Source organism: Sturnira hondurensis, unplaced genomic scaffold (genome assembly GCF_014824575.4).
Source record: "Sturnira hondurensis isolate 20B ecotype Veracruz unplaced genomic scaffold, ASM1482457v3 Scaffold0024230, whole genome shotgun sequence".
NCBI classification, from domain to species: domain Eukaryota; kingdom Metazoa; phylum Chordata; class Mammalia; order Chiroptera; family Phyllostomidae; genus Sturnira; species Sturnira hondurensis.
Genome location: NW_028096861.1, coordinates 539941 through 612029, shown reverse-complemented (window position 1 = coordinate 612029; position 72089 = coordinate 539941). Strand labels below are relative to the sequence as shown.

At 38.6% G+C, this 72089-nt stretch overlaps 1 protein-coding gene across 1 annotated transcript; it reads right to left on the bottom strand.

Moving 5' to 3' along the window:
- Positions 1-25610: 25610 nt before the first annotated feature.
- APOOL (apolipoprotein O like) lies at positions 25611-66125 on the bottom strand. The gene is made up of 9 exons (XM_037038338.1): positions 66019-66125; positions 54561-54665; positions 50520-50639; positions 47001-47055; positions 44806-44904; positions 41284-41375; positions 32719-32832; positions 32417-32531; positions 25611-26164 (listed from the first exon to the last, which is right to left on the bottom strand). The coding sequence occupies exons 1-9, from the start codon at positions 66031-66033 to the stop codon at positions 26076-26078; spliced, it is 804 nt and encodes a 267-aa protein (XP_036894233.1). The 5' UTR covers positions 66034-66125; the 3' UTR covers positions 25611-26075.
- Positions 66126-72089: the final 5964 nt, after the last annotated feature.

Below are 72089 nucleotides of genomic sequence, written 5' to 3'. Positions count from 1 at the left end.
CACGTACAGTGTTACAACCAAGCAACTGAGTTGCCCCGGCCCTGGTGAATACCTAGGGCTCTGCTCCTGATACTGTGATACATAACAGGCACGAACAGTCCAAAATATGGCTCAAGAAGAACTCAAAGCCCCAGAGCCAATAACTCTAAGCCAAAAAGAAAGAGCCAGGCTCTCAGATGCACAGTTCAAAACACTGGTGATCAGGATGCTCACAGAACTGGTGGATTATAGTCACAAAATAGAGGAACATATGAAGGCTAAACTAATTGAAATGAAGGGAAATGCACAGGAAACCAATAGTGATGGAAAGGAAACTGGGACTCAAATCAATGGAATGGACCAGAAGGAAGAAAAAAATGACCAAACAGAAAAATGTGAAGTAACAAGAATTCAAAAAAATGAGGAGAGGCTTAGGAACCTCCAGGACATCTTAAAATGTTCCAACACCCGAATTATAGGGGTACCAGAAGGGGAAAAGAAACAGCCACGAGTGGAAAACGTATTTGAACAAATAATAAAGGAGAACTTCCCCAGTCTGGCAAAGGAAATAGACTTCCAGGAAATCCAGGAAGCTCAGAGAGTCCCAAAGAAGTTGGACTCAAGAAGGAACACACCAAGGCACATCATCATTACATTAGCCGAGATGAAAATGAAGGAGAGAATCCTAGAAGCAGCAAGAGATGAGGGGACAGTCACCTACAAACGAGTTCCCATCAGACTGTCAGCGGATTTCTCGAAAGAGACCTTACAGGCAAGAAGGGGTTGGAAAGAAGTATTCCAAGTCATGAAATCCAAAGACCTACAGCCAAGATTGCTTTATCCAGCAAAACTTTCATTTAGAATGGAAGGACAGATAAAGTGCTTCTCAGGTAAGGTCAAGTTCAAGGAGTTCATCATCACCAAGCCCTTATTATATGAAATGCTAAAGGGACTTATATAAGAGAAAGTAGATGAAAAATATGAACAGTGAAAGGACAGCAAACTCACAGTTACTAACAACCACACCTAAAACAAAAGCAAACCAAGAGGACAGCTAGATCAGGAGCGGATCCATAGAAATGAAGAACACATGGAGGGTTAGCAACAGGGGAGTGGGAGGAGGAGAAGCGGGGAGAAGGTACAGAAAATAGCATAGACAGTAGGTAAAAAATAGATGGGGGGAGGGGAAGAATAGTAGGGGAAATGTGGAATCTAAAGAACTTGAGACACATGGTCATAAACTAAGGGGGAATGTGGGGAAGGGGGTGTTCAGGGTGGAGGGGAATGAAGGGGGGAATAGAACAACTGTAATAGTATAATCAATAAAATATATATATTTAAAAAAAATTTTAAAAAGAATCATAGGGGTGCCAGAAAGAGAACAAGAACAAGAATTTGAAAACTTATTTGAACAAATAATGAAGGAAAACATCCTCAGATTGGGGGGGGCGGAACTTGCTGAAATACACTTCCAGGAAGTCTAGGAACCTCAGAGAGTCCCAAGAAATTGGACCCAAAGACAAACACACCAAGGCACATCATAATTACATTAGCCAAGATTAAAATGAAGGAGAGAATCCTAGAAGCAGCAAGAGATAAGGGGACAGTCACCTACAAAGGAGTTCCCATCAGACTATCAGCTGGTTTCTCGAAATAGACCTTCCAGGCAAGAAGGGGCTGGAAAGAAGTATTCCAAGTCATGAAATCCAAAGACCTACATCCAAAATTGCTCTATCCAGCAAAGCTTTCATTTAGAATGGAAGGGCAGCTAAAGAGCTTCTCAGATAAGGTCAAGTTCAAGGAGTTCATCATCACCAAGCCCTTATTATATGAAATTTCAAAGGGACTTACCTAAGAAAAAGAAGATATTAAAAACATGTATAGTAAAATGACAACAAACTCACAATTATGAACAACCACACCTAACACAAAAACAAAAACAAACTAAGCAAACAACTAGAACAGGAACAGAGCCACAGAAATGGAGATCACATGGAGGGTTAGCAACAGGGGAGTGGGAGGGGGAGAGAGAGGGAGAAGGTACAGAGAATAAGTAGCATAGATGGTAGGTAGAAAACAAATGGGAGAGGGTAAGAATAGTATGGGAAATGTAGAAGCCAAGAACTTTATGAATGTGACACATGGACATGAACTAAAGTAGGAGGGATGTGGGTGGGAGAGGATGTGCATGGTGGAGGGGAGTGAAGGGGGAAAGTGGGACAACTGTAATAGCATAGTCAATAAAATATATTTATTTTTTAAATATTTTATTTATTTATCTTTAGAGGGGAGGGAAGGAGAGAGGAAAGAAACATCACTGTATGGTCGCTTCTCATGCATCCCCTGCAGGGAACTGGCCCCTGCAGGAAACTGGCCTGCAACCCAAGCATGTGCCCTGACTGGGAATCGAACCGCAATCGTCTGGTTCACAGGCCCTTGCTCAATCCACTGAGCTACACCAGCCAGGGCCCAATAAAATATATTTTAAAAGAATTAAAATGTGGGTAAGTTATTTAAAAAATATTTCATGAATTATTTTATTTCAGTACTTGAATTTTTCTCTTTAAATTGCTAATTTATACCTATTCTAAATATCACTGATTAGACTTATTTATTAATTTAGAAATACATTTATCCCGATTTTGCTCTTTGCTATTAAAATAAAATGAAAAAATAGAAATATTAAATATTATTAATTACAACTACTGTTATCCAAAATTGTCTTTAAGAGTAACTTTTATTCACCAGTTGTCTCCAATTTTCAAAATATTTAAGGAACTAGAGTAAAAACACTTTATATCAACATGAAAAAAATTCTAACCTGACAATCTAGGGGTAGTTGCTGAAATTTGAATACTAAGGAAGAGCTTTTTCCTAAATGCCCTATATGAGGTCTGTCAAAAAAACATCCACTCATTGCTAATATAAGGAGAACTATTTCTATTACATCTATGTAACCTGGCAGCCAAGGAGAGTGGACTGGAATGCACATGCATGAACAATAAAGACGTCATGGTACTGGTCAGTGGGGGCAGTTGACACCATTGAGTGAGCATGTGTACTGTGTGGTTGTCACATTCAAAATGACTTGAGCAGCCCTGGCTGGTGTAGCTCAGTGGATTGAGCGTGGGCCTGCGAACCACACAATTGCGGTTCGATTTCCAGCCAGGGCACATGCCTGGGTTGCAGGCCAGTTCCCAGCAGGGGACTCACGAGAGGCATCCATACATTGATATTTCTCTCCTTCCTTTCCCCTCTAAAGATAAATAAATTAAATCTTTAAAAAATGACTTGAGCAAGTAGAGCAATGAATGAATCAGCATCAAATTTAGCATTAAACTTGAACATTCCTCCACAGAAACTATTCAGATGATTCACAAGGTTTTCAGGAATGATGCAATGAGTGCAGTATGAATAAAAGTGTGGCACAAATGCTTTAAAGTTGCAGCAAGATTGAGACCATGTTAACTGTGCTTTTTGAGTGGGAAGGTGTTGTCCATCACAAGTACACCCTTCCAGACTAAACAATTAATAAGGAGAACTTCCTCAATGTTCTTTGAAGGTTGAGAAATGCAATATCAGAAAAACGGCTGAAGCTATGGGCAACTGATGATTGGCAGCTTCATGATGACAACGTGCCTGCTCATGCATCGAGTGTCTTGCAGAAGTTTTTTTGGCTAAACATCAAAAGTTTTGAAGAACCATAGTTAAAAAAAAAAGGGCCCTGGGGGAAGGGACTTGTTTCTGTAACAATGTCTGGTACCCAACACATGGCTGAGAATTGCCCGTGGCAGACTGTCCTCAGGTGTGGGAGAGTGAAACTGCTGGATTTTCCCAGTCTCTGAGAATTTTTCTGCTTCTCTCCTGAGGGCATTGGGCTACCTAATCATGCCCGGAAGGTAAAAAGGAAATGGCTCTGGGAAGGGATCACAGAGATGAGATGGCTGGGCTGAAAATGTGTTTCTGAACACTGTTTTGGAATAATGGTGTTATGGATAATTGGTTAATATGCTGCTTCCAGGTTGCCCCTGTTTGCTTGTTACAGAAGAGAACTCATTTGTGGAGAGGGCTCAGATACTGTTACCAAAACAAGTCCCCTCCCCTGGGGTCTTTCTGTAACTAGGTTAATCTTGCCCACAGCCAGGTAGAAATTGTGGCTCTCAATGCCAGAGTTTGGTAAAAAGGAAAGGAACTATTTATTCAAAAGGTATACAGCTTTAGAGTAATGACAGAATGTCACCATTAAATCCCAACGTTTTTTTAAAACACACACACACAGTACTGCCTCCTCTTGCTAAACCAGGCCAGTCAGGGGTACTGTGTCTCAGGAAAAAGAAATAGAAATCCATAGCTGGGCTAGACTCCTGGTTCCTCCCAGTCATCCTGCTCAGCTGGGCAGGTCTCCCACAGTCCCCAGCACCATCAGCTTTACCACTGTGATCTCTAGTTCTTAATCCAAGGCCACGTGGCACCTCCTCCTGGTCCACCAGTGAGAGTCCTTTCACCCCTTTTCCTTCCCACATGGTCTCGCAGTGTCCTCTCACATAGTCCTTGTAGAGTAAATGGAGGCAGTCTTGCTTCCTCACCCAGATGTCTGGGCAACTAAGGGAGGCAGTTTCCCATAGCCTTGAAAATGGTCCTGATGAGCAGTGTTCTCATAGTCATGAGACTGGGTACAAAAAACAGTTCCCGTAGCCTTGAGTGGGCTGCGTGCATCGTATGAAGCTCTGTTGCATTTGAATCTGTTGGCATCCTGCCAGCTTTGTTTGTCTCTAGTATTTAAGGGGGTAGGGACTCTCTAATGGGTGCCACACGGGCACAGGTGACATGCAGAGACATACAGAGACATGCAGGGGGACATGCAGCTTGCAGCATGCATGGATCTCGAGCCCTTGAATAAAGGCATGTCAGACATCTCCACGGCTCTGTGAATATTCTTTCATTTGCTCAAATTACATGTATCTGTCTGGCCTTGAGTGGTTACAACACAGTCTTCCATTGTCCCTGTCCCTCATGGCAGCTCACCTTTAGTTTAAATCCCAGCCTGGAACCTCCTTTGTAACCCCATTTCCAACTCCTCCCACAACTGGCTACACCTGTCAGCATGACCACATCTTCTGCCGTTCGTGGCTGTCATAATTAGCCCGGGCAGATGTGGACCCATAGCATGGGGTGAACCATCTCCAATCTCCCATGCAGGTGCAGTAAGGGGAGCTGCCTCCCAGTTACACCATGAATTTAAGTCATGCATACCTTTCTGACTCCACTCAGGCAAGAAGCTAGCCTGCTGTCATTGATATGCAAAATAACCTCAAATGGACCTGCTCTCTCTTTTGTTTCACACAGCCAGGCCTATGGGGGATATCCTATATTCCCAGAAACCCCAAGTTCTGTACCCTATTATAAATCCCCACTTTGGGGGGCCCTGGGGCCTCCCAGTCTACACCCTGTTAAATGCTCATTTACAGTTTTGGTGAGCCTAGATGGCATGAAGGGAACCTGTACTCAGGTTCCAGCCATCTGGGGCAGACTGACCCCTGGAGCATGGTTGTGGGACTTCCCAGTCTCAGGAAACTAACTGCCTTGCACCCCAGCTCAGGGCACCAGTCTCTGAGAATGTCAGAGTGGGGTAAAGGAGCAGGTTTGGGGAGGGACCGGACCCCTAGGCTCTGTAAGCCAAGTCTGCGAGCATGTTGGGCATCTGACAGCAAGCCATGTGGGGGTGATGCCATTTTGGGTAAAATGGAAGATGAGTCATGTGACTGCTCTACGGTGGAGGAGGTGCCATGCATGAGTGTTGCCATCTTGGACAACTCAGTATATGTGGTTACCACTGTCTTGGATCATGGGTGACATGAGAGTTCTGTCATCTTGGAACAGGGCAAGGTGGTGGGCTGAGCATGCTCTTCAGGTCACGTGCAGTGTGTTGCTGCTGTGTGGGCACTGTAGCTGTCAGGTTCTCTGTGCAACTGGTTTGGGTAGGGATGGCTCTGGTTCTGAAGGTCATGCCCCGGGGTCCAAGGGTAACAATGTTTCTGTTACTTTATGCATGTGTTTGTAAAGGCAGGGACTTTTAGCCACCAGGTACCAACCTTGAGTATGGTCCTTCCCATTGTGGAAAGGAACAGGGATTAAAAAGCAAATGATGGTTAAATCTGGATGAGTACAAATATGTCCAAAGGTTGTGAAAGTTTTAAACTTGGAGAAAAGTAAACCTCAGCTACTTGTTTTCTGATTTTATGGGAGTATGGTTTGAATTTGGCTCTGGTTCTGATCGGAAGTCCTCTGTATCTGGAGACCTAGGAAAGGCCACCTGTAACCAGGTAGGGAGAATGCCTTTGTTGCTCCGGACCCGGGGAGGGTCATTCAGAGCTGATGAGTGTTTCAGTCTGAGGCAAAGGAGTGTGCCTCTGCCATGAGAACGGATCTGAAAGAGCATGTCTCTGCCTGGGCACCAGTGGATGCACTGCTGCAAGGGAATGGCTCTACCTGTGTATGCCATTCTTCTGGAACTCTGTGTTTTGGATTTTGCTCTATCTGCTGAGAAGGAAATTGAGGATTCCAGGAAAGGTTAAAATGTCACACCATGTATGAAAGTGAAGAGAGAAAGTATAAGATGTGGAAATGCAAGCTTAGTGGATACCAGAAAGAAAAGGATTTTCCTCCACACTTTGTATTTTTCTCCCTACCTGATCCCTCCAGAATTTGGCATTCTGAAGCAATGAGTGATGATGTAAGGTTTCTTTGCATAAAACCAATAAGACCAGTCATTAATGGTGGTTTCATTAACCAATACTTTGACTGGAATGTCACACCTGAAGGAGGCATGACTAGGGTCTGGATGTCACCAGAAAGCCCTGGGGAACTAGGATTAACTTTCGAAGCTAGCTAAAGCCCATGAGAAAAAACCTGGTACCCTGGTCAGTTGTGTGGTTTGTGGCAATCCTTTTAGGCAAAGAACAAAGTTTGCTTTCCTGAGAGATGGTTAAAAAGGAACCTGTAGGTATAGTGGAAGCCCCAAGGACTTGAGTGAAACAACTGGTATGGGTGAAACCAGATGGCAGGTGTGTGTGTGGCTCTGCTTCTGTGCCCTGAGGACTGTGTTCATCATCACCCACTGAGACTCAATGGTTTGACTGAACTGAGTGGTTGGGTTGGTGAAGGGATGGAGCAGTCTGTAGGCTTCACTTTAGAACTGATTTTCACTTTTCTGTCCTAATGGCTTGGCCAGAAAGGGCCCAGGAATCTGAAAGAGAGGAAATCCTAAAACATTCCCCTCAGCCCAAGCTAAGTATAGTGGGCCAGAAGGGTTTTGGACAGGTGTAGCACTTCTCGTACACCTTCCTCCAGATAACCTACTCTTTTCCTAAAGTGGGCATTGAAGAATTTGCCCCTGCCTTTGTCATTTAGTGGTTATGCTTTAATCGTGCCTTCAAACACTCTTAACCCTCTTTCCAAATCTGTCACCCCCAGAATACAATGAGGATGCTAACTGTCCAGTAATGCCAGCCTTCAGACATCGAGCCTGCCACTCTCAGGTAACAGCTAACTGACCTGGACTCTACAAGGTCCTTCCCCTTATGAGAAGGCCAGGACTCTACAAGGTCCTTCCCCTTATGGGAAGGCCACTCTACGTGCCACCCCCCTCTCAGGGACACCCTGACCCAAGGGTAGGTAGGACGACAGCCATGTCCAGCTGGAAGTAGCTACAAGAACATGAGACCTTTGCCCATTGTCCTTTATAAGAAAGTAAAGGGCGGAGTTGGGGGGGGGGCTATATCTGAAAGGTTGGATTGTAACAGGGTATAGGCTTAATGGGGTATTGACTTAATGGGGCTGAGAGGCTCCAGGGCCCCCACAAACATAGCATGGGAGCTGGGAAAAGCAGCAGCACAGGGACTGAGAGTTATTTTGCACATCAATAACAACAAGCTAGCTCCGTAGCCTGCCCAGATCCAGAGAGAGGGACTTGACTTTGACCCGTGATGTAGCTGGAAGGCAGCTCCCCAGTTACAGTGCCTGAGCAAAGGCTTGGAGATGGTTTGCCCCGTGCCAATGAGCCATGCCTCCTGGAACTAACAGTGGCAGCCAAGAAACACAGAAGAAACCAAACTACTGGCAGGCATAGGCAATTGTGGGAGGAGTCAGAAACATGGTTACAAGGAAAGATCCACACTGGGATTTAAACCCGGGCATGGCAACCATGTGGGGGCTTAATCATGCAGTTTTGGGAAGTGGAAAAGGCCCTCTCTTGACCATGTACCTTAGGAAGCAGGAAAGCAAGATGTAGCAGGCCATGAGGAGCTCTCCCTTGGCGGTTTGGAAGAGAGCAGGACTCCCACTAGCCCACCATGAGGATGAGGTTTTGGATTAAGAATGGGACTCTAGCCTTCTATTTCTTTCTTTTTGAAAAACACCAATGTGTGGTTGTCTCTCACACGCCCGCTACTGGGGACCTGGCCTGCAACCCAGGTATGTGTTCTGACTGGGAATCAAACCGGCAACCCTTTGCTCCACAGGCTGGTGCTCGATCCACTAAGCCACACCAGCCAGAGCCTAACCTCTATTTCTCTTCCGGAGATGCTGTACCCATGACTGACCTGGTTTGGCAAGGGGAGGCAGGACTGTGTGTGCGTTTGCGGGTGTTTTAAAGGGACTTTGGGATTCAACGGCCACATTCTGCCATTACTCTAAGCCTGTATAACTTTTCAATAAATAGTTCCTTTCCTTTTTCACCACACCCTGGCACTGAGAGCCATAGTTCCTAATACAGTGGTGGGCAAAGAAGAGCCATACTGAAAAAGACACCCTGGGGGAGGGGGCTTGTTTCTGTAACAAGAGGGGAAGGAGAAGAGGAGGAGGGAAAGGGAGAGGGAGAACGAGAAGGAAAAGAAACAGTCCAAACTACTCATTTTTTCCAGTCCCTGGTTTCAGCTCCTGAAACTGCTGTCTTTGTTCAGCATTTCCACCAAAAATGTAGCATTTATCGCTCTACGTTTATCTCCCAAAACTACGACAAATACAAGGCTAGTGTGTGGTAAGTGACTTCCGCTAAACTACTGGGAAGGAGTTAGGCATATTTCTACACAGCATCGACTAGGAAACAATTTAAAACCAAATACTAGCATCTTAAAGAGAACAGTTACTGCTGTAAGTTTCAGTCTACCACCACTTTGACAAGTTTTGCTCCTCAAGCCAAGAAATCTGCTTTTCCATTTAACCACTCTTTTCTTGGTTCCAAGAACAGTCAGCCTCTTTCTCCGTTTGGCTCCCTGAAAATAATCCAAGTTCTCTTTTATATACACACAAAGCAATTTAATTCTCGGTCCACATCCAAGACTAAGCTCTGGACCTAGCTTACTTTTCATACAAGGCTACTATTGGGGAATTTTTTAAAAACAAAAAGCCATATAGCTCTGATCTGCATTCTCAGCTAAGCAAAGAAACAGAATAAGCAAAGTGAGAATCTTCCCTTAATTGGAAATTTGTGATACTATCTGGAAAGAAATAAAATTCAAATTAATGAGCATGCTCATTTCCAATCAGAGCAAACTCCATAAGTTATTTTGTCTGCCTATTTCAGATGTTTTGAAACATTTTACAATGAGCATGAATTCCTTAATAAAATAAAATGCATCAAATATTAGAAAATATTATGTGCTGCTAAATGATTAATTCTTCCAAAGTACTTAACATTTTTTTAAAGAAAATATCCCATATGTTAGCTCTGTTTAAGTCTGGCCCCTTGTCTTTTTTAAAAAATATTTTATTTATTTGTTTTTAGAGAGAGGATAAAGGAGGGAGAAAGAGAGGGAGAGAAACATCAATGTGTGGTTGCCTCTGGTGCAACTACTGGGGACCTGGCCGGAAACCCAGGCATGTGCCCTGATGAGAATCAAACCAGTGATCCTTTGGTCCACAATCCAGCTGGCACTCAATCCACTGAGCCACACCAGCCAGGGCTGGCTCCTTGTCTTAAGACCTCCCCCAATCTCCTGCCTTTCTCTTCTTTTGTTTTGTTTGCATTTTACAGGGTTAAATAAAAGGCTACAAACTTAAAAAGGACAAGAAAAAGATACTGGCTCTGAAGTGTAAGGAGATTCCAACACATTTAAACTCTGCTTGCTATAGATCAAAATTACACAATTACCTTTTACAACTGTGAATGTTTAGATGAAACCAGTCTAGAGTCAGACTTCAGAACACTCAATTTTACTCAGCATCTTCAGAAAAGGGGATCTATAATCATTAGAGTTTAAATGCATAAACATTCACAGCTTTAGATCTATGTAGCTGGCTTTATATATTATACTAATTTTGAAACATTTTGGTAGAGCCGACAATGCATGCACGTTTTGAACTGTTAGAATTTAGCAGTTCTTGGTTTACAAACGTCACTACCTAGACTAGATCTGTACTTAGATAGTATGTTAAGACTAAAATCATATTTTTAGAAAATTTATGACAGTGTCTGGAAGTCATGAAAACCTCTCACTCAAATAATACATACAATTTTCTTAAATATAAAAAAGCTTACAATATTTATCATTTAAATTTTTCTTTTTAAACTGGATAACACTGCCGCCTTGTGGCAAGGACTGATTATTGAAGCATTTTCTTAAATACTGAGTTACAAACAAATTAACAAAAAAACACATTTTTTCCCTAATAAGACATGCCGCATTAATAACGAACTGTGAACAGAAATATGCATTTTGGCACATTCTCTTAAAATCACAATGTATAATGTCGTAACCCAACATTCTTTAAAAAGAAAAGAAACTAACACCTCAATGGCCTTCAAGAAATATAAAGGTTCATGAGCCAAAATACAAAATAAACTCATCAATAGTTCTAGATCATCAAAACTGTAATTTCTATTTTTATCCCTTTAAGTCACCAATTGGAAACCTAACATGTGCCTCCTCTTTAAAAGCATAAGGGAAAAACCCAAGCACAAACCAGGTCACCCATCCTCACAAAAATCATGCAAATAGTTTGATTTTGCAAGCAAACAGCAAAATGCCTTCATCCTGCTCCTAGAGTTTCAGGGAAAAATCATAACTGAGTTATACTTATTTTGTCTGGAATTTTAGTTTGTGACCTTAGTTACCTAATGTCTCAGAATCTCAGTTTCTTCACCTGAGAATAGGCATAATAACATCACCTACCTAAATGGATTGTTGTGAAGATTAAATGAATCAATACAGTAAAGTGGTCCTTAGAACCATGCCTGACGCCACAGGAAGCATTCATAAAACTTTAGCTCTCATTATCATTACCAGTGGATCAAGGTCAGAAATGTACATACATCTTTTATGTGTCAGGTTTGGCATAATTCTGTGACAGGACTTGATTCGCCTGTTATGATAGGAGGGTGGGCTCTGTAGGTTCCATTCATTGTTAGCATAGGGTAAGTGTCCTCTATCATTCTATTTGAACCCTTCTGTTTGTGGGATGCACTTTGAGTCTGTCCCCCTTCTGGCACTGATTACCCTTGAGAAAATGAATCTTTCTAAGTTTAGCTGCTTTTTGATAAAATGGGGAACAACAGTGCGTATTTCATAAGGCTGCTCTGATGATTAAATGAAGGAATGCACAGAGAAATCCCTTAGCACGCTTTGTCTTAGAACAGCCTCAACCAAGGTTATCCAGTGTATTTACAAAATAACATACACTTCATTTACAACAATATTAGCACCAGTTACATAATAGACGTTATTGAGGAAATGAGGACACAGATAAAATGAGATATGTCTGAGAGGGGTGATGGGGTGAAAGAACAATATACCTGCTAGCACAGATATGGACATAGAAAATAAGTATAGTGTAAGAGGCAGGATAATGTGATGATAACATTCTTGGAAATAAAATTGAGTAGATATACCTGGGTATGAATTCTGGTTCTTTGCCAACTGGTGAGGCCTTGATTGGTTTACCAAATCTTTTGAACAGGTTTCCTCAGAATTGGGGATAGTAGTATTACTGAGGGATTGAATGAGAAAATGTTAAGTGCTTCCCAGTGAGCCTAGGACAAAAAAGAACTAAATACATAGTAATCATAGTTATTCTTAATTATTTTTAAAGGGATATTTTCTGCTTTAAGGACTTGAGTAGCACACAAGCACAACCCTTTTAAGCATTCCAATTTCTATGTGATAGAGGTGGTAAGTGGAAATTGGGACAGACATTGGAAGTGAATGATTTCAGGACTGTGGCATGAAAAACCAGGAAGGGTTAGGGCAAGTATCTTTGAATTGGTTGCTTAAAACAGCAGGCACTCGGGGTGACTGCCAAGCATAAGCTCCTGACTCTTTCCAACTTCTTGCTTCACCCTCTAAAGCTCTTGGAGAGGGGGAAATAAAGTGGTCAAACGGGCCCTGCCTTGCCCCTGTCTCACCACACGGGGGAGCTCTTAGGCACTTAGATACCGGCATGGTGACGTCACAACGGCTGAGGCGGGCCCTCGCAACGAGGTGAGGCTGTGATACCGGCCCGGAGTCATTTTCTTCTTCCACTCACTTCAGACCTGTTGGCGAGGGAAAGGTCAGATGACAACCTAAAACTCAGCCAGCCAAGCCCACAGCTGTGATCACTGGTGAGGACAACTCCAGCAAGCTGGAGGCATTAGTAATCTTCTTTAAGTAGCCCTCGTTTACTTTTCTCATTCTCATCTTGATAGAGGGGTATGTCCAGTTACGGGTCAGGCTGAGAAAAACCAGAAACATCCTACAGCCTCCTACCACAGCACTATAGTTAATGGTGCCAATTCCATCAAAACACTTAGTCATCAGCCAACCAGTTGGCTGCCAGCTCATCATCCATCAACCAGTCCTCAGCCAACCAGGCACTAATCAACAGAGTATGATCCAGTCAGGCACCAGCAAGCTAGACACTAATCTGAACCCACTGGACATGAACCAACCAAGCACAAGCCTACCTGACATGAATCCACTGGGCATGAAACAACCAGTCGTGAGTCAACCACGCATGGGCCAACCAGGAACTATTGAGCCAGAAATGAGCCAACCAGGCTCCAGCCAGCCTAGTGTGAGGCAACTATTCATAAGCAAATTATACAAAGGCCAGTACAGTACCAGTGAACTAGACATGAAGCAACCAGACCTGAGTGAATTCGGCATGAGTCAACTGCACATAAGCCAGAGCCAACCCATTATGATTGAACCAGGTATGAAGAAACCAGACCTGAGTGAATTTGGCAAGAGTCAACTGCACCTAAGCCAGAGCCAGTCCATCAAGATTGAACCAGGTATGAAGCAACCAGACCTGAGTGAATTCGACAAGAGTCAACTGCACCTAGGCCAGAGCCGGTCCATCAAGATCGAACCAGGTATGAAGAAACCAGACCTGAGTGAATTCAGCATGAGTCAACTGCACCTAGGCCAGAGCCAACCCATCATGATTGAACCAGGTCTGAAGAAACCAGACCTGAGTGAATTCGGCAAGAGTCAACGGCACCTAGGCCAGAGCCGATCCATCAAGATCGAACCAGGTATGAAACAACCAGACCTGAGTGAATTCAGCATGAGTCAACTGCACCTAGGCCAGAGCCAACCCATCACGATTGAACCAGGTATGAAGAAACCAGACCTGAGTGAATTCGGCAAGAGTCAACTGCACCTAGGCCAGAGCCAATCTATCGTGATTGAACCAGGTATGAAGCAACCAGTCCTGAGTGAATCCAGCATGGGTCAACTGCAGCTACGCGGGAGGCAATCCATCTGGAGTAAGCCAAGTATGAAGCAACCACACCAGAGCAAATCAGGCATGAGTCAACCACAGGTAGGCCAGAGCCAGTCCCCCCTGAGTGAACCAGGCATGAGGCAAGCAGGCATAAGCCAATCAGGTATACGTGAACCACACATGAAGCAACCAAATCCAGCAAGCCCAAGCCCATCAGGCAAGAAGCAACCAAGGATGAACTTTTTCCAAATAAGATCTGCAGAGGCTCGAGACTGCATGAAAATTCTGCATTTAATTCAAGTAAGTTTTTTCTCTCTTGTTCCCTGGAGCTTTGTGGCATTAGTTTAGGGCTAAAGAGTGAATAGGATAGGTTCAAATCCCAGTTCTACTAATTATGACCTGTGTACACAACCTTTGGAAGTTACTTTAACCTCTCTAAGCTTCAGTTTCCACATTGAAAATCAATAACATAGTACTATCTATATCAAGAGATTGTTGTAATGACGCAGTAACATAAAACGATTACACATGAATTGCTTGGCTTATAATAGGAGGTTCAAAAAGTCAGGCAGCCTGGCTGGTATAGCTCAGTGGATTGAGCGCAGGCCTGCAAACCAAGGCACTGAGGTTCGATTCCCAGTCAGGGCACATGCCTGGGTTGTGGCCAGGTCCACAGTAGGGGGCGTGTGAAAGGCAACTGCACATTGATGTTTCTCTCCCCCTCTCTCACCCTCCCTACCCCTCTCTCAGAAAATAAATAAATAATTTTTTTATAAAAAACTTTAAAAAAAAAGTCAAACAGAAACCAATTCATGTAAATTTCAGGGACCTAATGTATTGTCCCTCCTGGGGAAGTTTTAACTTTAAAAAAGGATATTAGAGAAAATGAGTGCTTAACTCAAATGACCTGTTAGTAACAGAATTTCAGGTATTTATGTCTCAGGTTTTAGGGTAGAGAGTCTTGTTGCTTTTAAGACCACACCTACTTGTACAAGCTAATGTTTGTCCAGAAAACAATATTCATCCACAACAAATGTTCCATACAATTTCAGATAGTTCTTTGACTCCTGAAGCCATCCATTGATAGTCTCCAAGTGTCCAAGGAGCTAGGTTAAAATTTCCTAATTTAATTTCAGCCCTGGCTGGTGTGGCTCAGTGGATTGAGCACAGGCCAGTGAACCAAAGGGTTGCCGGTTCAATTCCCAGTCAGGGCACGTGCCTGGGTTGCAGGCCAGGTCTCCAGTAGGGGGCATGTGAGAGGCAACCACACATGGAAGTTTCTTCTCTCCCTCTCTTTGTCCCTCCCTTCCCCTCTGTCTAAAATTAAATAAATAAAATCTTTAAAAAATAAAAAGTCATTAGAATGGTTTTCCTGAAAATCATTCTAAGACAGTAATGGGGACAAACGAAAAGCCAGTCACTGTGCTGAAAGTTCTGCAGCACTCAAGGCAATCCTTTATGTGACGCACAATGTAAAGAATTCCACATATAAACAGTAGCCTAGATTTTTAATAGAGTAAGTATGTGGCTGGAAAATCTTTCAAGCTACTCATTTCTATACTTTAAGTCAGACCAAGTTTCTATGTCCTTAGAGAATGTGTTTGAATGGACAAAACACACTTCCATTTGTGGAAATGATGCTAGGCGCCTTCACAGATCTATCAGTAATGAGTTATTTAGCCCTCTTTGCCTTCCATTCTTTTCCATCCCCATGAGTTCTTACATCATTGGTCTAAGTGGTACTAATATGCATGATTAGATCATCCATCAAAATGCTATGCCCAACAGCGCAATTATTCCACAAGAACACTTTTTCCAGGTAGCATGTAATTTTAAGCTGTTTTTGTACCTTAGTATGTGACATCTGGTTGGCAAGTAATACATTTACCGTTGAATGATGGTGAATCTCTCCATCTGGAAAACTCAGCTTTCCAAACAGTGCCCGTTGCTATGACCAGGAGAAAAATACGTTACGAGACCCTCTCACTTCAATGAACCTTTATCTGTGGAGTTCCTGCCTATATTTTCTTTTGACCTTGCCTCAAGTTCTTGAATGCACATTTTGCTTCTCTTGGTAATAACTTTAATGAGTATTTGCTGTAGAAAGATAATATTTTAGAAAAGATAAAGTCACTACTCCACATCATAGGCATGCATGTAATGATTGATTAGCTTTGGGCTTCATGTACCTCTCCAATACACAGATGCCCATTTACCTAACGCTTGTTCATTGCTAAGTCTGCAAAACATTACCTCTCTGCAAGGGAATTTAGGAGAGTTTACCACCTTACTCATTCATTCCTTTGCTGAGTGTTTTGCAGGTTTTCTTTAATGTCCTGCCACTAAAATTCTTCCAAGTATCCTCTGTGTGCACCCATTTTATCCTATTCTTAATCCCCAACCCACGGCATGACTTAGGGATCTAGTCATTTCGTGGCTCGACAGCCAGAACTTCTTGCTTACCAGGCTTTCCACTTAGGTATACTCTATTTCTTTCCATAATGTATTGTATGGTGACTGTACTTACTGTATGGTAACAATACTGTATTGCATTTTTAAAAGTTGCTAAGAGACCTTAAAAGTTCTCATGACAAGAAAAAAATGTAACTGTATGTGGTGATTAATGTTAACTAAACATTTTTTAACATTTTTTATTGTTGTTCAAGTACAGTTTTCCACTTTTTCCCTCCACCCCTCCCCACCATTCCCTACCACCCCAGCCCTCCCCACATTTTTAAAAAGATTTTGTTGATTGATTTTTAGAGAGAGGGGAAGAGAGGGAGAAAGAGAGGGAAAGAAACATCAATATGCAGTTCCCTCTTACACACCCCCAACTGGGGGCCAGACCTGGCCTGCAACCCAGGCATGTGCCGACTGGGAATCAATTCGGCGACCCTTTGCTTTGCAGGCCAGCACTCAATCCGCTGAGCCACACCATCCTGGGGTGTGTTAACTAAACTTATTGTGGTAATAATTTCTTAATGTGTACATATATCTAATTATTATTTTGTACACCTTTGACTAACACAGTTTTATATGTCAATTATATCTCAGTAAAACTGTAAAAAATTTTAAAAAAATTAAGTCAGCAAGAATAACTATTTTCATAATCTGCAAGTGGGGATGGCTTTCCAAGGATGAAATCCAAACCACAAAGAATTAATTTGATTGTGTAAAACAATGCCATTGTAAAAAGCCCAATAAACAAAGTCTAAAGTTAAATGGAGAAAAACACCTCTCAGGCAATAGGGCAGACTTGTCTGTCAAGTGTATGAGCTTTATAATACATTGACTCTGTGACATCTACCTGGAGTGCTCAGAAAACTTTTGAGCTTCTCTTCCTAATTTCTGGTTGCATTTAAGTCTAGTTACCTGGACAATTGACTTTCATATGAGTGACGCATCAACACAGTTAATCTTCTTTCTGTATATATTCCTTCGTTGTATGTGCCGTTTTAGATTTCGAGTTAACCCCGGGAGACTGGGGTTAAGTCTTACTTTTCATACTACCTAGAACATCATATGTTAATAAACACTGGATAAAAACTTCATGATTAACATCTTAAGAATTCATTACTAAACCATAAACTAAAAGTTTTCTTTATTTTGACAGGAATCGGCTGCCTCTGAGAACATGTTGCATGTAGTGAAGCTAACAGCAGAGGGTAAGGTGTTCTATGGTATTTTCAGCACTAGACTAAGAAATGGGCCATAGGCATGCACACAGTTCTACTTCCACTTATATTTACTTATATTCCATAAATCGTGTGTCATTTCATTTTCATTCATGTCAAAATGCTAATTTCCCTTGTGATTTCTTCTTTGAGCCATTGGTTAAGTGTGCGCTATATTTGTGAATTTCCTAGTTTCCTTCTTGTGTTTCTAGTTTCATTCCACTGACTGGAAAAGATACTTTGTATGATTTTAGCCTTAAAATTTATTAAGACTTTTTTGTGCCCTAACATATGGCCTATCTTAGATAAACTTCCGTGCACACTATTCTGTTTTGGGGAAGAATGTAATGTGTATTTCTGGTAGGTCCACTTGATCTATAATGTTGTTAGATAATCTATTGATTTATTTTTCTTCTGTCCAATTCAATACAATATTGAAATTGGGGTATTAAAGTTTCCTTTTACCATTACATAATATCCTATTATTATTGTAGAGCTGCCCTTGTCTTCAATTTTGACAATATTTGGTTCATACATTTTGAAGCAACAATGATACTTAGTGTATAAATGTTTATAAATGTTACATCTTATTTATTATTGTTTTTCAAGTACAGTTGTCTCCATTTTCCCTCTTCCACTCCCTGATCCCCACCCATCTGCGTCTCCCACCCCTGATCTTATCTCCTTTGGTTTTGTCCATGTGTCCTGCACACATGTTCCTTGATGGCCCTTCCCCTATTATCCCTCTTCCCCTTCCCTCTGGTTACTGCCAGTTTGTGCTTCCAACACTTGGCTATTGTAAATTGTGCTGCTCTGAACATTGGGATGCTATAGGTTCTTTTGGACTGGTGTTTCAGGGTTCTCAGGGTATATTCCCAGCAGTGGAATTGCCAGGTCAAAAGGCCATTCCATTTTTAGTTTTCTGAAGAAACTCCAGACTGTTTTCCACAGGGGCTGCGCCAGTCTGCATTCCCACCTACAGTGCACTAGGGTTCCCCTTTCTCCACATCCTCTCCAACACTTGTTGTTTGTTGATTTATTGATGGTCGCCATTTTGACAGGTGTGAGATGGTATCTCATTGTGGTTCTACTTATTTTTTCAAAGATTTTATTTATTTATTTATTTTTAGAGGGGAAGGAGAGAGGGAAACATCAATGTATGGTTGCCTTTTGTGCATCCCCTGCTGGTAGTTAGCCTGCAAGGAACCGGTTTGCAACCCAGGCATGTGCCCTGACTGGGAATCGAACCGCGATCATCTGGTTCACAGGCCCGCGCTCAATCCACTGAGCTACGCCAGCCAGGGCTTGGTTTTACTTATTTTTAAAGATTTTATTTATTTATTTTTAGAGGGAAAGGGAGGGAGAAAGGGAGGGAGAGAAACATCAATGTGCGGTTGACTCTCACGTGCCCCCCACTGGGGACCTGGCCCACAATCGAGGCGCATGCCTGGACTAGGAATCGAACTGGTGATCCTTGGTTCACAGGCTGGTGCTCAATGCACTGAGCCACAGCAGCCAGGGTGATAATCTCTGTCTTTTGATTAGAGCATTTGATCCATTTACACTTCTAATTACTGATAAGGAGGGACTTCTGCCATTTGCTATTTGTGTTCTATATGTGATATAGATTTTTGTCCCCTCTCTTCTTTGTGTTTAGTTGATTTTTGTAGTGGAATATTTTTATTCCCTTCTCATTTTCTTATGTGTATAGTCTATAGATATTTTCTTTGTGGTTATATTGGGGATTACATTCACCATTCTAAAGTTATAACAATCCAATTTGAATTTATACCAGCATAACATCAATTGTATACAAAAACTTCTACACATCTCCATTCTCCCATTTTAGGTCATGGATGTCAGATTACATGCTTATAGATTCTGTGCCCAATAACATACATTAATAATTAATGTTATGCACATGTCTGTCATATTATGTAAATAAAAAGTGGAGTTACAAACAATATTAAAATAACACTAGTTCTTACAATTCCCCATTTATTTACCTAGGTACCTTTACCTTTATTTCTTCAAATGGCTTTGAGTAGTAACTCTGGCTTCATTTCATTTGAACCTAAATAACTGCTTTTAGCATTTTATTTAGGGCAGTTCTAATGGTAATAAACTGCTTCAGATTTTTTTGGAGGGGAGTGTGGGGAGCAGGGATGTCTTCATTTCACCTCCTTTGAAGACATACACCACGGTTTTGGTGTATATAGATTTCTTGGTTCACAAGTTCCCCTTGCCCTCGGCACTTTGATTATATCAACACACTGCCTCTGGCCTCCAAAGTTTCTGATTAGAAATTGGATGATAATCCTATTGGGGGTCCATTATATGGGGCCAATTACTTCTTCCATGTTGTTTTCAAGATTTTATCTTTGGCTTTGGCTTTCAACAGTGTTATTATAATGTGTCTTGTTATTGATATTTTTTGGTTTATACTACTTGAGTTTATTAAATTTGTAGGTTCATGTATTGCATCAAAATTGGGAAGCTTTCCGACATGATTTCTTCAAATATTCTAATTTCCTCCTTTTCTCTTTCCTTCTGGGTAGAATAATGTGCATGTTTGTCCACTTGATGATATTCAACAGATCCCCGAAGTTTCCTTTTTACCCCTTTTTTTTGTTTGTTTCTCAGACTCGGTAACTTCAATTATCCTGTGTAAACGTTTGCTGATTCTTTTTCCTGCTTGCTCAATTATGGTTTTGAACTACAGTGCATTTTTCATGTCAGTTACTATACCTTTTCCCTTTAGAAATACTTAATGGGGTTCATTTTTATAATTTCTATTCCTGCACTCATATTCTTACTTTGTTCATACAATTTTCCTGTTTTGTGCACATCTTCCTTTAGCTTTTCGAGCTGCTTTAGTTGGTAGAGGTTAGAAAAATGGTGGCCAACTTCCAAGCCATATATCCTCAGTGTTCAGAGCAGCAATCCGCGATCAGAGCTCAGAAATGCAGTATTTGAAGGGTAAGTTCCTTATGGAACTATGGCTCCAGAAAACTGCTCCAGACATTCAGGTTGGTGTCCATGGCTGCCTACGTCGAGCTGGCCAGTGGGAGCTGGGAAGCCACCAGTCGGCTGATGGTTGTATTTCACTGAACTAAATTGCAACGTACCAGCCAAGCTCTCCTCTGGAAGTTGCAAGTGTTCAAATAAACTCTAGAGCCCCAAAACAGTCACTTCAGTTTCTCCCAGAACAACTGTTGTATAGATGAAGAGCTGAATTTCTGGGGCTGCCTCCTCTACCGCCTTCCCTTTACTGTAAAATTTCTAACATATTGTCTGTGAATTAATATTTCAGATTTATTAAGAGATGGCTTTGGAGACAGTCCCCTTTTCTACTGCCTGATTGCGGAAGTATTCAGCAAACAAACACCGTCAGGTAAAATAAACCTTCCTCCTCCAATTTAATCTGGCGTACATTTTGTCTGCCCTGGAAACAACATACAGTTTGATAGAATATAATTACCATTAAGCAGAAGAGGGGCATGTAAATACATAAACTCAAGGACTTTTTTTTTAAAGAAAATGTGTGGTGTGTACTTATATGTTTGTGTATTCCTAGAAAAATGTTGGAAGAATATATTCTACGCTGTTAAAAGATGGCTTATCTCTCCAAGTTTGTAGTCTAAGGGACTTGAACCTTCTACATGATACATTTCTGTATTGTTTGAAATTTTGTCCAGTGAACCTTGATTACTTTAATAGTTTAAAAAACACACACAAAGATAGTACCTTTTGGAGAACATTCTAAGTTCAAAGCATTAACCTCTTTGCACCCGCTCTTCCCTCTTCCTAGGCCAAGGCACTGCTGGATTTGCCATGTACTACATTACATACGATGCCTGGACTGGCAAGTTACTTTACATAGAGGACTTCTTTGTCACACTACCTTTCCGAGGTCAAGCTACACTTAATATTTTATGAATTAAAATGGTGTGTTTTAATTTAAGGAGTAAAGATGGGGCTTTAGCCCTGGCTGGTGTAGCTCAGTGTATTGAGCGCAGGCCTTCGAACCAAAGGATCCTGGTTCGATTCCCAGTCAGGGCACATGCCTGGGTTGCAGGCCAGTTCCCAGCAGGGGATGCGTGAGAGGCAGCCATACATTGATGTTGCTCTCCCTCTCTCCTTCCCTTCCCCTCTAAAGATAAATAAATAAAATCTTAAAAAAAAAAGATGGGGCTTTACTATAAGTAGGATATTTAAGTTAGTGTATGGAACTTGCTTCTATTTCATGAGCCTGATTGCTCTCCTGGTTACTCTCGCAAAAAGTGAAGATGCAATCAGATTAGAAGAGTATTTCATTAGTTCCCATGCAGATTTTAATAAGCCAAGTTTTAATAGCTTTACTTTTACCTTTACAAAATGCTTTTACATTTGGAGTTGGTTTCTCTAGAAAAGAATAAAAAATATACTCTGTGATTAGATGTTAGTGACAGGACTCATTTCCTCTTCATTGATCATTATGATAAATTGAAAATCCTTTTTTATTGCCATTGGAACTAAATTTCAGTTAGGAAAAAGAGGTATGAAAAACATTCAAGAGTAGTTACAACATAAGTTATTAAGAATATATAGTGGGATACTGGGGTTTCACATTTTGTTTTAAACTGAAGCAATAACATGTTAAATGGAATTTTCTCATTTTACATTATATCTTTAAAAGGTCTTGGTATTGGAACTGCAATGCTGAAGAGCCTTAGTCAGGTATGTATTAAAATTAATATTCATATTTTATATGTTACCTTTACTTTATTGAGTATTATTATTTAACAGGGCCTAAATTAGATAATCTATCTCATCATTTGAATGTAACCTGAAAATACACTTAAATCTTGTATTGTATTAAACTGAATTTTCAGCCCTGGCTGGTGTGGCTCAGTGGATTGAGTGCCAGCCTATGAACCACACGGTTGCCAGTTCAATTCCCAGTCAGGGCACACGCCTGGGCTGCAGCAGAGGCTGTGTGATTGGCAACCACACACTGATGTTTCTCTCCCTCTCTTTCTCCCTCCCTTCCCCTCTCTCTAAAAATAAATAAATAAATCTTTTAAAAAACTGAATTTTCAACTCAGATACTCATACAAATTATATTTGAGTTATATTTAATTAAACATTGATTTCTGTATAAACCACAACCATATTATACAGTTTTTTTTTGCCATAAAGAGGAAATAAGCAAAAGGCAGATTAGAAGGTGATTTTATCCATAAAATAGGTCCACCATATGAATATATGAATAGTATAAAAGCAACATCCTTTTGTACTTTGAAAATATAATTTTAGGTAAACTTTTCCTATAAAGGAAAAACAGTGCAACTGTATTTATAAAAAAACCAATGAGAGGACTTTGCAAATCCACTTTGGACTTTAAAAGGGTGTTTTAAAGCTAAACAGTAGGACTTTGTACAGAACTTTAGTAAGATAAATGTGTTAATGAAGACTATGCTTTCAAGTAAAAGTAGTGTCTCTTTTTAAACAGATAGCCCTCAGAAACAAATGTAACTGCATGCACTTTCATGCCGTCATTGGGAACGAGGCTTCTACTGACCGCCACACTCCTCACGGAGCTGCAGGCCTTTTCTCCAGGGAGGGCCGGTACCTGTTCAGGATTAACAAAGAAAAACTCTTGTACCTGGCAGGGGAACAGTGAAAGAGCCTTCATCACAGCTTGTCCCAACATCTCAATGTCTCCTGACTCTAACAACAGGTTGACTTTGAGTGTTGTACAATAAAGCAAGTGACTCAACTCTGGTTTGTATGAATCTTTTACTTTGAAACAGATTTTGCAGATAGAATCACCTCTCCATCATCCAAACTGATGTGCTAATGGCACAGCTGATGATCCAAAAGAGCACATAATGCAAACCTCACTTCCACTTGGCTTTAGGATATTGATTTTTTACCTACCATAATCTCGCTAAATGTAAGATGCTTGTATTTTGACATTTTAACATATCCGAAATGGGGATATTTCTAACAACTGGCACCATGTTTTTCTTAGGGTAAATAATGTGCTGTAGATTTGATGAATACGAATGTGCTTGATTATAAATGAATGTGAGGGACAAAAAATCATTTAAAATAATGTTGCTAAATTTTAAAGAACTCGCTTAGGAAAGACTACTAAGTGAAGTGCTTTCCCACTTTGAGATGCTTAAGTAGCACTGCCTCTGTGACATCAGATTCACTGCAAAACTACATTTCATCTTTGAGCTCTATAGCTCTTTGCTTATACTTAGGGTAGATAATACATAAATTGCTGTATTTGTATATGTTCCCATCTTTCCAGAATACAAGCCCTTTGATAGAATTCTAATTATTTTTGCATACTGTCTTATAACCAGCATGGTAGAATATGTGAGTCTGTATTATGTACCAGGGTATGTTATGGGCATAAAAGCTACACAAAGATGATTCAGTCATACCCACTAGTAGGTACCAAGTGGTGCCCTGTCTGTAAAAAAAAAATACAAATTTTAGTTTTATAATAAATTGTATGGACTATCACAGCTGTAAGTCCCAAGTGTCTGAGAATGTAGAGGAGACAGCATCTGAATCCAGAACAGTGAGATTGGAACTGGGATTGAAGGAAAAGGAAGTTGGACTATGGAATAGGATGAGACAGAAAAAAAGATTCTAAGAGAAGATCCCAGCATAGGCAGAGAGGGGAATAAAAGATCAAAGCACATTCAAGAAGCAAGCGGTGTGTATTAAAGATAAAATATGCCCTGGCTGGTGTAGCTCACCGGATTGAGCGTGGGCCTGCGAAACAAAGGGTTGCTGGTTCGATTCCCAGTCAGGGCACATGCCTGGGTTGCGTGCCAGGTTCCCAGTAGGGGGCGCACAAGAGGCAACCACACACTGATGTTTCTAGCCCTCTCTTTCTTGCTCCCTTCTTGTCTCTCTAAAAATAAATAAATAAAATCTTTAAAGCAGACAAACACGCCAGAGTGGAGAGAAGAAATATCTAGGGGCTTCATGGCACCAATGAGATGCCATCCGAACACCACACGGCCCAACTGCAGACTTGAAACAGGCTTTTATTTATTTAACCTGCTACTAACTGGCTTACTGTTACTTGCAAGAAGGCATTCTGAAGTGACGGAGAGCGAGGTTTAGAGCAAGCAGATTAACGGGAAGGTTGCTGTAGTAATAGTTCAGGAAAGTGATGAAGACTTGAATGAGGGCAAGAAGAGAAGGTAGAAGAGATATGAGGAACTTAAGGAGAGAGAGGTAGAGACAACTTAGTTTGAGGCATATTGACAGTGGGGCTATCTATGGGATGTACGATGGATACGCTAATAACTAACCAGAAAGAAAGCTCTACAGCTCTGGAGAAATATGGGAGCTGGACATATACGTAATAAGGACATAGAAATGGTGCCTGCAGCCAGTGAACTATGTTGAAGGAAAACAAAAGGGCATATTGAGTGAGGAGAAAAGACTAGGGATGGAACCTGAGTAGCCTAGGCGTGTAACGGTTTAAAGCAAGAGAAGCAGGAATAACAGAGAGCGAAGGAGGAGTGAATTTCAAGGAGGGAGCAGCCAATAGTGAATCACTATTTGTCTGCCAATAGTGTTTGTTTGTTTGTTTGTTTGTGTGCCAATATGTTTGTCTGCCAATAGTGAATCACTGCAGGGAATTCAAGTATATACAAAAGCCAGGGTGTCACAAGTCAGGAATTGAAAGTGAGGAAGACAGTGGCATTCACTACTTTTTTATGCAACATGGCAATTATAGCATAAAGAAAAGGTAGCTCGAGAGGAAGAGGCAGGCTTAGGGAAAGGTTTTTGTTATTGCTGTTTTTAGATAAGGATCAGAAGTTCATTAGATGTTGAAAAAAGGGAATGAGTGAAAAGAAAAACCAAGGATTGGAGGTACGCTACAGTGCTGGACAACATGGAAGGAGAGGGAGCTGCAAACCAAACAAGCACTGGCCTCAGAAAACGGGGCGGTGTGGCTGAAAAGACACAAGTCTTGAAGGTAGATGCGCAGAAGCTGTGAATGGTTACAACTGATAGCTGATGTTTTTTCTCCAAGTAACAGGAGACACAGTCATCTTCGGCAGGTATAGGAGGCCTGGGACTGAAAGGAAACCACCAGGAACCAGTCTAAGGCCCAGTCTCAACAGCACTGGAGGTCCCGTGGAGCATATTGTCCCCTGAAAGTTACAGGTGTTTCTGGACATTTAAGAGGAGTCAATATTAATAAAACAAAGAGACAAAGTCAACCCCAAGTGTCATAAAATATGTATAGTTTATTCCAGCTCTGGGAAATGAAAAAATAGAAGGACAGGGAACATGTCCTGTCACATACCATTCTAATTTAGCTGGCATTCATTAGAAAAAGCCAAAGCAAATATATATGTATATATGGATTTGTATATACACATACATATTTTTTTCAGGTTTCAGTATCGTAAGTATTCACATATTTACTCTATTTTTTATCAACACCCTTAAAATTCATCAAATGCATCCTAACAGTACTACTTCTGCCTCTTCACCAATCATTTCATATTGTTCGGACTGCATTTCCTGTTTGTGTTTAATCATTTCTGTGATTGGTCAACCTATACATGAGAAAGTGGGAGGAATAAATTTGCTTTAAAGTAATGCTTTATGCATCAATTACCCACGACATGATTTTTTTTCATCATTATTTGCAACTTCACACATCTGTAGTTCTCTGTGCAGACTGCTTCAGCTTCTAGTGCTGTACATATCTGCATCTTCTGGATGGGACTGCCCGTGATCCATGAGCTTGGGGTCAGGCACAGGGCGCGCAGCACCTGATGAAGTATTGAAACGAAACAAAAAATTAGCCACTCATTTAACAAATTGATCTCAGGTACTAGGAATACGGCAGTAAAAAACCATCAAAAATCTCTGCTAACGTGGACATAACATTCAAGGTGGGTGAGACAGAAAAGAAGTAAAAGAAATAATGTATCACATAGTGGTAAGCGCTGTGCAGAAAAATAAAACTGGGAACAGCATATGGAGTGCTGGGGTGATCTGCAATGTTAAATAGGAGGGGGCAGGGAAAGCCTTCTAGAAAAATGACAACTGAAGCCCGTGAGGGTGTCAGCCCTGTAGATAGCTCAGGGGAATGCCTTCGAGGAGAAGAGAGCAAATGTAATAGACCTGAGGCATGTTTGAGGAGCCACGAAATGGTCAACACGGCTGGAAACAGACTCAGCCAGATGCGGTGGGGGTGGGTGCAGTGAGGGCGGTAGGACATGTGGTCAGAAAATAATGGAATGCTGGGCCACAGAGGCCATAATAATGTTTCTTTTTTTTTTAAGTGAGAAGAGAGGGCTACTAGGTAGTTTTGAGGAGCGGAGTGACACAACGTGTGTTTTAAAAGACAACTCCTGGCAATGGGGAGAAGACTGTAAGGGGACAAGAGTGAAAGTGGCAAGGCTTAAATTAGGGCGGTAGCTGTGGATGTGGCGAGAAGGGACTGGATTATGGATAAATTCCAAAGGTAGAAAGGACAGAATTTCCTAAATGGATTGGATATGTTTTGCAAGATTCTTTAACTTGAGAAACTGCCAGAATGGAGTTGACGTTTACTGAGATAGGGAAAAATGTGAGAGAAGCAAATTTGGGGGAAGGCAAATGAAGTGTTAAGTTTTAATGTTAAGTGTTAAGAAATAGGCATCTGAGCACAAATACTGAATAAGCAGCTAGCAATGGGAATCTGTACACTTCAGGAGAGACCTGGGCAGGTTTATAAATTTTACAGTTTTAACCTACATATGGCATTTCAAACTATGGGGACTTCATGAGATCATTTAGGTCCTCAGAGAAGAGGTCTAAGGACTGAACCCATTGGATACTCCAATTGTTTGATTTTATTTTTTTAAGATTTTATTTATTTATCTTTAGAGAGGAAGGGAAGGAGAGAAGGAGAGAAACATCAATGTATGGTTGCCTCTCGTGAGTTCCCCGCTGGGAACCGGTCCGCAACCCAGGCATGTACCTGACTGGGAATTGAACCCTGATCATGGGGTTCGCAGGTCCGCGCTCCATCCACTGAGCTATACCAGCCAGGGCCAATTGTTTGAAGTTAAGAAGGTTAGGAGACTGTAGCAGAGAAGACTGAAAATGAAGAGCCAGTCCATGAAGTAAGTGAACCAAGAGCAAGTGATATCCCAAAGGCCAAGTGATAAGACTGCAGCAAGGAAGAGGGAATAATCACCTGTGTTAAAAGCTATGGACAGACTGCATGTAGTGGACACTGACAAAGGATTCCTGGATTTAGCAACATGTGTGTCACGGGTAATCTTCATAAACTGACTGTGTGCCAGGCAAGATGCTATGTTACTTTCATGCATTACCTCAGATCACCACCCTGAGATAGATGATGCTCTTTATCCTTGTTTTATCAATAGAAACATTTTAATTTAGAGAGGATTAGAAACTGCCAATGTCACTCAGCTGATAAGCAGTGGAGCCAGGAATGAATCCAGTTTTACCTGGTCCCCAACACAATAACCCAAGCTTTTCAGTAAAACGGGGGTTAGGGTGGTAACAATGCCATATAATTATGTTTAGTATTCAGTATAATAATATGCACAAAGTTCTGCATATAATAGCCTGTACATGGTAAGTAGGCAAAAACAACTATTTTATATTTACTTTGTGACATCAGAAAAAATATTTTTTCAGAAATTTATTTTTATTTTAATTATGTTTTTCAAAATCAGAGTCTTTTAAAAATGATTTTGTTACTTTTAGGAAACACACCTTTTTCTATAGAAAAAATTAATTTCCAGTTTTACAATGAAAACAAAGAGAAACAGATTTATAATGATTTATTCAACACCTATCATTTCCCAAACATTTTGTATTTTATAAAGTGTGATGAACCTATATGTAACTAAATCAGCAAATATATTACAAACAACCAGATCATTAGTAATCACTACCCATGGAACTAATATACCTTTCCACAGGATACAGATGTTTAGTTTTAGGGGGTCTGCAGATAGAATTTGTGTGATTTATGAAATTGCATGGGAGAAACTGTCTTTGTTTTCATTAATCTCTGACTAAAAAGACATTTCCTTCAATAATGACTGCAGGAAACAAATCACAATAGTATTAACAGCACCTTAGTTTTTTTCATGAATAGAGATCACAGGTATTTTCGTATTACACTGCAGCTAGTTATCTTAAAATATGTACGCTTACCACTACTTTAAAACTATGGCCTAAATTAGATCTTTTGTTAGATATTGTTGTTTAAAACATTCAAGGAAGCTCATATTTACTATGTATTTTATTTTATGCATTTAAAAACATTGTTCTCCCCCTGGCTGGTGTGGCTTAGTGGATTAAGCACTGGCCTGTGAACCAAAGGGTCACTGGTTTGATTCCCAGTCAGGGCACATGCCTGGGTTGCAGACCAGGTCCCCAGTAGGGAGCATGTGAGAGGCAACCAACCACACCTGGATGTTTCTCTCCTTTCCTTCCCCTCTCTAAAAATAAATACGTAAATTCTTTAAAAAATAAATAAAAACAGCCTTGGCTGGTGTAGCTTGGTGGATTGAGCACGGGCCTGTGAACCAGAGGATCACAGTTCAATTCCCAGTCAGGGCACATGCCTGGGTTGCAGGCCAGTTCCCAGCAGGGGACACAAGAGAGGCAACCATACATTGATATTTCTCTCCCTCTCTCCTTCCTTTTCCCTCTAAAGACAAATAAATAAAATCTTTTTTAAAAAAAATAAATAAAAACACTGTTCTGAGGAGTCCATAGACAAAGAAGTGCAGTGATTCTGCTTGCTCCTTTCTCAAATGTATCTTTACTGCCACCTTGTGGTAGTCTTTGTTCAGTGCAAGTGAAAAGTGTACTGAGGAAATTCATGTTTTCTTCTTTATCATACTATAGAAACTTTAACGTATAGATAACCTGTGGGTCTGCTGTTATTATGTTTTAATACTTTGATTGTCAGACACATCTTCCTGCCTCTGTACCTGACTGATACTTTGTTTGTTTGCATGGCAGATGCTGTATAAAAAGAATTGTAGAAGCTGCACATGATAATCTTCTACCTGTCAGGGAACCCTCTCCCTATTTGAGGAAGGGTGAAGGGCTTATCATCTCAATCTGATCAGGCACTGAACTGAGTTGCAGTTTCACTAACTCAGCCAACTGATTCCTCTCTGTTCCTCAGGGATGGCACTCCCAAGGGGTATCGCAGCCTGCAAAGTTTCCATCTTGCTCGCACAAAAAATAGGTAGGAAATTTGGTTTTTGCACTTCAGAGGTTTCGACATTGCCATTTAGTCTCTTGATCTATAAAAAAGTGGCAAATATCATAAGGACGGAGATGAGTCATGTATTGTTGGCACAGTTCACCCTCTAAATGAGGAATCAGCAAACATTTTCTACAAAGGAACAACCAGAGTCACCATTTCCGACTTTGTAAACCAGAGGGTGTCCACTGCACCACTCAAGTCTACCTTTGCGGTGTGAAAGCAGCCAGATAACACATAAATAGACAAGTGTGGCTGTGTTCCAATACAATTTTATTCGTGTACACTGAGGTCTGAATGTCACAGAATTTTCATTTGGCAAGAAATATTTTTCTTTTCACTTTTTCAACCATTTAAATCATGTTGAAATGATTTTTGGTTTGTGGAGTATACAAAAATGGGCAGTGAGCCGTATTTGGCACAAGGGCCATTCTCCCAACCTGTGCTTCTGAGGGAAACTAATCCTGGGAGACTATGACAGATCTCACCCTGCTTTCATCAGGTTTGGAAGAGGTCCATGTCACCAATTTTCCAAATTTTTTATTTCCAAAATAACATAATTTTTACATGTATGTGGGTGATAGAAAAAAACAAAAAACAAACTCATATCCAGAGCCATGAAATGTATAGAGAGCATTCACCTGATCTATCCTGTCAGGTGATAAGTAGTGGCCATGGTTAGGCTCCCCAACTACGTAACATGCTCCCAAAGTGTGCTCAGTGAAAATACATGCGTTTATTGGCAAATGACCATTACTCCAGTCAAATGACAATGATCCCTTCTACCACTCATGGAGAGATTAAAATGTGCTTAATAATGCAGTGTGTGCTTTACCTATAATACTGCATTTAATGCTCAAAACAACTATGTGATCAAAACACTATATTATGAACCCTATGGATGAAGAAACTGAGGCCTGAGGATTTCTGATCTGTGTATTATTCTAAAATCTGTGCTCATAAGCACTACTGTTCCTCAGGTTGTGGACCTTTGGGACTACATGTGAAAGGCAGAAAGGTGGAGATGGTCGATATAAACATCTACTGCATAATCTGAGTGATATGTGATGAGGGTGAATGGTAGCAGCATGTCTTTTTCCTCTACATGTCTCCTTACAACACCTTTCGGATACCACATTACCCATGACAGGCAGGCCCAGGGTTCCAGAATGTCGATATATTTTTAAAAACAGCAGTCATTGGCTACAGACGCGTTGGTCCCACTGCTAAACTGTCACACATTTTATCTCCACAAAGATACTCTGGAATTGACAAGCATTTAGAAAACTGACTGGATATATTACATACTTTTCAGAATATGGTCAACTGCGCATTACTCAGAGACAGTGTAAAAACTATATAATTTACGTTGATTAAAAAGGAGAGGTGGCAAGGTATAGAGTAAAAGAGTAAAACTCAAATCGGGTTTGTAACTCACTGATGACAGTTTTTTGAAGATTACAACATACAGATGATGTATTCTACAACTGTACACCTGAAACCTGTATAGTTTTTTTAACACCAATGTCACCCTTAATGAATTCAATAAAAATAAATTTTAAAAAATCAACAAGAGAGGAAGAGGCTGAAATTAGAGACTAAAGCTCTGGTTTTAAGTTAGCTACTCTGTGCACAAAGGAAAGAGCTTGGACTTTGGTATCTAGAAGATCTAGGCTGGAAACACACCTCTCATAAGCTGTATGGTTTCAGGCAATGTACTTAAGTTCCCCAAGTCTCAGTCTCTTCATCATAAAGTTATAATTATATATACACATCAGAGTTTTTTTTTCTTTTTGGGTGAGGAGGGGCTCAATAAAGGGCATCTGAATAATAAGATATTATTATTTCCTAATTCTTTTTTGTAAAGATTTTATGTATTTATTTTTAGAGAGAGAGGAAGGGAGCGAAAAAGAGAGGGAGAGAAATATCCATGTGTGGTTGCCTCTTGTGCGCCCCCTACTGGGCACTTGGCCCAAAACCCAGGCATGTGCCCTGACTGGGAATTGAACTGGTGACCCTTTGCTTCACAGGCCAGCACTCAATCCACTGAGCCACGGCTATTTCTTAATTCTTTACCTCTGAGTTGATCCTATTTCCTTTGTAGTAATACAACTTAATGGCAGTACCATTAACACTGTACAGATAAACAAACCTATGTAAGGCAGTGATGGGGGATTTTATGTGACTACATATTGAAATGGTATTAAACACTCTGTCACCTTCTTATTGATCACAGTAAAGCCATTGAGGTATTTGTCTACAAGGCATGATTATCATTCATTGCTCCCCAAAAGTACTGATTGCCATTATCGTACAAGAGCAAAGTATTATAATTGTTGCTATTTTCACTATTTGACGTTGAAAATTCTCCGAGTATCTAAACTAAACAAAACTGATGGTGGAAGCCAAAACTGATTGGGGTAAAAAGCATGAGGAATGGAAGCTGCTATCTCTTCCATGTAGATGTGACTCATATTTATAGCCTATAAATTGATAGAATGCAGAAAAGCACATTTTCCTCACATTTATAAAGTCATATTGAGTCCTTCACTCACTCAACTAGCCAGTGCTACTCTATACTCTCACATGCAAAGATCTCTATTACGAACGATGTCGCAGTTAGGAAAGTCCCAGGTGCCTCACAACCTAAACATATATACAAACCACAGATGTGGGAAAGAAAAATGTATGAAAACAACACAAATGAGTTCAAACCAGTAATATTATGAATTTTTTAAAGGAAGAATGAAAATGAAATTGAAGTATCCAAGCAAACCTGAGATGGATTCTGATTTGGTCTTCATTTTAGATTGTTCTGTTGGCGAAGCCAATGAGTGTTTCAGGTCGTCAGCTGTCTTTGCAGGCATTCCTATTTCAGCAGGGCTTCCTAGCTGTTTACCAAGAAAGATTTTTCCTTCATAAATAATTTTACCACAAGAATAAAATATCTTATAAAATTATAGCATGCAAAGGTATTATGTCCCTTTATCTTTTCCTCCTTCTGTTCTTGTAAGCCCCACTATAAGCCAACACCCACCCAAACAAAATGTTTACTCTTTCAGTCCATTTAAACACAACCTTAGTTTTTTCTGTAGGCTCGGGGAGTAACTCTTTTTTGTTGTTTTTCGTCCACAATGATTTAACTGCCTCATAAATTTGCTGGCTTGTCGCATATGCCTTTTTTCCGGTTACCTAATTTAAAGAAAAAAGTGAGACAAAGAACCTATTTTTAAGAGTTAAAAGACTAAATGTTCAAAACTTACGTTAGGTATTTTATGTTAACACCCAAGTCAGAATCAACAGTAAAGAAATGAATTTCTAGATGATGTAACACAAAGCCCCATTTTCTAAATCTTATTTGAAATATTAATAGCCTCGCATAAAAGGCTAAACAAAGTATACTTGGTACAATGCCAAGAATACACCCTAATGGAAACCGTGAACTCTGGGTGATAATGACATGTCAGTGTAGGTTCATCTATTGTAACGACTGTTGTGAACCAAAAACTGCTCTAAAGAAAAAAAAAGTCTTAAAATTGTATAATTAGCAGTCACACTGTGAATTCAAAACTACATCATTTAAGAGGAGTTTGAGAAAGATAGTTGACAGAGAAAACAAGACTAAGATGCCACAAAATGAATGCTTCTGCTTAAAGTTTTATGTTGTTTTCCCCAATCATAAGGGAAAAAAATCAATGTATTTCTACAGGAAGTAATACTCTCTTTTTTGTAGAAAAAATAAAAATGAACTACAACCACTGAAGCAGAAGCTAGGTTGCTGAATTCCTGCAGCCACTGTTAAACTTGCATTCATATCTCTTCCTGTTTCAAAATCTTCTGATTTCTTCTTTCTATTCTTTTCTCTCCTTCTGTGCAGCTCTAGAACAGGGGCCATTCTCCCCTGCACAGCCCTCCCTTGACATGACCAAATCTTGGTCTTTGTGGGCCTGACAAACTCTGCTGGCCTCACTGACAACCCTCCGAGATCCTACCCCACCAGAGAGGTCTGTGGGCATCAGGTGGGTGGCAGCCAGGGTTGGGGTACCCTGGGACTTCTGCTGAGTGGTGTCAGACCAAGCACTAAAACAGATTTTGAACCAGTATCAATCTGGTGAACAGTACTCGCCCCTACCTAGTGACTCAGGTGCGTCTTCCAATGAATATCCAGGTCCAACAGAGGCAGGTAAAAACAGTGGACTACTCTGTAGGTCCAAAGAGGTTGCTCAGGGCCAGACACAGACAGCATCTGACATTGGTCTGCACCAGACCCCTCCCAAGAGGCCCCCAAAACCAACACACCCTGTGGCAAACTTCAGACAACATCAGAGCAGGATCCAGTTAGCTTCACGAGTGGCACATCCAAAGGGAGATGTCAGCAGGCACCAGACCCTGCAGAAGCTAATTCTGCTTCATGTGGTCAGCACCTGCACAGCAGCTCATACAGGGTGGTCAAGGTCAACCCTCACAGTCAGCCAGCCTGACAGTCTATCCCACACATGAATGAGCCAACAGCAATCAAGACTCAATCATAACAGGAGGGCTGACATAACCCACACAAGGGACATTGTTTGACCATCCGGCTCATGCAGTCAGGACAATGCACCCCTAGGTCCCACATGCCACCTACCACATAAGGCCACCTTACCACGACTGGGAGTCATAGCAGATCTATTTAATACAGAGAGACAAACACAAAGAGGTACCCAAAATGGGGAGACAAAAAACATGCCTCAAATGAATGAACAGAAGAAAACTCCAGAAAAAGAGCTAAATGAAATTAGAGGCAAGCAATTTAATAGAAAGAGACCTCAAAAAATGTTTGTAACGATGTTCAAAGAACTTAGTGAGAACTTCAACAGCTTGAAAAAAACACAAAAACCATAAAAAACTAGTTAAAAATGAAGTATGAAATATCTGAAATGAAGAATACACTAGACAGAATAAAAGTAGGCTGGATGAAGCAGAGGATCAAATCAGTAATTTGAAAGACAAGTTAGTATAAAACACCCAATCAGAGCAGCAAAAAGAAAAAAATTACAAAGTGAGGATTGTTTAAGGGACCTTTGGGACAACATGAAGTAAAACACCAACTGCATCATAGGGTCACAAGAAGAAAAAAAGGCAGCAAGGGATTAAGAACACACACTGGAAGAAAATAGTAACTGAAAACTTCCCTAATGTGGTGAAGGAAAAAGTCACACAAGTTCATGAAGCACAGTCAGGGCCAATGCAATGAGTGCAGCGTAAATAAAAGATGGGCACAAACACTTCAAAGATGGTGGAGAATGTGTTGAAAGTGATCCATGTTTTGGAAATCCTGTAACAAGCAGAACACCTGGGAATGTTGAACACGTGCGGAAGGCAGTCAATCAAAGATCAACGACCAATGGTGTTGAGAACTAGAAGCTGATGTGGAGATTCCAAAAACTGTTGTGTCTGAGATTTTGACGCAGGATCTTGGCATGAAACATGTGGTGGCAAAATTGATTTGGTGGCTTCTACTGCCAGAGCAGAAGGAACACCATGCTGCAGTTGCTAATAAGTCCTGACAATGAACCAGATCTCCTGAAGAAGGTCATAACTGGAGATGAATTGTGGGTCTATGGCTGTGATCTGGAAACGAAGGCCCAGTTGTCCCAGTGGAAGTTGCCTGGTTCTCCACACCCAAAGAAGGCACAGCAAAGTCACAGCAAGACTGAGACCACATTAACTGTGTTTTTTGGATTGGGAAGGTGTTGTCCATCATGAGTCACCCCTCCAGGCCAAAACTGAATTAAGGGGTACTACCTCAATGTTCTTAGTCAGTTGAGAGATGCAATATGACAGAAACAGCCACAGCTCTGGGCAACTGGTGATTGGCAGCTGCATCATGACAGCACCCCTGCTCATGTATCACATCTTGTGCAGAGTTTTTGTGTGTGTGTGTGAAACAATCAAATCACCCAAGTGACTCAGCCCCATTACAGCCCAGATTTGGCACTCTGTGACTTTCAGCTTTTCCCAAAACTAAAATCACCTTTGAAAAGGAAGAGATTTCAGACCATCCATGAGATGCAGGAAAATATGACTGGGCGATTGCGAGAACTGTGTGAGGTCCCAAAGTGCCTCCTTTGAAGGGGATGGAAGTGTCTTTGTCCTGTGTACAATGTTTCTGTATCTTGTTCAATAAGTGTCCCTATTTTTCATATTACATTGTTGGATACTTTCTGGACAGACCTCATATGGTAAAGGTTTAAGTATTTTTGCAAAAACCTAATTATTTTAACACATTTCTTGAATAATCCATTCCTTTTTTATACATTGATCTGAAATTTCACCTTTAGCATACCCTCCTTTGCCCTACGATATATACAGAGACATATTTAATATGTTTACTTCTTTTAAGAAGATTTTATTCATTTATTTTTAGAGACAAGGGAAAGGAGGGAGAGAGGGAGAAAAACAACAACGTGTGGTTGCTTCTCACACGCCCCCTACTGGGAACCTGGCCTGCAACCCAGGCATATGCCCTGACTGGGAATCAAACCGGTGACCCTTTGGTTCACAAGCTAGCACTCAGTCCACTGAGCCACACCAGCCAGGGCTAATACATTTGGTTTCGAATATTCTCTTTTGTTCTATTGGTCTATTTCATTGTCTGTGCTGTTAGCCTAGTATGGTTACCAAAATATAGTAGATAGACAAAAAATACTGGTTGAATGAATTTCATATTCACTCCAAATGCGGAAATGTTTTAAGAACTGCATTAAATTAAAAAATTTAGGAACATGTGTCATATTCCAACACTGAGTCATTCCATCTAGAAACACGACATACTTCTAAATGTATTCAATTTAAAAATACGCCCTTTAGTACAGTTTAATAGTGTTTAAAAATAAGTCTTAAAATATTATTTAAGTTTATCTGTGTTTCATAGTTTTCAGAGGCACATTATGTACTACTCATTACATAAGTTAAAAATTAAAATATTGTGAGGAAAAATATAAAAATCAAAGAGTAATCCCATCTTGAAGTGTATTTCTAAATAGTGAATATGTGAAGTGTTGGTTTTATTTCTCAAAGGACCTCTTATATATTGTTTTGTACCTTTTTGAACATCATAGACCCCTTGGAGAATCTCTTGAAAGGTATGGGACCTTTCCTTCAGAAAAATACACATACAGTAGAGGGGCTCTCACCTGTCTTTCTTTTAAGAAACTTATCTCATTAAAGATGTCTTAAGAATTTATAATACATGATGCTCACAGAATGCTGAATATTCATTGCTAGTGGATATTTTCCAATATGACCAAGTACTATCCTTCACAAGTGATGTGCCTGCTTACCAAGAATAAGTTTTGCTTCCAAGTGTCTACATCGGTTTTACTATAATTAAATGATTTAAATGTAGAAAATAGGATGAAGTATGAGTGTGCAAGAACTGTTGCTGTGTATAGGAAAATTAAGCTAAATACTTTGTAAAGAATCAAAAGGTGTATTACTTTCCACTGTATAACTCACATATGAGTGAATTCATATGGTTCTTGACTTATTCTATCTGACTTATTTTGCTTAGCATGATATTCTCAAGGTCCATCCATGCTGTCATAAATGGCAGTACTTCATTTTTTCTGTGGCTAAGTAGTATTCATTGTGTACATATACAACTTCTTTATCCAATCATCTAACAAAGGACACTTGGGTTGTTCCCTTGTCTTGGCCAAAGTAATTAATACTGCAATAAACACAGGGGTACATGTATTTTCACCAGCGAATATTTTAAAATTCCCCAGATAGGTACCCAGAAGAGGATTTCCTGAGTCATATGGTAACTCTACTGTTGATTTTTCAGAGTAACCTGGACACTGTTTTCTATGGTGGCCATACCATTTTCCATCCCCACCATCAGTGAATGAGGGATCCTTTTTTTCCACAACCTTTTCAACATTTGTTAATGTTATTACTTGTCTTCTAGATAATGGCCATTCTAACAGATGTGAGGTAGTGTCTCATTGCAGTTTTGATTTTCATTTCCCTAATAGAGCATTCATTTCCCTAAAGGTTGAGCATCTTTTCAAATATCTCTTGGCCATTGTATGTGTTCTTGGGATAGGTGTCTATTCAGGTCCTCTGCCCATTTTTAATTGGATCACTTGTTTTAGTTGATGTTAAATTGTATGAGTTTTGTATATACTTTGGATATTTTTGGAGACACTGTTTACAAATAACTTCTCCCATTTGGTTGGTCGTGTTTTTGTTTTCTTGACAGTTTCCTTTCCTGTGCAGAAGCTTTGGAGTTTGATATAGTCCCATTCATTGATTCTTGCTTTTGCTTCCCTTGGGATTTAAAACTGAAAGCAAAAAATGAATGAAGACAAACAAACAAACACTATGAGACAGAGAATAGTGTGGTATTTATCAGAGGAAAAGAGTTAGGGGTTCTTAAAAGGATAAAGAAGGTCAAATGTCATGGAAGAAGAAATGACTTTCGGGGGCAAATACATAATATAACATACAGATGATGTATTATAGAATTATACACTTGAAACCTATATAATTTTACTAAGCAATGTCACCTAATAAATCTAATTAAAAATTTTTAAAGTGAAATAACTGCTATCGAATTAGAGACAACTAATAAACAAAACAACTGTGAAACTCTAGGGGAAATAATTCAAATCTGGGAGGATTCTACCCTTATATTATTTACTTAAGTACTCATTCTATTGATTAAAAATCTAAACTGAAAATAGTAGAAGACACAGATATGGCTAACTAGAAGAAAGATGCTATGAGCCCTGGCTGGTGTAGCTCAGTGGATTGAGCACGGGCCTGTGAAGCAAAGGGTCGCTGGTTTGATCCCCAGTCAGGGCACATGCCTGGGTTGCAGGCCAGGTCCCCGGTGGGGGGGCCCTTAATAGGCAACCAGCCATTGATGTTGTTCTCCCTCTTTCTCTGTCCCTTCCCCTCCTTTCTACTAAATTTATTTAGTAGAAATAAATTTAAAAATCTTTAAAAAAAAAGAAAGATGCGATGGATCTTCAGCTACAAGATCCGTGCTCATAGAAAAGTCCCATTTCAAAAGTGAGAAAAATGAATACATATTTATGTTTTAAATTGATAAACATATTTAGGATTTTTAAAAAACTTGATTTCTACTTTTATACTACTGTGGCTGTAAATGATGCATAATATTGTTCTAGTATTCTTAACATTTTTAAGATTTGTTTTGTGGCCTAATATATGATCTGTCCTAGTGAATGTTCCACGTGCACTTGAAAGGAACATGTATTCTGTTACTTTTTCATGGAATGTTCTCTGTATATTAGTTAACACCACCTTGCCACCTCATTTAATATGTTATTTAAAGCCTATGTTTTCTTACTGATATTCTGTCTGGACAATCTATCCATTGAATAGGTGAGGTATTAAAGTCTCTTAGTGTTATTTAAATAAGTAAACAAACAAACAAACAAATAAAATGTCTTCTTGTAACACTTTTGATTAATTGATGACTACTGATTTACTGATTCTGATAATATGAAATTAGAATGTATATATTTTATACCTACATTTTTTCATTTGGTTTTGGGTAGGCAAGTCACATTGTCATATGTGACATTTGGTATATCCTAATATCGTATATATTCATGTCTAATATACAGGGTCCAGCAGAAGTAACATGTGCTTGAGTAGTATTGGTAGGGTCATAATATGGGTATAATAATTTATAGTTTTAATTTCCATATTTCACGTAAAGTGTCATACAGTGTGCTTAAGTGTGATATTGTTATGTTACAGAATCACATGCTTATGACTTTGTGATAAAAAATGGGCATTATTTGTGCTGGACCATGCATATATAATATAGCATATATACACAATATTAGACTCTACCAAATGTTACATATGATAATGTGACAATGTTATATGGACATTAAAGAAAAAGTAAGGGTCCCAACTCTAGAAATATAATTAACAATTATTATTTAACCACAGAAGAACTTTTAGGAACTCATACCTGTAACAATTTTACCATAGTAATTTTAATTTAAATATCAGCAATTGTTTCTATTTCCTTCTGTCAAAGTAAAATTGAATTTAATACCTTAAAAATTGGAAAAAAGTATTAAAACTGAATGTTCATACTTTCAATACTTTTTAATTAAAAATAAGATGTCTAATACACTAGTATGATCCTGTTCTTATGAAACTGTATCTGCCTAGTCAGCCACCTATTTTTCTATCTCTATAAAGAAAATGAAAAAAACATAAAAATTTTTTAAGTAATATTTTTATTTTTATTTTAAGAAATGAGTAGAATATCATTCTATCAAATGTTAACACTGATATTTTTCTCAATGGAAGAATTTCAGTGTGTTAGTTTGTTTTTTCTACATATTTTTTTGCAATGCTTTAATTACTTAAGGATGAGTGGGTATCAGTTTTATGAAAAAATATGAAGTCATTACTGTAAACTAACAAAAAGAATCAGGGGCCGTTATCATGGCCAGAGGGGAGAAATGGATAGGGAAGTACGACATGTGCAGTCAAAAAGAGTGAACCTTCTGTGGGCCACAGTTCCCTTGCTGGTAAATGAGAAAATGAGAAAGTTGAAGGTAATGAGCTCAAAGGTTTCTCGCAGCACTAATATGAAATGAATGTAAGCAGCTAATTCCTGCATAAATTTTGGAAAACATTTAAAAAATAAAAGTACCATTTCATCAATCATCTCAAGTATAACCAGATTTCATGAATAATATTGGTTTGGTATAAGCTTTTACAATTTGATTACATTACAAGCTGCGCAGGGCCCCATAACCTTGACATTCTCAAAGTACCGCATAGGCTGCTTTATCTGCATCAGTATTAGAAGGGATGCCATAATGATAATAAAAGGACAAAAAGTCCTTTTGGCAACATCATACACTGCTTAAAGTGTGAGGGGAAAGGCTAAATGTTGATAATTAAGGGAAGAAGTAAAGGAAGAAAAAACCGTATATCCCAAAGCTCTCCTTCTCACTCCTAATATGCATTAAAAATAAAATAAAACAAAACAAAACAAAACAAAACACTGACAGGGGCTGTTCAGATTCCTAGGAAAATAACTGAATTTGCATGTAAACTCACAAGAAAATGACAAAACTATCATATGGATTTTCATGGATAGGGTTACTTAGTTCCAGATGGTTTCAAAACTGAATTTGTGTATTTATCTGTATTTTTTCCACTTTCTGAAGCCTCCGTTATCTTGTCTGGGTACCTACCAAGTGACTGGTCCTTACATTATGTTAATTTGCTGAACTGAGAGCTACCAGGAGCTGGAATTTTCTGTCAATGAAAAATAGAATTTTACATGGGCTCTATGATACAGTGGCATTTATCCCCATAAATTGTAATTCAGTCTCCCTGAACTTAATGCTCAAACCAGCCTTTATAATGTTGAATTATAGTGAAACAAAGTCATCCTATTTATTGGTGAGCATCATATGTCAGGAGTGGCATAACCATGCTGAGATGTTACTGTAATTTTGCCAATATAACAGTTGATAACTATATGTCTCTGAAAATTAAATGTTGCAGGTACCATATGACATTTAAATATTGCTACACCAAGAGTTTAAACAAATATTAAAATGCAGCTTTCACTTAGAAAGAACTTACCTTTGCAATTATTACAGACTGAACTGGGTAACAAACAGTTGCTCCTAAAGTGGCCAGTCCCAATGGATAAGCAATTTTCTTAAATCTAGAACCTGAGAAATTGAAATAAACTGTTAAATCCTTAACATATGCTACCAGAAACTTGATGCTTCTATAATTTTAATATTCTCTTTTTTTCCCATTAAAGCCATCATCTTGTTAAATTACTCTTTCGGTAATAATACCAATCAAGATGCTAGCTACACGTCATTAAGGATCACAATTGAAATAATACCCACAAGTTGTCATATCCAATTTAAGAAAAATATCCTCAATCTAACATGATAATTACCTGCACAAAGGGCACTGATGATTTTTTTCCTTTTTTAAAACTAGGTATTGTTCCATTTCGTCAACCACGTTAAAACTTAAGTGGACCTTTTTTGATTAAGTGCTTCAGAAGGTGAAAGATCCAACTAACTATAATCAGCTGAGGGCTGCGAAAAGTACAGAGGTCCTTCATGTCACTGATTTAGAATACTGAAGCAATGATTTAATAATTGCAAGAAATGTTGAGATAATCATTTGATTTCCAAGTGTCTTATCTAAGCATCTGAGGGTCATTTTCAAACTTTTCTGGATGGTAAAACCCTTTTAAAAATAAATGTGAAACACAGAATGTCACTAGGAACATCATTTATACAACTATTCCCTTGAAACCACTCTGGTTGGCCTGTGGGAGGGAGCCTGGTGTTGAACCCTCTGTGTGCAACTTGTCCCTGTCCCTCATGCCACGTCCACAGGACCCCGGGTTCTGTACAATAGTGTAAAACCCAGCACTCTAAGCCATAGCTTAGTTCCAATAGAGTGTTGGTGCAAAACAAAATGTATCTTTAAATGCTTGGACTCTGATTACCTTGGACTCTGTAAATATGATCTGAGCAATTAGAGGACGGAATTTCTAACTGAGGGTCAGTACTTTCATTCTCTGGTACAACTCTTACAATCCTTAGTTGAAAAATGAAACAACCTACCTGATATATCAGTAAAGACTAAGGTGGAAAATACGTGGCGACATTTCAAGGTTTGCAGGCTACTCTACAGGTTAGGGAAAGCAAGAAGCCAGGGGTATTCCTCTGTCTGGCTTCCATGTTAGTAGGGGGCTGTCTACAGTCTTGTCTACAATAGACTGAGCACAGAGGAAGCATGTAGGTGCACTGCTTCAACCTCCAGCCCAACTTTTCTTTAGAGAAAGACGGGGTTTTGTGGTATTGAATAAAAGGGTCTAGGTGTATTAAAATAGGTTCTAAGTTGCTCTGCTACTCTAGTCTTGCTCACAAGCATCTATACTAGTATTCTAGTATATACAGTTTGCTTTTTTCTCCCCAATATATTTTATTGATTACACAGTTTGCTTCTTGATTGCGCTGACCCACTGTCTCCTAATGTACGTTTCCCTGACTCTGCCAAGCTCCCCTAATGCGTCATTCCTAAACTGGGACAGACATAGTTTTACCTGATGTGTTATTGTAGGTATTAAAAAGACTAACATTCATCCTCTCTTCACTTGATATGAAAGGCCAGTCTACAGTAAAATAAACTGTGCAATATAAACTACAGTAATATAAACTGTGTAAAATAAACTACAGTAATATAAACTTCATTTTGTGTTCAACAGATCTAAATGCATAAGCAGTAAAGAACTCTAGATATAGCCGCTAACTAGCTGTTTTGCTATTTATCATGGAACTATGGCGGTATTTCCTTCCCCTGGACCTCTATGTGTAATCTGTAGCATAACAGGGTTAGACTAAACCAACAGCCGTCCAGCTTTTTAAAGCATGGCTCATATTAAAGAACAAAATTTACATTGACCTATGACCTATCTCACACACACACACATTCATTCTCATTCTCTCTCTTCCCCTCCACTATTTATCCACAAGAAGTACTAAACAGTCTAATGTTTGCAATTCTCTTCTATTTCATTTTTTCTTTTTAAAAAGATTTTATGTATTTACCTTTGAGGGGAAGGGAAGGAGAAAGGGAGAGAAATATCAATGTATGGTTGCCTCTCATGCGTCCCCTGCTGGGAACTGGCCCGCAACCCAGGCATGTGCCCTGACTGGGAATCGAACTGCGATCGTGTGGTTCGCAGGCCCACTATCAATCCACTGAGCTACACCAGTCAGGGCCTATTTTATTTTTAATAAATGCTTCCTGAGATGAATATGCTTATTTCACTATCTACGATGTTAAGGTTTGCAGTCTGAAAAACACTGGTTATATTATTCTGGCTTTGACATTGGTTGGGAGATACTGTGAATGACCTAAGGAACATTGTACCTTACAAGTGGATTATCAGTTCCTCATAGAAACCTGAGTAGTATGTTTTGGCAAATTTCCTTCAAAATTTAATTTTTTGAGTCTCACTGTTACAAATGGTGATCTTGGGTTTCGATTTTTCCCTGATAAATACTTTATAATATGTATCCAATTAGAAGTTGTTCATAGCATTAGAATAAAAGTGGGGTATAAGGAGCCATTAATATTAGTTATAAGAAGAGTGTAAGGTCTATTAGGATACGATATATATATATGCTAGAGTTAGAACGTTATAATATTGTCATTCACATAGGTTTTATATCTGACTATGTGTAACTAAACTGATATCTGATTCCAGATTGGTTCAGAGTTGGGACTTCCCACCCCACGTCATTGAGTTTGGGGACAGCAACTGGCAACTGAGCTGGGGACAGAGGATGAACACAAGATGACCAAAATGGCTACTACTCGTCAGATAACTGCATCAGCTTAGAAAGGGCTGGACTGAGGAGAGGAAGCGGGAATGTGTGCTGAGAGGGTTTCTATAACCCGAGGTGGAAGACGGGCAAATACAAAATGGCCTCTTTAATTCGGATTCATCAAGTTGTTGCATATATCAAGGGTTCATTCCTTTTGTTGCCCGGTAGTATACCTTCGTGCGGATGTGCCACAGTTTAGTTTGTTGTTGAAAGACACTGAGGTTGTTTGGAACTCTTGGAGATTAAGAACAGAGTTGCTCTTAACATTTGTGTCCAGCTTTTTCATTTCTCTAGGATAAATCCCCAGCACTGAGATTACTGGGTCCATGGTAAGTGTATGTTTTACTTTATGACAAGCTTTTTGTCAAACTATTTTCCAAAATGACTGTACCATTTTGTGTTCCCCAGCAGTGTATGAGAGTTTTAGCTGCTCTACATTTTCAAATATACTTGCCATGGTTGCCCTTTTTCATTTTAGACTTTCTAATAGGTGTGTAGTGCTATCTCATTGTGTTTTTCATTTGCATTTCTAGTAACTAATGATGTTAAACATCTTTTGAAATACCTATATTCTTGAAAAAAATTAGTAAAAGTAACCATGCTGTACTATAGAACCTAAATATTTTAAGGTAGCCTATCCTAATAATATTCAGTAAAGTATATGAGGTTTTCCTGTGAGAGTAAAAATCAGAAATATAATACATTTTGAAAAGAGGATATTTGTATGTTTAACCCCTACCTTTTCTTGCTGACAGCAAGCCTGCCAATCCAGAAACAGTAATCACTCCCATTTTGGGGAGAAAATCTCGAGGTGGATTCTTCAGGTAAACATATGCATCTCAAGAAATCAGTTAAAAATGAATATAAGTGACTTATTGCAACTGGTATGATACACAACAGTTAGAGACAGATAAGAGCAGAAGGTTTAAATAATCTTCAAAAGAGCAACACAAAATAACGATTTTGAGTACCAATTTAAAGAGCGAGTTACAATAGTTACTTGTTACAAAATTAAATCTTCCTTTCACAGCTGATCTCGAGATTTGTTTTCTGAATAATACAGGTATTACCCTTGAATGAAATATGATGCTAGACTCCATACCTTAATATGGATTACTATGAAGCAAATTCCTGATTGTCTAACTATTATATACCTATAAGAGAAATGCTTCTGGACTTATTCGCTCAAACACTGGTAGGACTAGTAATCGTAGAACCACTGTTGCTTTTCGTTAAAACCAAGATAATCAGGCTGAAAAGTTTAAACAAAAAGCAGATGGAGAGTGGGCAGAAGTCTGATTTCCTGGCTTTTTATATATTTAAATTGTATGGGTTCTATGTAGTCCAAAACTGCACTTTCCTATCATAGGTTAATTACTGGGTTGGCCAAAGAGACTGTTTAGTTTTTTCCATAAAATAAAAGGTACAATTTTAATTTTCACCAATAACTTTATTTCTTTTTTAAGATTTTATTCATTTATCTTTAGAAGGGAAGGGAAGGGAAGGAGAGAGGGAGAGAAACATCAATGTATGGTTGCCTCTCATGTGTCCCCCACTGGGAACTGGCCCACAACCCAGGCATGTGCCCTGACTGGGAATTGAATTGCGATCCTCTGGTTTGCAGGCTTGTGTTCAATCCAATGAGCTACACTAGCCAGAGCTCACCAGTAATTTTATTGATTTGGATATTTTGAGTATGCCGGCTCTCTCTCACTACTGGCTTCCAGTGAGTAGAGGCCCAGGAGTGCTGCTAAACATCTTCCAATGCATAAGACAGCCCCACAGCAAAGAATCATTTGGCCAAAATGTCAATAGTATGAAGAAACTTCACAAACCACGTCTGACACATTTGATCCTTCACAGCCCCTTCTCCATACTCTGCACAGACCTGATTTTTGCCTTGCAGTTGTGTTTTTACCTTTCTTGGAATAATAAGCATGATACATCAAAATTTCTGTGTATGTTCTTCCATATTCAATATTACAGTGGCTGCACAAAACTTCACCAATTTTGATCACTTTTAAAAAAAATGCATGCTGATATGACAGCTGTCACAACACAATCTAAAAAAATGTTGCAAATGGAATTAAAGACAACTAGAGCCATTCTACAGAAAAAAGCTAAATGAACTTTTTGGTCAACCCAATATTTAATGGCCATCAGTAATTTAATTATATTCCTCAAAATTGATGAGGAATATAATTTGGAATTAATTCCCACATACATTAAATGATGACAATACATATACAGGTCATCAATCTGCAGAGACTTAAAATTTTAGCTGTTCTTTGGGTGCTGTATACATTTATTTTGACAACTGGCTTACACCAAAACTATTAGGAAGCTATATCTGCAGCCAAATACCATTATCAAACTAAAGACTCAAATACAATTGCTTTCCAACATTAGCTCAAATATCCTATGGTGACTGATTGGTACAGTGTTCCCTAATGATCAAGAGCAAAATACTATATATTTTAACAACAAATAGCACTTAATTAAAATGATTGATGACAATGGAGATATGTTTCTAATTTATGCTTTATGAGTATATAATGTAAAACAGACCTCAGTTTGAGTACAGGTGGAGCCACTTACTAGCTATGTGGTCTTGGCAATCTATTTACTCTTTCTAAAACACAGTTTCCTCATCTGTAAAAGGGGAATAATTATGATACCAACAGTCACAAAATTACTACCAAAAGCAAATTATATAAATTACGTAAGATGCTTATCATAGTGACTTAGCATATAACAATAGCCAAATAAATTACAAATACAATTGCTTTACTGTTATCATAAACTGCTATGCAGAGTATCTTTACAGTTGCTAAAACATGATAAAATAAACCGCGTTTATTTTTCTCACTTTTAAACCTTGCAAGTTAAAAAGACAATAGAACATTCCTAATTATAAATGGTTCACTCACATACCTTTTCCAAATTGTACTGTATCCATTATCCCATTTTTCACAAAGACATAAACACCCTAGGCAAAAAGGGAGAAAAAAATATCTGCATTATTGAAAATGCTGATAATTTTTTTGATTAAATAACATCTCTGAGATTTTATCAAAATGTTGACTTAGCATTGCACCCAAATCTAAATCTAACCTTCTTATTTATTCACTATGAGGATATTTGTTGAACTTAACTTCTCTTTATTTCTTACTCTTCATTCTATTTAACATGCATAATATTTGTGTAGTATTTTCCCCAAATAAACAAGTACTTCCTATGAAATCATCAGAGCAGTGCATACAAAACTACTGGCAAAAATACAGAGATTTATCATCCTATTTTATAATGGCCTGGAAAATTGAATGGAATTCAATAAAGCATAAAGAGAAACATATGTCAGCTCAGAAGCAACATCTGATTAATAAAGATGCAGCAGCAACAGTATAACAATTTGTGGAGAAAACAACAACAAAACACGTAAAGAAAAGTTCACCTTCTCTCCTTTTTAAGTGCGCACCAGAATGAGGAAAAAACCTAACTATGACATTTATCTCAGGATAGAAATCATGCTACAGAAGTTAGTGTCCATAAATTCTCTACAAATCAAGATTAATTAATCCACAAAGGGATTAAAGCTGTCAATCAAACATTTCCTTTTACCTGTTTCCAACTAATTCACTGTAATGCAAAAGATATTGTTACACACATTTATTAAGTTCAAAGTGCCATCTCAATGACATCAGAAGAAAAATGAAGGCATGAGTCCTGGCTTGTGTGGCTCAGTGGACTGAATGCCAGCCTGTGAACCAAAGGGTCACTGGTTTGATTCCCAGTCAGGGCACATGCCTGGGTTGTGGGCCAGCTCCCCAGTAGGGGGCGTGTGAGAGGCAACCACACATAGATGTTTTTCTCCCTCTCTTTCTCCCTGCCTTCCCCTCTCTCTACAAATAAATCTTTTTAATAATGAAGGCATGAAATGATTTACCCCTATTAATTGCCCATGGTCATGCTGTATTCCATTTTGAAGGAACCAGAAAACACAATCTAAGTTTATGGTCTTCTTCTCTAAAATAACTGCGCTCAAACCATGGGATTAAAATAAAAAATGAGATTTTCAAAGCAAAGAAAGTAGAAATGAGTATATTAGATGCAAAAGGAATAAGTCACTGCTATTGACATATCTTGGTATTAGTAACTCTGTCTCACATATTCCCATGGTGCTCAGAGACACATAGGTTCATTCTGTTCATCATGTTCTCAGAAACTGGACAAAGTCACCACTGAACTACTTCTCTTTAGGAACTGTGTCCTGAGAAAATTTTCATCTTCATGTAATACCTATTGACTAATTGATGGAGGAATCACACTGTCAAAGAAACAAATTTGTCACTTCTCTTGGAAGATTCTCCTTAGCTGAGTTTAGAAATTCGCTTTTACCACTGGGGGTCACTGCTACCCCAATTTCAAAACATCAAGGAGTAGGAGTAGAAATTGAGTTTTCCCCGAACGACCCTAAGTGGAATGCAGAATATAAATTGAGTCAGAAGTAATTTTTAAGAATATATTACATCTTTAGAGAAAAATTAGAGAGCAAACATTGTTTATATTGAAGATGAAATGCATTCAAAGTGCCCTTCTTCAACCTAATCATTTCAGGATATTAAGGAATATAAAGGTCTTTCAGTCTTTTTGTTTTAATTGGGTGATAGTTATAATAGCAATTTAAGTATCTCTCGGGAACAATCTGCCTCACTGAAAATAACTTCAACAATACTATAGAAAATGAGGTCTCAGGAGACTAATATGTGAATCATCCAGCTGCTGAAATTATTCAGATCTTAATTAGTTAAGATATTTCCCTCTGAGATTAAATGATTAAGAGTATGTCGTATAACTAGTATTATCAGAATTATCTGACAGGCAAAAATGTTTAGAAATAACACCATATGTTCATCAGATGTTTTAAATATACTTTAGAATGACCAGAGTTCACAGATTTGATATTTCAATCAGATCATTAGAATTTTCTGTCTTTTTAAAAAAAATATTTTATTTATTTATTTTTAGAGAGAGGGGAAGGGAAGGAGAAAGAGTGGGAGAGAAACATCAGTGTGTGGTTGCCTCTCATGTGTCCCCTACTGGGAAATGGCCTGCAACCCAGGCATGTGCCCTGACTGGGAATTGAACCAGCGACCCTTTGCTTCACAGGCCTGTGCTCAATCCACTGAGCTACACCAGCCAGGGCTTTTTTTTAATCTTTTAAAAAAAGATGTTATTTATTTATTTTTATAGAGGGGAAGGGAGGGAGAGAACACCAATGTGTCGTTGCTACTCACACACTTCCTACTAGGGATCTGGCCCGCAACCCAGGCATGTGCCCTGACTGGCAATTGAACCCATGACCTTTTGGTTCGCAAGCTGGCACTCAATCCACTGAGCCACACCAACCAGGGCTAGAATTTTTTTTCTAAAAATAATGGGTTAGAAATAAAAAGCACAAAGTGTTGCAATTGGATAGGATAGATTTGAAGTAAATCTGCACAGCTATTGGGTCAGAATGATGAAAACAACAGTACCAACATTATCATGATGACACTAACACTGGAGATGTTGATGCTAATACAATTATGTTGACATGATGACAATGAAACATCAATACTGTCCACTGCTGGGAATGCTGACTGAAGGCTAAGTATTAAAATAAGGTGAATTCTATTTTGGCCAATAACTGACTAGTCAAATTGGTCTTATGAGCTAAACAAAACAAGTATAAATGTTGCTTACTTAAATAAGAAAACATTCAGAAGTAATCTCAGAACTCATGTAACAGGCCAAACAATGTTTTGTAGATGCTGGGTAATATAAATGCTTACTAAACTACTTTAATCTATGAAGTGGTACAGTGGATTAAATATGGCCACAAATTATTTGCTGTTACTTGTACTGAGGAATGGCATTTTCCCCCTCCCTTTAAAACTGGATTGGCCTTAGTGACTTGGCAATAGCAACCTTTAGAAGTGATTTTCTTGGACATCTGAGGACAGCTAAGAAACCTGGTGACTTCTGCCTAGGGCCTCTTGTAACATTTTCTATAGCAGCCCTGAACTGCCCATGTAAGGTATCTGGCCACGTTGTCTGAGAGGCTATGTCTAGGCGCTTTGGTCAACATTCCCAGCTGAGCCCAGCCTTCTAGCATCTGTGACAAATTGTTAGAGATGAGAATGAAGCTGTCTTGGACCCTCCAGATCAGCCTAGTCACTTCATGAATACCACTGAATGACCTCTGTGAATAGCACATGCAACAGAAGAATCACCTGTCTGAACTCGGATCAAATTCCTGACTTGCCAAATCATAAAATATCTGAGAATGGTAGTTGTTTGAAACCACTAATTTGAGGGTAGTTCGCTACAGATCCATGGGTAACTGGAACAACTGGTATTTAATGGAAATCAGAAACTTCCAATATTGAACAACGATTAGAATAGACTTACCTTGCACCAGCCAATGTAACGACCAGTGGTAGTGCGGATGGAGGCAAAGCCCATTTGTAAATTACCAGGCTGTTCTTCAACATATTTAGACTGGAGAGGTGGTGAAGTATATATGGGGAGCTAGAGGCAACAAAAAACAAAAAACAAAATGCAAAACAAAAAAAAATCCAACACTTCATTTCAAACATATAAAGTAGTTGGAACTACTTTTCCAGTAATATGGCAGAGTAGGAATCCTCATCAATATTCCTGCTAAAAACAACTAAAAATACAGATTATATGAGGTCTGTTCAGAAGGTATCCGGTCATGTAATATGTAAAACAGAGACATTTCTTAAAGATACAAGAAACACTGTACATAGGACAATGATGCTTCAGTCCCCTTCAACATAGGTATCTTGGGACCTCACACAGTTCTCCCAGTCGCCATCAGCTGCCCCATTATATTTTCCTGAATTTCATCAATGGTATGAAATCTCTTCCCTTTCAAAGGTGATTTTAGTTTTGGGAAAAGCCAGGAGTCATAGGGGCCAAATCTGGGCTGTAGGGGGACTAAGTCACCTGGATGATTTGATGTTTTGCCAAAAAATCTCTGCACGAGACATGATGCATGAGTGGGCACACTGTTGTGATGAAGCTGCCAATCACCAGTTGTCCACAGCTGTTGCCTTCTGAATCATTTGAACAGCTTCCACAGAGGAATGTACAGGCTTTATGCACAATTGGATGCAGATTTTTTGGTCTACCCAGTCATTTTGAATGTGACAGCCACACAGTACACACATTCACTTAATGGCATCTACCACCCCCACTGACTAGTATACAGTGAAGCTGTCATTGTTCACACATGCACATTCCAGTCAACTCTCCTTGGCTGCCAAGTTACATGATGTTGCACAAATTGTTCTCATATTAACAGTGGTTGGACTTTTTCCGGGCTGACTTTGTATGTGTATATATATTTTAATCAATTTATTGAGGTGACACTGGTTAATAAAATTACATAGGTTTCAGGTGCACAATTCTAGGACACATCACCTGTATATTGTATTGTGTGTTCACCACCCTAAGTTAAGTCTCCTTCTATCACCATGTATGCCCCAATACCCTCTCCTACCTCCCCCATCCCATTTTCCTCTGGTAATCACCATACTGCTTATCTGTCTTTATGAGTTTTGGGGGGGTATTTTTTGCAATCCTGCTCTACTTTTTCACAAATTCCTGCAACCCCTCCCCCTCTAACAGCTGTCAATCTGTTTTCTATCTATGAGTCTCTATGAGTCTGTTTCCATCTTGTTTGTTAGAATTTAGGATTCAAATCAGTAAACTATAAAACTACATTTAAATTAAAGTGAGTGAAAGTAAGTATAACTCCCGAATCAGTATTTTCCTTTGTTATTTTGTGTGGTGAAAAAAAGCAAATAACAGGAGAATGAGTCAAACTCATATCATAGCAATATTATAAAAAGAAAAATCCGATGACAGCTGACCACATACACACAATGCCCACTGCCAGCCATTTTACAGATGAGAGTCCTTCAAATTTCATCATTTACAAAAACAATCACCCCATGGCTCTCCAGAGTTTTCTAATAAAGAGATATTCAATTATATTCACCAGATGGTATTTAACAAAGCAGGGGCATATTAATGTTTTAAATGTTTAACAAAAAAGAATTGAACTAAAAAAAAGACATTCTAGTTAGCCCCAATTTACCAGCAGATTCAGTTAAGCAGAACACCTCATTCATATTGTGTTTTGGTTACCAGAGGCTTTATTGTAAATAGATGTAAACAGACTCATAGTTCACTTTACACAATAAAAGTGCCTTCAGAAATTCGCATCTTAAAATTCAGAAATATGCAAATTTAGCTACTAGGGACAAATGCAAGTTACTAATCTTCCTACCTAGATTTTGAGCTTTCCAAAGATGAGAGTGTCAAGGTGGGCTTAAAAACATCATCCCTTTAAGACTAAAAGAGGAGAAAGAATACTGAGAGACAGCAAGTTAGCAGGGAAGTGGATCTATCCTGGGCTGCTAATAAAAATTATCGAAACTTTACATTATTATTATTATAATACAGTGCTTAGAACAGTGCCTGACATGCATGCAAGGGGAGCCCTGGAAATAATTTTTGTTTAATTTTATGCATGTCAGTTTGACAATATTTTGATATTTTTCATGCATTCTGACCTATAATTCCATTTCTAGAAATTTATTCTAAGGAAATAGTTATAGATGTACATACAGACTTATGTGGAAAGTACCTTGATAAAGCACTATTACAGTCAACAAATTACTGGGCATATGCTAAATTTTCTACAATTATGCAAGTTGTACATTTGATAATGGTAAATTCATGCAAAAGAATATTTGAGCCAGTAAGAATTATTTCCAATGTCATCCAGTCAGTGGTGGCATCAAGATTCAGATTCAAACCTGTGTGACTCAAGTGTACATTTCTAAGTATATAGACGAATCGTAGTGTGAACTAAAGCTGGAAAAGAAAAACATAGAATGCAGAACCAAATCAGTAATCACAATTGGATAACAACAGGCTTGCATGATAAATTAGATCAACAAGATGAAAGTTAAACAGGCATATATGTACTTGCAGTTGAATCCAAAAAGTCTGTATGCATAAGCACATATTGAGACAAGACGGAGCTTACCAGTAAACCACAGTAAAATGTTTAATAAATTTTAAGAACTGCAAGTTCACTATGTCATGCTCCAAGGTCATAAGCAAGACTGATTGTGAGGCCACAAAACAAAAATACATATAAAAGTGAATGTGGCCTTAGGCAGTTTCTATAGAAATATATTATGTAGAACAGGAGAAGTCAGAGCCTGATTCTACTGAGCAGTGGTCACAATACTTACATCTGAAGAAAATACTAATCATCCTGAATATTTTAGCAGAGAATGATCATGATAATGATGGAACTCAAAGCTATGGACACCTGAAGAGTGGCTAAAGCTACTAATCTACTTATTCAGGAAGCAAAAGTTCTTAAAGTATAACTCACATCTGAAGAGTTGTTTGGTGGAAGAGAGAATTTTTCTGTAAGGTACCAATGCAAGAGATACAAGGTGAATGCTCAGATCTGATTATGACACAGATTTTTCTGACCTAAGGAAGGACCTTAAATTTAATGAGAGCTGCCAGAAAACTCAATGGGCTACCTATCAAAACTCTGGGTTCCTCTATCCAGAGTTTTAATCATGTAGAAGATAAATGACCATTTAGTGGACTTATGGTAGCGGGCATCACAGTAACATGCAGAAGGCTGAACTAGAAAACATCTAAAGTCACTTTCAAAAATGAGATCTTAATGAATTTTTTAAACTGAAGCTTCCAAATATCAGGTGTACCTCTACAGATTTTCAAGAAAGAAAAATGTGACTGCTTAAAAGTACTACGACCCTATATAATTGATTATTCATTGAGAAAAATCACTAATCATTTTTCCTTAGAATTAGGATACTAGAAGTCTGGGTTAAATATAATACAGTGCTTATTTTAAGATACCTTGAAACTATTTCTCACAAACTACAAGATTTGCCTAACAAATATTTCAGACATTCTTGATAAATAGACCTAACAACAACACAATAAAAACTCATTTTATCTTTCACCGCCTGGCTTATTTCGCTCAGCATAATGCTTTCCAGTGAAAGACAAATACCATATGATATCACAGTTAACAGGAATCTAAACAACAAAACAAACAAGCAAGCAAAATATGACCAATGACACTCAAATACGGAACAGGCTGACAGGGTCCAGAGGGGAGAGGGGAGAGAATCACAGGAGAAAATGGGATGGACTCACATGAACATGTATAAAGGACATATGGACAATAACTAAAGTGGGGGGCGGAAATGGGAGGGAGGTGGGGAGCACTGGGGGGCAGGGCTGGGAATATAAGACAGAAAACTGTACTTGAACAAGAATAAAATAAAAATAAAAATTAAAAAACTCGTTTTATCATATTTACATTATTAAAATATTCACAAACATTTGTAAGCAAATTACCTGCTCTGGTTTCACTAGCTGCTTTTTGGATTCCTCTTCTTTGGCTGCGTGCACACTTATAGATGCAAACGTCAGACCTGCAGGGGTGGTTGTCAGCTTTGCCATCTGAGAAAGACGTATCAAAAAGAATTTAAAATAAAAAGTTCCCCATCCTCCACTTCCCAATAAATGTTTGGGGGCATTCGAGGAACACTACGGCTTTCACTTAAACTTATTAAAAATGCAAGTATTACAAATCACTTCTTCAGGGGTGGGGGCTGGGTGGAGTTGGGCAACATCTGTAACAGCATCAATAAGAAAAACACGGTCACCCAAAGTAGGAAAAAAAACCCACAATTTTATGATATAAACCTAAACTTCTCTTCTCATACTAGATAGAGTTATTTTTACCAACTAGTTAACTGCCTACTTCACATGTAATACAGCAATATAATAATTACCAGGAAGAAGTGAATATAAGATTTGGAGGAGAAAGTAGGATTGATTGATCCTGGTACTCACTCAGTCCACAAACACGGACTGAGCAATTACTATATCCCAGGCCCTGGTGTCAGGACTTAGGATACTTCACAGAATAAAACAATGATTTTTGCCCTCGTGGAGGTGACATTCTAGTGGATCAGGGAGAGGCAATAAACACAATGAAAAAAATATATGGTATCTTACAAAATTGATAAATACTACAAAGGAACTAAACAGTGATTTTGAAGTACTGAGTGAATGAGGTTAAATCTTGAAATACAAATGCAAACTATTTATTTATTTTTAAGATTTTATTTATTTATTTTCAGAGAGAGAAACATTAATGTATGGTTGCCTCTCACAAGCTCCCTACTGGGGACCTGGCCTGCAACCCAGGCATGAGCCCAGATTGGGAATCGAACCACTACCCCTCCCTTGGTTCATAGGCCCATGCTCAATTCACTGAGCCATACCAGCCAGTGCTCAAATGTACACAATTTATAAAAATAATTTCCTACACTACAAATTCTTGGCCCCTAACTTTCCCAATGCATTCCTTTTTCCCCTGTTTCATGCTTAGTGTAAGGCCAAAGTGGCCTGTTTTGCATATATCTTGATTTGAATTAAAAATCAGGAAAATTACTGGCTCTAAGAAGTATTTCAGTGTTTATTCAAGTACCAAAGTAATCCCCAAAGATTATCTATTCAACAGACCAAATGAAATGCTGCTTTCCAGGGAATATACATTGTAAGAGTTTGATTCTCTGGAGGAGAAAGGTGGCTAAAATCTAAGAACACCCGGAGGGAAGAGGTCTCCTTTGCTTACATACAAGTGTGACCATATAGAACTGGAAGAAACGCTGGCCAAAGAATTCTAAATATTCTCTAATAATGTCTTTATTTCATTTCTGACACATTTTTCAATATTTTTGAGCAGAGCAAGGAAAGCTACAGGAATCATTTAAGCAATTTCCTGTTTAAAATATGCAGGGTAAAATGAAGACTCAATACTAATCAGAGGATGTGTTTCCTGTTTCTCCCTTCTCAAGCCTCTCTCTAGTACAGATTAGCATCAGAGAATGATTTCTCTAGGCATGACTTCCCCAAATTCACTACTTTTGATTTCTCATACACAGTAGGTATTCACTAATGAAATAACAAGATTTCCACGCCATATCTACATCAGGTGTCAATAAAAAACACATTAAAACGATGCCAGCAAGAATGCTCCCCCATGTGCCTGAGATACTCTGATACTAAAGCTCTGAAGTGATTATATGAAGGATGCCAATTCTTACATTTAAAAGCTATTTATAAAGCCCCTGATTTGCCCTTCCTCCTAGATATAATAAAAATACTTTTCAAGTATATTAATACCTGAAAATTTTTCAGCATGCCCAAGTCCTCAGAGCATAATCATCTTACTTTGATTAATGAAATAAATAATAAGTGTAGACTATAAAATAAATTCATAGACACTGCTTGAAAATTATGATCTAGTGCTCCAGAGTCTTGCTTGACTAAATGAACTGGAGCCTAAAACGATTAACATAGCTCAAAAAACTCAGCAGCACAGGGTTCATTCACTTTGATGGGGTTTTTTTCCTGATACATTTGTTTTTAACTTAAATGTATTGGGGTGGCATTGGTTACTAAAATTTTAGAGGTTTCAGGTGTACATTTCTATTACACATGATCTGTATATTGCATTGTGTGCCCACCACCCAAAGTCAAGTCTTCTGTCACCATGTATTTGACCCCTTTATCCTATAGTACCCGCTTCTCTCCTCTCTGCTAACAGCATGTTGTTGTCTGAGTCCAGGAGTTTTTGTTTGTTTCTTTATTTGTTACTTTCAACTATCCCACATGAGTGAAATCATTTGGTTACTGACTTTGAGTATAATATTTGCTTAGCATAATATTCTCAAGGTCTATCCATGTTGTTGCAAATGGCAGTATTTTGTGTTTTCCTATGGCTGAGTAGTATTTTATTGTATACAACATGTACCACATCTACTTTATCCAATCCTCTATCAAAGGACACTTTGGTTGCTCATATAACCTTCCTGGACTGAACCACAAAGAACTGCAAAATCTGTGTAGAAAGATCAACAGTGAGGAAATTGAAACAAGCACCAAAACCCCTTTCAAAAGTAAAAGTGCAGGAACAGATGGCTTCACTAGTGAATTCTAGCAAACATTCTAAGGAGATTTGATACCTATCCTTCTCAAAGTCTTCCAAACATTTGAAGGGGCAATACTTCCTAACACATGTTATGAGATCAATGAGACCAGCATAACACTGATACCAAAACCTGGCAAGGATCACACACAAAAAAGAAAACTACAGACCGATGTCTCTGATAAAAACAGATGCAAAAACCCTAAACTAAATACTAGCAAATCAAATACAACAATACACTAAATAAATACATAACAATCAAGTGGGGTTCATTCCAGGGGCACGAGGATGGCACAACATACACAAAGAGAACAATGTAATACATCACATTAACAAAAAAAGAATAAATACCGTATGATCTTATCAACATGCAGAAAAGATAAAAGATACAACACCCATTTATGATTAAAACAGTCTATAAGCCTGGGCTGGTGTGGCTCAGTGAATTGACTTCCGGCCTGTGAATCAAAGGGTCGTCGTTTGATTCCTAGTCAGGGCACATGCCTGGGTTGCAGGCCTGGTCCCCAGTAGGAGATGTGTGAGAGGCAACCACACATTGATGGTTCTCTCCCTGTCTTTCTCCCTTCCTCCCCCTCTCTCTAAAAAAAAAATAAAATCTTTAAAAAAGCAATCAATAAAATGGGTATAAAAGGAAAGTACCTCCACAGGGTAAAGGCTATATATGGCGAATCCTCAGCCAATATCATACTCAACGGTGCCTAACTGAATGCTTTTCCTCTAAGATCAGGAATGAGACAGGGATGCCCACTCTCACCACTGTTATTCAGCATAGTGCTGGGAGTCCTAGCCAGAGCAACCAGGCAAGACAAAAAAATAAAAGATATCCAAAGTTGGGTATGAAGTTGGGTATGAAGATGTAAAATTTTCACTTTTTAAAAGCACATGACATGATTCTTTTATTTTTTTGGTCCTTACCCACGGACATGCTTATTGAATTTAGAGAGACAGGCAGGGGAGAAAGACAGAAAGAAACATTTTCTTTTCCACACAGACAGAAACATTAATGTAAGAAAGAAACATCAACTGGTTGCCTCTCATATGTGGGTCTGCCTGGGGATTAAAGCTGCAACCTAGGTATGTGCCCTGACCAGGTATTGAACCTGCAACCTTTTGGTGTCAGGACAACTCTCTAATCAACTGAGCCACCCAGCCAGCTGGACATGATTCTTTAAATAGAAAACTCTCTAATTACTCCACCAGAAAAATATTAGAAACAAACAAATAAATACGGCAAAGAAGCAGGATACAAAATTAAATATACAGACTTAATGCAATCCTCACTAAAAGGCCAATGACTGCCCTGGCTGATGTAGCTCAGTGGACTGAGCACTGGCCTGTGAAGCGAAGGGTCGCTGGTTTGATTCCCAGTCAGGGCCCACGCCTGGGTTGCAGGCCAGGTCCCCAGTAGGGGACACATGAGAGGCAACCACACTTTGATGTTTCTCTCCCACTCTTTCTCCTTCTCATCCGCTCTCTCTAAAAATGAATAAATAAAATATTAAAAATAAATAAATAAATGCCAATGACGTTTTTAAAAGAAATAGTATCAAAACTTGTCAGATACATGTTATTCTCCCTTACACTTCCCTCAATCCCCCCTTCTGGCAATCACCACACTGTTGTCCGTATCTGTGACATTTTTCTCTATTTTTGCTTTTTAGTCAATCCCTCCACCCACACCTATCCATCAACCCCACCCCCCACCCTGTCCTGGACAGACAGCTGTTAGCCTGCTCAATATCTACGAGTCTGTCTCTATTGTGCTTGTTAGTTTTGTTCATTAGGTTCCACATATGAGTGAGATCATATGCTATTAGTCTCTGACTGGCTGACTTCATATAGCATAATGCTCTCCAAGTCCATCCATACTGTCGCAAAGGGTGTTTCCTTCTTTTGGATGGCCATGTAGTATTCCATTGTAAAAATGCCCCATAGTTTTTATCCACTCAGCTACTCCTGGATACTTGGGCTGCTTCCATATCTTGATGATTGTATAGAACACCGCAATAAACATAGGGGTACTTATGTTCTTTCAAATTAGTGTTTTGGGTTCCTTTGGATGTATTCCCAGAAGTGGGATTGCTGGGTTGAAAGGCAGACCTATTTATGATTTTTTGAGGTATCTCCATACTGCTTTCCACAGTGGCTGCACTAGTCTGCATCCCACCAACAGCACAAAAGGGTTCCCCTTTCTCCACATCCTCTCTAGCACTGGTTGTTTGTTAATTTATTGAGCATAGTGATTCTGACGGGTATGTGATAGCTCACTGTGGTTGTAATTTGCATTTCTCTGATGGTTTTTTCATATGTCTATTAGCCATTTGCATATCCTCTTTGGAGAAGTGTCTATTCAGGACTTTTGCCCACTTTTTAAATTTTTTCTAAATTTATTTTTAGAGAGAGGGGAAGGGAAGGAGAAAGAGTGGGAGAGAAACATCCATGTGTGGATGCCTCTCCTGCGCCCCCTACTGGGGACCTGGCCAGCACTCCAGGCATGTGCCCTGACTGGGAATCAAACTGGAGACCCTTTGCTTCACAGGCCAGTGCTCAATCCACTGAGCTACACCAGCCAGGGCCTTTGCCCACTTTTTAACTGAATTTTTTGGGGGTGTTTAGTTGTGTTAAATTCTTTATAAATTTTTGATATTAATCCCTTATAAGATACATTGTTGGCAAATATAAGTGGGTTGTCTTTCTATTTTGTTGATTTTTTCCTTTGGTGGGAAAAAAACTTTTTAGTTTGATGTAGTCCCATTTATTTATTTTTTCTTTTGTTTCCCTTGCCTGAAGAGATAGATTAGAAAAAATACTGCTATGACAAATGTCTGAGATTTTACTGCCTATGTTTTCTCCTGCACCTTTCATGAGTTTGAGTTCAACATTTAAATATTTAATCCACTCGGAATTTATTTTTGTGTATGGTGTGAGAAGGTGAAGTTCAGCATCACTAGCCATCAGAGAGATGCAAATAAAACCACAATGAGATACCACTTCACACCAGTCAGAACGGCCATCATAATCAAATCAACAAACAACAAGGGCTGGAGAGGATGTGGAGAAAAGGGAACCCTAGTGCACTGTTGGTGGGATTGCAGATTGGTGCAGCCACTGTGGAAAACAGTATGGAATTTCCTCAGTAAACTGTAAATGGGACTACCTTTTGACCCAGCAATTCCACTGCTGGGATTATACCCAAAGAATCCTGAAACACCAATCCAAAAGAACCTATGCACCTCAATGTTCATAGCAGCACCATTTACAATAGCCAAGTGCTGGAAGCAACCTAAGTGCCCATCAATAAATGAGTGGATCAAGAAACTATGGTACATTTACACAATGGAATTCTACACAGCAGAGGGAAAGAAGTTGCTTCTCCCCTTTGCACCAGCATGGATGGAACTGGAGAGCATTATGCTGAGTGAAATAAGCCAGGTGGTGAGGGACAAATACCACATGATCTCATCTTTAAGTAGAACATAATCAACAAAAGGAAAAAAGCAAACAAAATACAACCAGAGACATTGAAATTAAGAACAATCTAACAACAGCCAGAGGGGAGGGGGGAGGGGGGAGGGGGTAGTGGGGAGGAGGGGTGTTAGGAACTACTACAAAGAACACATGGACAAAACCAAGGGGGAGGGTGGAAGCAAGGGAGAGAGGTAGGTTTGGCTGGGGTGGAGGAAGTGGTGGAGGTGAAATGCAGATAACTGTAATTGAGCAACAATAAAGTAATTTTTAAAAAGGAAAAAATTGCTTTAAATAGAAAAAAGATTTCTGTGGTTATTTGGCATCTTCTGTGGTTCCATATCAATTTTTGGAATATTTATTCTAGTCCTGGGAAACATAACATTGGTATCTTGATAGGAATTGTGTTGAATATATAAATTACTTTGTGTGTTATGGGAATTTTAATGATATTAATCCTTCTTATCCATGAACACAGTATAGGCTCCCACTTATTTGTACCTTCTTCAAGTTCTTATAATTTTCCAAGTACAGGTTTTACACCCTTTGTTAAATTTATTGCCTAGTTATTTCAATGTTTTTGAAGCATATGCGAATGGGATTATTTCCTTAATTTCCCTTCCTGATAGATTATTATTGGTGTATAAAAATGCAACTGATTTCTGGATATTTATTTTATATCCTGCTAGTTTATTAAATTAACTTATCAGTTCTTGTAGTTTTTTGATGGAATCTTTAGACTTCTCTATAAAGAGTATCATGCCACCTGAAATTAATGAGAGTTTTATGTCTTTTTTCAATTTGAATGCCTTCTAGTTCTTCTTCTTGTCTGATTACTGTGGCTACAACACTAGTACTACATTAAGTAAGAGAGGTAAAACTGGACATTCTTTTCTTATTCCAAATCTTAAGGGAAACACTTGTAGTTTTTGCCTATTGAGTAAGTTGTTGGCTCTGGGGTTGTTTTATATGGCCTTTATTATGTTGACATATGTTCCCTGTACTGCTTTGTTGCTCAGAATTTTTATCAAAAATTGTTGATGGATATTATCAAATACTTTCTCTGTATCTATTGATATGATCATGTGGTTTTTATCCTTAATTTTATTTATGTGGTGTATCACATTTATTGATTTGTGGATATTGTGCCAACCTAGTATCCCTGGAATAAATCCTAGTTGATCATGGTGTACAATCTTTTTAATGTATTCCTGGATCTGGTTTTCTAATATTTTGTTGAGGATTTTAGTATCTAATTTCATCAAGAATATTGGCCTATAATTTTGTTTGTTTGTAGTGCCTTTATTGGTTTACAATTCAGATAATGGTGGCCTTATAAAATGAGCTGGGGAATCTTCCCTATTCTTGATTTTTTTGGAATAGTTTGAGAAGGGTAAGCATTAGGTCTTCTTTGAACATTTGGTAAAATTCACCTGTGAACCCATTCAGTCCAGGATTTTTATTTGTTGTGAGTTTTTTAATTATTGTTTCAATTTCACTAGCTTTAATATGTCTATTCAGATTCTCCGATTCTTCCTGATTTAGTTTTGGAAGATTGTATGTTTCTAAGAATTTAACCATTTCATCCAGGTTGTCCAGCAAAGATCTTCAGATTTGTATGAAACCACAAAAGACCCTGAATAGCCCAAACAATCCTGGGAAAAAAGGAAGCTGGGGGCACCACACTGTCTTGACTTCAAATTATATTACAAAGTGATGACAATCACAGCAGCATGGTGTTCGCAGAAAAACAGACACACAGACCAATGGAACCAAATTGAGAGCCCAGAAATAAACCCACGTTTATGGGCAAACAGTTTTCGACAAAGGAGCCAAAATGAAGAAAAGAAAGCCTCTTTAGTAAATGGTGCTATGAAAATTGGAAAGCCACAGGCACAAGAATGAAACTAGATTACAGATTGCCCCCATGTCCAAAAATTAAAATCAAAATGAATCAAAGACTGATACATAAGACATGAAACATTATACTACATAGAGGAAAACATAGGTACTAAGTTTGTGGGCCTTGTCCTTAGAGAGCATTTTATGAATGACTCCAAATGCAAAGGCAATAAACACAAAAATAAATGAGTGGGGCTATATCAAAGTAAAACACTCCTACACAGTGAAAGAAACTGCCAACAAACAAAAGGCAACCAACCAAACAGGAGATGATATTTGCAAACAACAGCTCTGGTAAGGCATAATCTCCAAAATATATAAAGAATCTATAGAACTCAACACCGAACAAATAAACAGTACAATTAAAAATGGGCAGAGAACCCGAACAGACATTTCTCCCAAGAGGAGATACAAATGGCCAATAGATACATGAAACGATTAGCAAACTATAGCTCTGCACTAAGTCTAGGCTGGACTCTGGGCTAAAAAATTGTTTTTAATATTTAAATACTTGTAAAAACAAGAATAAACAATTAAAAAGGAACATGTGACTTTATGTGCCCTGCAAAGTCCAAAATATTTACTATCTGGCCCTATAGAAAAAAGTGCCAACTCTTGATTTAGAAAATCAAATCAGATATTTAACAAGTATCAGATTTGATACCATCAGAACATGGCATCAAATACACAGTGACAGAAGGAGTCTAGGTAGTGAGCATACAATAAAAATGTCCTATTACGAAGCTGTACATGTGAAATTCATATAATGATATTAACCAGTGTTACCTATTAAATTTCATACGAGAAAATTCTAGTGTAATCTAGTAAGACAATAAAAAAGCCAGCAGAAGAGATTAGCACAGTACTTGTTCCTCAAGGGTAATTGTGTATCAGTGTTCCACCATCATACCTGTTCAACAAGCTCTTGTATTTCAAGCTGTATGTAAATTTTCTCAGAGTTACCTAGCAGCCTTCAAGAACCATCTCTACCTTACTCTTTGTATTGAACTCTGGGGTTTCGAAGTTAACACAGACCATCCTTTGGGTACCACGGCTCGCAGATGCTTCCTCAAGCCTAAGTCCCATGATCTGGACTCAGATCACGCGATTTCAGATGCAGGTATACTGCACAGTACTGTGTGGGAAAGTTACTCAAGCTTTGTAAACCTCAGTTTCCGTATGTGTAAGATGTTGATAATAATGGTACCTGCTCACAGGGCCATTATGTAACATAAATGAGAAAACTCAAAAGGATATTTTCTAAGCCTAAGTTTTTCCATATGTAAAATGAGGATACTATCCATTTCTTAGGGTCACCAAGAGAATTAAACTGAAGTAAGATATGTAAAGCAGCTGGCCAAAGTAGGTGATAAATCAATGCCAGTCTTCCACCCCTTATTGTTTTCTTAACCCCGGACAATCTAGGCTCTCTGGGTATCATTTTAGTTCAATCTGTTTATCTCACTGTAGCTCCCATTAGCATTATAAGTGTGGGCAATTTCCTTACATTTTCTAAACCTTCATTTTTCATTTGTAAACTGATCATGCACCCAAAATGTAAAGTTGTCTTGAGAATTAAGTAAAATAGCATATGTAAAGAACTTAAACACAGCACCTGGCTTTGTGGCAAGCATGTGGCACATGGCTGCTGATAGTGACTTACTACTGGCAAATCAAAGGAGTGTCCAACTCTCCTTCTCCAGGCTTCAGTGACAAGATAGTGTTCTGGTTTGCTCCTGAGGCAAGCCACTTACCTTGCTGTAAATGAGAGTTATTTGTGTTACATGTTGCATCTTCACTGTTTAATTTAATGTCTTTTATCTTCATTGTCTGGTAGTTATTTATCTGGAATTTATTGAGTACCTGATATAAGTTATACTTGTGTTATGTACTAAGGATGGAAACAATGTTATAATTGGTGTCCTCAAGTAGCTTATAGTCTAGAATGGTTGAACAGACAAGTAAATCATCTATTACTTGCAACGTGGTAAATTGTATGGTAAGAGTATGTCCAGGGTCTTCTAGGAGCACAAAGTAAAGTTACTTAAATTAGATTTAAGAGGTTCAGGATACTATGTTGTTTTTTTTTTTTTTTACTCTGTGTATTAATTTCATAGTGGGGAAGAGAGACAGATAGATGGACATTGATTTGTTGTTCCACTTAGTTATGCATTCACTGCTTACTTGTTGAATGTGCCCTGACCAGGGAACTGAACCTGCAACCTTGTTGTAGCACGATGCTCCAACCAACTGAGCTATCTGGCCAGGACCTAGGGTACTATGTTGAAAAGGCATTTTGTGGTTAGTATATGTATAGGCAACATAACTTTACCTGTTAAATGAACCATGAACAGGAGCTATGTATGTAAGGATGGGAAATAGCACTTCAGGGCCAGAGAAAGTGAAGGAGAAAGGGCCCAGAGTATAAATGTTAGGAGAGTTCCTCAGAAACAGGACATGGAGTTGTAAATCCGGGGCAGGATGTTCTAAACACAGGAGTTTGATGTGACACTAAATGGCAGATAATGTGCTAATAACAGTTTTTATATAGGAGAGGGGCATAATCAGATCTGTGTATTAAGTACTAGTGTGGCACTGCACGGGAAAATAGACTGCTTGGGAGTCAAGCTGCAGATAGTGACTCCAGTTAAAAAGGTACATTGTTACAGCAAGAACTGCAGAAATGGAGTGAGAAGGGCGAATCAGGACGGATACGGAAGCAATCCAAAACCTGAATGAACGGAATTACTCACAGTTGTATCCCCTGAAAGCAGTGTATTTAACAACTAAAATCCCGTGTTATATGTAGCTATTTGGCGCCTACTGTTATTGAACTCTACTTAGGCAAGTGCAGCTAGCAGCCAGCGTAGTCACTTCCTGTATACAAACTGCTAAAGTAACTCAAAACCAAAAGGCTTGCTATTCCAATCCGCAGTTGAATGACAGAATGCAAAACCCGTGAACTGCAGAGACACTGTAGGACGTGTCTATCTTGGTGTATTTCAACCGAAATAAAGTTTGAACAAAGTCCTTCAAAGGGTCATGAGGCCCGGTCCTGCACACCCAGACAGATGCTCAGGACACTCTTCTCTCTCAGTTCAACACTTAGACGTCTGCTGCCACTTGCCGCCCAGTCCAGCATTTTCACCCAGCGGTTCCCACTCTGCATTGTGTCGCTGTGCAAACAGTCAGTCGTAGGGAATTCAAGAGAGACTACAATCCCAGCCTGAGAAAACTGTTAACGGGAGACGGGGATGTGTCCAGGTTTCAAACAGTCAAGATTCCCTGGCCTTGCTGTCACACGCTCACAGCCAGCCCGCCGACTGCTGTGGGTTTCTTTCTGGCAGTTTGGAAGCTCCCTTCCATAGATACTAGAATGCTATCGGCCCCTTGAAAAAGTAAGCAAGCTTTTCCCCCTCAACTTACCCTTACAGCCGCCATGTCTGTGACCCTCTCCACCAAAGTTTTCGTACGGAGAGCAAAGAGGGACAAAAGAGTCCCAAATAGCTCCGCTCACTATAGCTCCGCCTGGTTACGCCCTCTGTTTGCTGGCTCCCCCTCCTTCTCCGCCCTCCTACAGCTTCTTGGGGAAGCCGCTACATAGTGTTATCAACCGTCTTCTGGAGAAAGGGCTCGTCCTTTTGGTTGGCTGTCTCTACTCCCTATAAAGCCTTCCAAAATATTCCCTATAGTCCAGTTGAAAGTTACTTTGCTTGGTGCAGAATATTTCATTATTTTCGTTGTGTCAGACATATGCGACTTGCGTCAGGCTGAAGATTCAAAACTGAAGTCCGACTGCCTTAATAAATAACTAGATTGTCACAAAGCAAACGTTACTTCTGAGATAAACAGACAAGTTCACATATTCTAAAACTATGTAACTAACTACTTACTATATGCTAAGCACCTGTCCAAGTTACAGAACGAAACATACTACCTACCCCAATAGATCTTATGTTTCCAAGAGGAAAACAGACACAAATAAATGTTTCAAAGTGCCAGATACTATGAAGGAAAACAAAACAATGTGGGTTTGCATGGCTTAGGAAAAGTCTTTCTAGTAAACTAACTAGTAAGCTAACATTTCACAAAAGTCCAGAAGGAATTTAGGGAACAGGGCTCCAAGCAGAGGGAAGAGCAATGACATTACATTTGACTCTGACTAAGATGGCAAGTCAAATAATGGTTTTCAGCAAAATATGTGGCATGACGTACTCTAGATTTTGTAAGGATCGTATTGGTACTATAAGGAAAATATACTGTGCATAGATGCAATATTCTCAACACGAGTGACATCCACACTATGCTTCCAGTGAATGATTCTAAGGAAAGATGCTCATAATCTGCCCACCAACATATCCAACATCAATTTACTCATTCAACAAACATTTAACTACAATATATATATATATATATATATATATATATATATATATATATATCAGACATCATTGAAATAACCAACATATTTGGCAGATGAAGCAGATAATTTTCATTATATTTTATCGTTTATGCTATTTTTGTCCCTACTTGTTTCCCCATTGCACACCTCCATCCAGCACCCGCAAAGTCCTACACTAGTCATTTTTAACTGCAAATAGGACTATATAGAGCCTCCTCTTCTATATGACATACTTCTTTTAAGAATCGTGGTGAAATTAAACAATTAACGAAAGCCACAAAAGAAACAGGGTGATCTTTTATTTTATGAATCTTTCTCTCTCTCTCCCCTACCATGCCAACATAAAAATAAAATAGGAAACAAATAGCACAGTAAAAAAAGTAATGTGCAATGTCCTAACAACAAACACCAAATTTTGATGTTTTCTACTTTCATTAATGTATTTTTAAATTTTTATTTATTTATCTTATCTTTAGAGGGGAAAGGAAAGAAAGAAGAGAAATATCAATGTACGGTTGCCTGTCATGGGTCCCCGCTGGGAATTGGCCTGCAACCCAGACATGTGCCCTGACTGGGAATCAAACCACAATCCTTTGGTTTACAGGCCAGCACTCAATCCACTGAGCTACACCAGCCAGGGCTCATTGATGTATTTTTAAAGGAGGGAGAACTCACGCCTACATATTGGTCTACTGTGGATATGAATAATACTAGTACAGTTTCTGATGTGAGCTTTAACATCTGGATATTTGTCAATGACTTCATAAAATCTAATATTTTTATAGATTTAATAGATGATATAGGTAAATTTGTGAAGTTTTGTTCATAGTTGATAGCAGAACACTTTTCATTAATTTTAGCATTACTAAACTTTATTTCATATTAAAACCAGATATACAAATATGAAAGATCTTAACATTGTGAATAAGTTTGAAAGAGAATCACACAAATCTGATTTCATAACTTTCATGAATTACAGTACCTTCCATGTCTGTTTGCTCGGGGTTAAATCTGCAGGCATTCACATTTTTCACACTTCAAAATTTCAACTAAAATACTTTTAAAAGATTTTACTTATTTATTTTTAGAGAGAGGGGAAGGGGAGAGAGGGAAACATCAATGTGTGATTGCCTCTCAAGCGCCCCCTCCTGGGCGCCTGGCCTGCAACCCAGGCAGTTACACTGACCTGGAATCAAACCTGAGACCCTTTGATTCATAGGCTGGCACTCAATCCACTGATCCGCACCATCCAGGGTGATACTAAAATATCTCCACCAGAAAACTTATCGAAGATTTCTATAATAGTTGAAAAACTTCACAAGTTTTTCTTTTTTTGTGAAAATGTCTTAATGAAAGGAAAATTTGGCATCATTTCACCCATTTCTTTAGAATAGGCGTCCACTGTTTAGAGCAAATTGTTAAGGTATTAAGAAACTGCCTTTTTGTTTCATTCTGGCAAGGTCAGACCAGCATTTTCTGTTGTTTCTCCTACTTCCCGCCCTCCCCCCCACATATGAATATTCTGTGCATGTAGGTATTCATTTCCTTACATTGTATTGTTGTTGCTTAGGAAATGTCTTTCCACAATTTTGTGACCCAATCTTCAATGAACAATTTAAAACTCAGTTTTTTACTTTGTATCACTCAAGACTAATTTGGGCTGGTAGCACATATTTTTAAGTCTGATTAATAGCCTTATCTAAAGTTTCACACCAGAAAAATTCAAACTTAGTAAAACATGTATAAATTAAAAGTTATATTTTCATAACAAGAAATTATGCCTGGAATTTTGTACTGTTTTAGTGTTTTACATTTTAAACACAAATAGAAACACAAAGCAGTCACACAGATGGCAGAATTTAGAGTAACCCAGGTTCTGTTTCTGTCTTGAGAATCATTGTGCTGTCATTATTCATTTCTAATCTACTTTTTAAGTGCAGATATGTGACACCACAGGGAATGGAGACAATCTGCACCAAAACTGAGATGCAATCAGTTCGTAAACTCTGAGAACTTATTCTCTAAAGAAATATGTGTAGTTCAGTTAACATGTTTTTGGGGACCAAGTGTATAAGCATGAAATCTTCAAATTAACGTTTAGTAAGCAAACAATATTTGTTAAAGAATAAGTTACCAAAAGGTACTAGCTTGAAAGATTAAATGTATATTATGAAAACTCAAGAATACCACAAAATTTGTTTAGATCTTAGATAAATAAAAAGTTACGTGCACCCTATGTTCATTGCAGCATGATTTACAATAGCCAGGGTATAAAAGCAACCAAGGTGTCCATCAATGAATGAATGGATAAGTAAGAGGTGACGCACAAACTTTATTCTTCAGTATAGGAAACATGATATTCCTATATTGTTACAGAACAGACACAGGGGGATGATATACTATTACCTAATGGCCCCACACTCGTGCTCCAGGACCCCCCTGCCTGCCATAGGTTTGCCTTGCCTGCCGCCAGGGAAAGACATCTCTCAATGGCAGAGATTGGTGAAAAGGAAAGGGATTATTTATTTTAAAAGTTATATGGACTTAAGAGTAATGACTTAATGTCTTCATTAAGATCTCAGATTCCTTTAGAATACCTACAAATGCACAGTCCTTCCTTCCTGCTCTGCCCAGTCCAGGGTACAGCATCTTGGAAAAAGAAGAGGAGAGAAGAGACGTATCTCAGGAAGGGAAGAGCCTGCGGTTCTTCTCTGCCCAAGCCGCATGGTCCCAAGAAGACCTGCCATGGCTACTGCTACACCCTGTTACAATATTACTCAGCGATAAAAAAAGAATAAAATGTTGCCATTTGAGACAACTTATGCTGGGTGAAATGAGCAGTGAAAGACAAATACCAAATGGTTTCACTCATATGTGGAATCTAAAAACAAAACAAACCAACAAGTAAAACAAAACAATATCAGACCCATAGACACAGGCTAAACTGATAGTTGCCGGAGGAGAGAAGGGGGTAGGATTGGTAGAAAAGGTAAAGGGACATATAATCCATGATACTGTGATAAGTTTGTGTGGTGACTGATAATTACTAGACTTTGTGTGATCACATTTTAAAATATATAAACATCAAATTACTATATTGTACACCTGAAACTAATATGATATACACCAAATATACTTAGTTTTTAAAAAATATTATAGCTGGACATCCATGCATGATAGAATCCTGGCATGTAATAGAACTTTGTGTTTCTCAGAGCCCCAAGGCTGTTTAATAGGGTTTTATTATTTTCACATACAACTAGGATGAATGATCAAATACTCAATATTTAAAGTAGTTACTATCATCAAACTTGTCTGACATTTTTTTTAAATGGTGGGATTATTTTGTGTGGGGTATGGTTTAAGTTTTAGAGTGATCAAATAGTTAACTCTTTTAATCGGCCTAACATTAAAGGTGTGCGAATTAGAGATGCTTGTAACACTATGAAAAGTGTTTCTTTTTTAAAATTTTTATTTTAATTGTTGTTCAAGTACAGTTTTCTATGTTTTACTCCCATCCCAGCCCACCTCCCAAGTCCTCCCCATCTCCCTCCCATTTCCACCCCCCCAGTTTTTGAAAAGTGTTTCTAAAAGAAACAAAGAAGAAAACTCAATATTTGAATGCAGATGACACCATTTATTAGAATCTAAATTTACTAATAAAGTTCATAAAGCAAAAGACAGATTTCAATTTAGGAAGAAATATATTCCTTTCACTATTGTGCCAAATCTATATCTATTAAGCAAGTTAACATGTTAGAAATAATTAACATTTTTGCAATGCACCTTACACATCACTGCAATGTATTTAAAAATGTATGCATGATGAGGATAACACAGTTAGCCACCAATTAATTTTAGGAGACACAAAATATTAACAAGGCAATGTGGCAGAAATATGATAGGAACAATGGTATCAATTACAGTCATTATCACAATTTACTTCAGGAGATGGAAGAGAAAAAAACCATAAATCAGCTTGTAATGTAGTATACAAGTCTCAACTTGGTATAAATACAAGACTGAAAATATTTAGGAGAAACAACATTATCCAGGAGTTGAAATTTGGTTTTAAATATATAAGAGGGGAAGGTAATTAATTTCTATTTCTGTAGCACCAAACCTTTCTGGTGTTGTACTTTATAAAGTCTCTAATCAAGCTTGCAATTGTATAAAGTGTTTACTATCTGAAAGAAGAAAAACTGAACTTTTGATGAGATTTTGCATATAAATTAAGGACATGAAACACATGAAACCAACCAAGATTTTCAATGAATAAGTCTGCAGATGAGCTGTACTCTTTATTAGTATTCACAGTTGATTAGGACACAAAAGTCAACATTTGATATATCTCTTCCCCTGCTTGCCAACTCAGCAGACCAAAGTTAAGAAATACGAGTTTATATTATGAATGCAGATGAAGTGATACAGGAAGTTGGATAATTTGGGGGCATTTATTCTCTTGTAAAATATAAAATAATACTTTTTAGGTGTTAAGAAAAATACATTGTGTTGTCAATGCTGGCAATGATTAAACAAAGGGTTAATAATAGTGTATACATTTCTCTCTAAATCTGGTTTTTCTGTGGCTCATACACGTATATGCATGTGCACACTCACGGAGAAAAGTCCCAAAATTGAAAATGTACGCACCATGGCACTACTCTTAGACACAGGACCATAGAATAAAAGCAGTAGGTGTATCACTGAGCATATGCAGAAGAAATTTTGGTTTTGTTTGTTTTTTAGAACAACCGTAATGAATGTTTGGTGAATTTTGCTACAGAAATAAGATTAATTTAGTAACTAAGCTTTTAAATTGTCATAACCCCTCTGCAATATTCTTTATTAGAATGTTAACTTTAGTAAAAATGTAAGCTTTGCAAGTTTAGGATAATCTTATACAGTGAGCACCAGCAATTCTAGGTACTAGTGCTTTGATCATTCAACCCCTGAATAAATAAATACATCACATCAATTACACCAAACTTTATTTAAAGAGGCAATATAGGCCAAGACACACATCACATATACATTAAAATTTCCCTTTGAGTGGTACAATGTTTATACATATTACAATAGATACATCATAAAT

Bases quoted from the DNA above. Each gene is read 5' to 3' on its own strand.
- APOOL (XM_037038338.1), bottom strand. The intron at 47,056-50,519 runs GTAAGTCTATTC...CTTTTTGCCTAG, and splicing joins GTTACATTGGCTGGTGCAAG to GGTGTTTATGTCTTTGTGAA. The intron at 44,905-47,000 runs GTATGTGAGTGA...TGATTTCTTGAG, and splicing joins TACAGTACAATTTGGAAAAG to ATGCATATGTTTACCTGAAG.